The sequence below is a fragment of the Mytilus trossulus genome, chromosome 5 (genome assembly GCF_036588685.1).
Source record: "Mytilus trossulus isolate FHL-02 chromosome 5, PNRI_Mtr1.1.1.hap1, whole genome shotgun sequence".
NCBI lineage: Eukaryota > Metazoa > Mollusca > Bivalvia > Mytilida > Mytilidae > Mytilus > Mytilus trossulus.
This window is the reverse complement of record NC_086377.1, coordinates 71,821,149-71,893,237: the sequence shown is the minus strand read 5'-3', so window position 1 is coordinate 71,893,237 and position 72,089 is coordinate 71,821,149. Positions and strand designations below refer to the sequence as shown.

The 72,089-nt window shown below is 32.5% G+C and overlaps 3 protein-coding genes and 2 long non-coding RNA genes across 5 annotated transcripts in view; 4 read left to right on the top strand and 1 right to left on the bottom strand.

Annotated features, from left to right (window-relative positions):
• The window catches only part of LOC134717449 (uncharacterized), a 1,516-nt gene extending 1,169 nt beyond the window's left edge, over nucleotides 1-347 (top strand). Inside the window, exon 3 of the long non-coding RNA XR_010107310.1 lies at nucleotides 101-347. This is a non-coding gene — a long non-coding RNA (uncharacterized LOC134717449). The remainder of the gene's footprint in view (nucleotides 1-100) is intronic.
• A 17,753-nt stretch (nucleotides 348-18,100) lies between these two features.
• Nucleotides 18,101-28,770, top strand: LOC134718271 (uncharacterized). The gene is made up of 8 exons (XM_063580765.1): nucleotides 18,101-18,581; nucleotides 19,132-19,185; nucleotides 19,638-19,691; nucleotides 20,295-20,351; nucleotides 20,692-20,792; nucleotides 21,453-21,539; nucleotides 21,993-22,183; nucleotides 28,737-28,770. The coding sequence occupies exons 1-8, from the start codon at nucleotides 18,107-18,109 to the stop codon at nucleotides 28,768-28,770; spliced, it is 1,053 nt and encodes a 350-aa protein (XP_063436835.1). The 5' UTR covers nucleotides 18,101-18,106.
• A 4,981-nt stretch (nucleotides 28,771-33,751) lies between these two features.
• On the top strand, nucleotides 33,752-41,924 carry LOC134719141 (uncharacterized). Its single transcript, XM_063582119.1, has 7 exons — nucleotides 33,752-33,931; nucleotides 35,013-35,188; nucleotides 36,265-36,410; nucleotides 36,932-37,151; nucleotides 37,653-37,846; nucleotides 38,923-38,991; nucleotides 39,640-41,924. The coding sequence occupies exons 1-7, from the start codon at nucleotides 33,819-33,821 to the stop codon at nucleotides 40,285-40,287; spliced, it is 1,566 nt and encodes a 521-aa protein (XP_063438189.1). The 5' UTR covers nucleotides 33,752-33,818; the 3' UTR covers nucleotides 40,288-41,924.
• Nucleotides 41,925-42,343: 419 nt separating this feature from the next.
• LOC134718270 (uncharacterized) lies at nucleotides 42,344-45,762 on the bottom strand. Its single transcript, XM_063580764.1, has 2 exons — nucleotides 45,440-45,762; nucleotides 42,344-43,497 (listed from the first exon to the last, which is right to left on the bottom strand). Exons 1-2 carry the CDS (start codon nucleotides 45,639-45,641, stop codon nucleotides 42,344-42,346), a joined length of 1,356 nt encoding a protein of 451 aa, XP_063436834.1. The 5' UTR covers nucleotides 45,642-45,762.
• Nucleotides 45,763-61,044: 15,282 nt separating this feature from the next.
• LOC134717448 (uncharacterized) lies at nucleotides 61,045-63,839 on the top strand. Its single transcript, XR_010107309.1, has 3 exons — nucleotides 61,045-61,204; nucleotides 62,841-62,998; nucleotides 63,735-63,839. It is a non-coding gene; the product is annotated as an uncharacterized LOC134717448 (long non-coding RNA).
• The last annotated feature ends 8,250 nt before the right edge of the window (nucleotides 63,840-72,089 follow it).

Sequence of the window (72,089 nt, the reverse complement as noted above, 5' to 3'; positions counted from 1 at the left end):
AATGCTTCTAGAAACAAATTGAAAGTGGCTCAAATTTAAAATATCTTTTCAGGACATACAATTTATATTTATTATATATATATAATCTGATTTTTTCCAGAGTTTAGATATACTGCAAGAGTAAAAAGATGTCACTTGGAAATACATATCTGAAGACCTCTCCTGCATAAATTTACCGCTGAAAGATCCTGAGGTGGTGGAAGAATGATGACATGCAATCAGGACAAAAAGAGACAAATATAACAAATGAATTTATAAAATAAATCTTGTATCAAAAGAAATATCATTGTATTACTATTTTTGATATTATTGTTCCTGAGTAAATAAGTATTAATGTAATGGTTTATGAGGGTAACATATATGTATATATAATCAAGGACCTTTGTTTTTTGTGGACAGTTGTCTGGTTAGCAGTCATGCAGCATGTTCTTATTTTCGTAAATATTGAGATAATCCTGTTTACTCATTGGATCTAATAATGTCTTCACTCTTCCTAGATACACATACTACTACTTTCAAGAAGGGTTTAACATTGGTTGGTCGTTTAATAAAAACTACTTTGAACTTGTGAGAATTTGTTTAGAACTATTCAACATCTTTTTTCCTTTCTGTGGTGTCAGGGAATAAAGTGCATGTCTTAGTTTTTATGCAAACTGTGCAAATTCATTGAATGATTTGTCTTTCTATAGCTATTCACAACAAGAAAAACTACAAGTAAGAATATATCAAAAATCATAGGTGTCCACTTGTATATTAAATAGATTATTATGTCTATAGTTATCGTTAAATACAAGTGGACACACACAATCATTTTAGCTATTCCTTCTGCCAACAGGATTGTAAGATATGACATTTATGGTCTAGATTTTTGACTTTGTACAAGCACCAAATGTTGTTTAAAGTAACAGTTGATGTATTTATTTAGATGTCTTCCATTTAACTTATGTATTTTGTTCATATGTGTATTGGTGAGAGGGAAAAACATTAAAAAAAAAAAACATGTACACCAACACTGTCTGTTTACCATCTAACAACAGCAAAAATTTGGAAAGCAGGTAAAAAAATGTGGTGTTTGTAGCTTTATAATAAATTTCATTACTATACATTCAACTACTATTCAACCTTGAATCAACGTTGGATGGATGTTGAAACTTCAACGTTGAAATGACAACGTTAATTCCAATTTTCAAAATCAAACATAAATTTGACATTGTTTCAACGTTGAGAAACAACCTTGTTTCAACGTTGAATCAACGTTGAGTGCCTGCTGGGAAACTACATGCCGTTTAGTGGGTTATTTTCGCGGGTGTACAATTTTGCGGTGTTCATTGAATAATGTATAAGAAATATTTTGGTGGTTATTATTTTGGCAGATTCAAGACTTTAATTAATTATAACCTTGGCATATGCACTTTTAAAGGATGTTCGGGATAGTCTATCGTAGTCGTCATCGATCTGACTTTCTACCCGAGAGTTTTTGACATGTAAAAAACAATCGAGTAAGGACCAAAAAGCAAGCCACTCGAAAAATGATTGAGAATTCGTCGAGTAACGGTCGAATTGATCGTGAAAGGATCGTGCAGAGATCGAGTTCGGTCGCAATACACAAAATGTACCGATCAGTACTCGATCATTTCGACCTTTGCTCGACTAAAGTCCGATTATTTCAAGATTAACTGGACCAATGTCCGATCTCTTCAAGATGACTACGACTTCTATATTCATTTTATTTCAGACCAACTAGACCAATACCCGATCCCTTCGCGACCACATTCGATCACTCTTCGATCTCTACTCGCCCATACATGAGAACACATGACTGCTACACTATTCTCTAAGAGTGTGTGCAGATCTCATTAACTCTCATAACTCTGTCTCCACAAAAATATATTGGCAACATCATATTTAACTGTACAAAAATTCCTCTATGTACGTATGCAGTACGTCTTTACTTTTGCAAGTAGAGGCAAAAGACACCAAAGGACCAATCCAACTCGAAGGTCGAAAACAGATCGGCAATAGCAAAAAAAAAGAGAACCGACGAGAAGACAAACAGCAGGCCACATAATATAGAAAACTAAAAACTTAGCAACACATACCCAACAAAAACCTGTGATGAAGTCAGGTGTTCCGTAAGGAAAGAATATCCTGCAATATTAGTACCGGAGGATTTTTCAAATACAAAAGTAATTGAGCAATAACATTCCTTTTTAGACTGCTGAGTTATCTTTCGAAGTTGGTTTATAACAGCATCAATCAAGATTATATTAACCTGCTTTATGGGATATTTTCTGTTTTGTCTGTCCGTATTTTTATCGTTTGTCTAGGAATGTTTGTACTTGTATAAAAAAAAAATGTACATAGTACAATTGCCAACGAGACAGCTTTTCACAGAACACCAAATGACATAGAAATGATGAATAACAACTATAGGTCACAGAACTGTTTTCATTCGAACTTTTTTACGTAATTTTACACAAACAGGAGACGAAAGACAAATATTTTTTTTTTAATTTGGAGCGAATTTCGTTCCTACACTAAATACACACAGTTCAGCGTGCACATGTTTTGATCTTTTGTTTCTAACATACTTTTGCAAAGTATGCATGAACCTATTTCCCCGCTCAATAAGTTCAAATAACAAACAAACAGTGCATGCGTTTTTGACTGTTCAGCAGGGTCAACAAACTCTGAATATAAACGGTGCATTTGTTTCTACAAATATAACGTTAAACAAACTATAACAAATGACACTCAACGTTTACTTAACTTTGGTTAGAAAGAAATGTACTCTGACTTGATCTCTTGATAGATATATGTAAAGTTGTAAACAGTTTCAGAAAAAGGTATCACTCCAGGGTATTGAAATTCTACTTTGGGTTTTTGGGATAGTGTGTATTGAAGTGTTCTATAAGAGAACACATACATATCATACAAAGAACGCATGTCACCGTTACGGTTTAGTAAAAAATTATCTAGGGAACACACTCCTTAAGAGATCTTTTAAGATACATATGGTGAACACATACATGTCCATTAAAGATTATTAGTTCCACTTAACCCGTTATTTATATCATGAGGCGGATAGTAGTTAAAGAACATGATGTGGGTAGTTGGAGTTGATGTAGGGAAGTTTGAGTCGAGGGATTGGGAACTGGATACATAGGGGTGTGGATGGCGGTGGGGTGGTGGTGTGATAACAATTGAGTTATTCTGGTGAAAATGTTTTGACCGATTTTCGTATAGAAGTAACGGTGTAAGAAAGTTGAAACCAGGCAACACCTGACCATCCGTCTTTTCTGTAACGTTATATGTATAACAAAAATTCATGAATCATTTGATAAACCAAAAATAGCAGATTTTATATGAACATGTACATACTTGTATTCTATGACTTCCTCAATCTTTATAAACATAATTGAAAATTATTTTCATGCAAGTAACTTTTATAGATTTGTATAGTAAAATCCCGGGCTGAGGGTGGGGTTGTGTTCCGGTGGTTGGAACTACCTCTGTTCGGACGATCAATGCATTTGAATTAGGACATATGGTTGGAACATCCCCCCTTTTCTAAAGGGCTGGATCCGCTCCTGTATCTCGAGTACATTATTTTAGGTTTCATTTCAATTCTAATGTGTAAAATTTTTAAACAACGCATTTTATACAATATTAAACATATATGTTAGCGTTCACCAGTATTAACCGCAGATAGAAAATGGAAAAAGGCGCGTTGTTGAAATAATCAAATGTAATTTAACAAACAAGAATGGAATGTTAAAGTTGTGGGCTTGTCGCTGATTAGAATAAACAGGCTGGGAGTTCCGATAATAAATTTCAAACAAACACTACAACTTGACTGTCAGAGATTTCCTGTCGAAATAATTATCCTCAGTAATTATCCGCTATACTTAGGAAGAATGCATGTGTTGAAGGTCATAAAATGCGAGTTTAATTTTAGTATTTCAGTTTGTTTAGCTTTATACAATCGCTGTAATCGATTGTTATTTTCTTTGAAAAGTTTGCGTCCATTCAAAAATATTTTATACATGTTTACGACGAGAACAGATAAGTAATAAGTACAACTTTTAGGTCCTTTATGCCACTGTATTGAGTTTTAACATCACGTATGTTTGTATTTGTTGTGAGATAATTCTGACTCCTACCATTTAGTTTGACAAATATAATGTCTATCAATAGTAAAACATATTTTGACGGCCTAGCTCAGAGAAAAAAATAATTTATGTTTTGCACTGTAGCTGAAAAAAATTTATGCTGTCACCTGATTGAAATTTTTTTTTTGCACTGCTGAATTTGAGAACAGTGAAAATAATAACAGTTGATATGTTTCAAAGCAACATCTGTCCAGTCTACGGATTACGCTAAGATTTCTATTTATACTTTTTACTTTTTGTATTTTCCTGTAATAGTGTTTGATCCAGAAATATTGAAAACATCGCAAATCTCCCACATGTATGCTACTACATTAAGACATACTTAAAACTGCAACTGTTATAAACATGAAATGGTCCTTTTATAACAGGGATAGATATGGTATTATAATCAGTCTTTTAAAGTAGCCATGATTGTGTATGACATAGACTTGTATACCGGTAGTATTTTCCTTTGTATCATTCTTTATACCTCTTTTTTCAATGGAATGTCAATTATCATAGTTGGAAATAGTGGATGTTTATAATTTGGAGCTATTCACTCTTTGCCATTAGATATGGCAATGGTGACCACTTCAATTGCAGTATTAACATTCAAGGACTGTGGTACCTATAAGAAAGACTCAGAGAATATTAATAATGTAGAAAGTGGGCTACAAAAACACCAGACAACAGCCAATGCCAGGATGTAAACAGAGCCATGCACATTTTACATCAATTAAAAAATTAAAAAGAATTTTATGTAAAATTATGAACAAAATAAAAATCCCGGACAACCCCCCCCCCCCCCCCCGATAACAAAATGGTTGTTGCCTAACCCGTCCAAAGAGCAGAACACATCACAAGGCCACAAGTGGAATTTCCTTGCATCTTAACAATTTGTTTGTATCCTAATTTAGCAAATAAAGTATAGTCTCCGAAACATATAATGATTCAAAATGAGAGGTAAATAAAACATACAAGACTACCAAAGGCAAGATAATCCTGATTTAAGACAGTTACACACATGCGGCGTGTATAACATGTTTAGTGATATCTTAACCCCCCCCCCCCACACCCCCCTCAATTGACATCTAGTCAATGTGGAATTAACAAACACACAACAACAAAAATTTCGAATCCGATGTTAGAAAAGGCCAAATAAAAGAATACTTTAAGACAGGTTGGTGATTGTATCAGCTCGACAGGGACAGCTCGACAGGGACACATTCGAATGTATGCATATTGCAAAGTGCACAAAATCGTTCCGCATCTAACATCCCACGAAGAGGCTACCCATGATAACGGCAATAAACCACCGAGTACTGAAATTCATCAAAACTACAAAAAGGCAAAGAGTCTACACAAAACAACATAAAAAGCTGAGTAACAAAACTACTACCAAAAAAAGAAAGAAAGAAAGGGTAACAGATACTGCTCAACAGTTACATTCATCTCTCACAAAAAAAAGTTTTACCCGGATTTATTCTGAAAGTTTTATATAACTGTTTTTGGGGGAATAAAAGACAAATTAGACCGTTAGTGTTCTCGTTTGAATTGTTTTACATTGTCATGTCGCTAATTTCTTAGTCAAGAGTTGTTTCCTTGGCAATCATACTAAATCTTCTACATATTTGCCCCAGTGTGTCATTCTAGTGCTATGTTTTGAAAAATGTTCAAATCTCATATATCAATTTCCGTCATAAAATATGCGTTTTTTCGCTATTTATCCAGCAAAATTATAAAGATAATAATCATGGTGCGGTTGTGGTGACATCATATCGTAAAAGGAGCGCAGCAACAGCACAGTGAGGTCGTTTAATAGGATCGCAATGGTCGCTCTAGCATACCATCTTTTCGAGAGCGTAGCGAAAGCGCAATTCTAATCGGAGAGATTGCGCTACGACCTCACTACACATAATACTACGATTTTCATGACCATAGGACAATTCTAGTACGCTTATGCCGTCCTCATCACGCTCATCTTACGACCTAACTACGTTTATACTAAAACCATTTTGACTTAGTATCAGAGGCCCCACTTACTCTACCCCTACCACCACTCACACGAGTTCTGGTAGATTTTAGTGACATGCTCTGTTGTTTTTGAAAATTAGGAGGAATTAAACAGTATTTATACGGAACATGATGTTGATGTTATTGATGAAGGCGTAGTAAAATCACGATATGAACGTGGTAAGATCGTATAATGATCGTGGTAAAAATCATACTATAATCGCAGAAGAAGCGTGGAAAATTCGGTATGTGCATACAGTTTTCTTCTTGTTGTCGGGTTTCTTGTATTTGTATTAGTAGACAGATGCAATGCGGTATTGGATTTCCACATTGTTGAAGGCCATATGGTGATCTATAATTATTTAGTTCTGTGCCATTTTGGTCTCTTGTGAAGAGTTATTTTATTGGCAATCACACAGCATTTTTTTATTTAAACTGCAGATATATATTTGAATATATCCTCTGGTAAAGAGATTCTTTTTTTTGGTTCGGCTCATCATCACATTCATGTTTAGTATAACTGTCCCAGACCATATGTTTATTTGGACCGTACGCGTATGCATACTTATACGGTCGGACCGTATGAGTTTACGCGTATGATCCAGTACCAGCTGACCATATACATGTGATTGGATCATATGAGTTATATTTTAACAATTTATCACAATCTTTATTTTTTAGTTTTACAAATTGTTATTATTACAATCAGATAGATGAACTGAACAAACGAACAATTGAATTCAAACATTTTTTCAATTGTATATCTGAATCCTAAAAATTTATGTTAGTACACTCGCCTATGGTGACTGACACTTGCTATAAAAGTAACGTACTAGTTTTTACATTAAAAAATGTACATGTTTGCAGTTCATGCATGTTCCTTTGCATTTGCATTTATTTGTAAAGTTGCTAAACATTCTAAAACAACTATCCTTCCATAGTATGTCTACTTCAGATATCTTCAATGTCAGTGATCATGATAATTCAATTAATGTATAAATGATTGATTCTTATGTTGTATTGTTATACCACTGTCCCAGGTTAGGGGGAGGGTTGGGATCTCGCTAACATGTGTAACCCCGCCACATTATTTATGTATGTGCCTGTCCTAAGTCAGGAGCCTGTAATTCAGTGGTTGTCGTTTGTTTATGTGTTACATATTTGTTTTTCGCTCGGTTTTTTTACATAAATAAGGCCGTTAGTTTTCTCGCTTGAATTGTTTTACATTGTCTTATATCGGGGCCTTTTATAGCTGACTATATGCGGTATGGGCTTTGCTCATTGTTGAAGGCCGTACGGTGACCTAGAATTGATAATGTTTGTGTCATTTTGGTCTTTTGTGGATAGTTGTCTCATTGGCAATCATACCATATCTTCTTTTTTTATAAATACAAGAGATTAATAGAGTTTATAACGAGATTTTTTTTAATTAGAAAGAATGTGCAGTTTTTATTTCAATTACAATTGAAGTTTTTTTTTTATTAATTTGAGATTTAAGTTTTGATGATCTGTAATATGTATTTGTATCTAATGCACTCGACCAACTTTTTAATATTAGTCAGAACGTACGCGTACGGTCCGACCGTATAAGTATTTTGAAAAGGTACGCCTACGGTCCAAATACGCATACGGTCCATAGCCGTGTATGAGTTGCTACTTGGTATGTACTAGTATAAATATTGAGCGAGGACTAATATGAAGGAGTACGAGAATTTTGATGACTTTAATACTAGTATACTGTTTTCTCTGTAATCATTCTAACGTTCACCGTATTATCATTTCTGAAAACTTAGTATTTGACATAATTATTTGAAGAAAATATGAATGTCAATACGAAGCCCATTCAATATATGTGTAACCTGGTATAGAAAATTGCAAGTTGATAAAAACCCATGCAAATAATCTTCGACAGATCCTCAGATAAAAGTTTTTGGTCGAGGAAGTTTTTGATGAAATTGAAGTCCAATCAACCTAAAACTATGTATGCATGTACATGTTCCTTATGATATGATCTTTCTTATATCATTGTCAAATTGTAGTGCAATTTCACGTTCCACTGAACAAAGAAAATGATAGTGCAAGTCGGGCATCCGTGTACTGGTGACACATTCTTGTTTCTGATAAAAATTAATATACACTTACTATGTTCCGTTGTCAAGAACAGTAGAGACGCTTTTCACCTTGATGATAGGTTACACAACACTGTTCAAGAATAAGTCGTTGTCTAGTCAACTTATTTAAAACTTTTTATTAACTAGACGATCTATAAACATGTCAATAGAACTTAGTTTATGACTTCTGAATAAAACTATGTTATTGCGATCCATTGTCTAATCCGTTTAATTGAAATATCCCCAAGCCTATCAAATAAAACAATATTGATGGATTGATTACTTAACGTCTAGTGGCAAATAGTTCATGCATATTTGGGACCAATCATATATGATATATAATGTGTTGATATTTATTTTAAATATTGTCAATGGATGGCTACAGTTTCATTGAATCTTCCTCAGAACGTTTGTAGGATGCACCTTCAGGTTTTCAAGATCGTCTGTTTACTATTCTACATGTATCAACATCCTCAAATCATGTATACATGCAAGCTGATTACCCACATCTATTTTAAACTAAATTGAATTTCATTGATTGTTGAAATTTTTAAATGTATTTATTCAAATGGACATAGTATAGCATGTATAGGATGAAGCCATAACATTGTTATCACACAATGATAATCCAAAATAGTAATACACAAGATTGTAAAGATCGAGCACAAATTACAATTTCAAATTTATTGAAACTTTTGACATTGAATATAATTTAGGCAAATGCATCTTTTAATATTTATACAAAACTATATTATTATGAGATAGGAGACTGAAATACCAGACACTAAACCATATTACAAAAGATTGGTTAAAGATGCAGAGATGTCATATTATGACCAGCTTTTTCTTACATTTTTTGTCCTTCGGTTTACGTATAGTTGTCTCATTGCCTTTCTTACCCCATCACCTTATTTCTAATTATGGTTTATAAATTAAAATGTTCCCTAATAAATCAAATAAAGTTAAATAATTTGTCATGTAATTAGACGAACATATTTATGGTACAATTTCATTTACTGTGGCTATATGTAATAAATGATAGATATTCTAGCAATAATAAATACTGAAATTGTTTAGTTTTCTCAGTTCAATAACTCATTTACTCGACATAGTTTCACCTTTTACAATAAAGTTATTGTATATAAATATATTTCAAATCATGGTCAGCGGAAACATAAATTACCAAAGGAATTCGTCGTTTAGTCATTCGAATACGTTGGCGAGAACAAAATTATGGGAATTTCAAAGTTCAAGCGGATGTCCAAGGTAAAGAATTGCTGAGATAAGCTCTTTCCTTAAAAAAAGGCTGAATTTGCAAATAAAAAAAAGAACATATATAACCTTCCGACAAATGAGCTGCCCCTCCTAACTAAATATATTAAAGTATAAAAGGTACACAGTTGAATAATTTGCTACATTTCTCTCATCGGTTTATTGCGTCAATACAACACAAACAGAACAATGGATACCACTGAACAAGACAGAATTGAAGATCCTTCATTTGAGGAAGAAATGACAGAAACAGAAGAATCAGACATCATACAGTAAGTAAAAATATTTGTTTTGATGTATTCGTTTCCTTAACATTATTGTATTGTCCATTTTGCATGATACGGACGCAACAGCTCAACTAACCATATGGGCTAGGGACTGTTCGTCGAAGCTGTTCTATAATCTGTCATGTGATCTGTCCTACGACTTATATTAGGAATAAATTAGAATAATAAGAGGACTAAAGCATCGGTCACACCTTACCGGATAAGACGAACGGACGCCTAACGGATGAAAATAAAAGTTGTCCGTTGAAAAAATTGTTATCAGTTGGGCGTCCGTTGATGTACTGACAAACTAAACCGGACGCCTAACGAATGCATAACGGACATGCAACGGATATACAACGGACGAGAAACGGAGACGTAACGGACAGAACGGATGTCGAACGTACATCCAACGGACGAGTACCGCATTAAACGGATAAACAAGATATACGAAAAAAATTGAAGGCGACAATTATTATACATGTAAATCGCATTAATATTTAAAATGTTCTATGTAACTGGTTTTGGTTGGTCTTCAAAATGCCGCTCAAGGCCAGTGGTGTCTGCCCTGAATAACTGCTGCTTGAATTGTGAAGATGGGCCTTACTCTAAGATCGATTTTGTCCGAGAGCACAATTATTTCGTAGTGCATTTCTTTTAGAACATAAATGAAAATTAATCCCACCTGCGCTTTGTCAAAGAAACTTTTACAGTGTGGTGTACCACTTTTGGGACCAGTTATATCAAAAGTATAGAAAACTTCATCGGGTCTAACACAAAATATGGACAATTTTATGTTTAGGGCGTTTTGAAATCTTTTTTGACAGCTTCCGAAGTGCTAATTTTCAACCTTTTTCAGCTGGACCAAATTACTACTTTCCTTTAAAATTCTAGACCACGTTTTATAAAGTGTAATTTCACCCCCTTACTTGCAATTTGAGACATTAAACATGGAGAAATAAATTTGACTTTTCCCAAACAGTGTAAATTATGTATGTAATAATCGTTGATTTTTTTTGTCGATTCCTCCATATCTAAATATTTTTCTTTTCTGTTGATGCATATGATAGAAAAATTTCCTATCGAATGAACTAGATTTGGAGCCCGACGTCCGTGAACTTATTACTCTTTGAACTTCTATTTGGGAACCACGTAAAAGGCTCTTGGGCTGATATTGAACCTGATAATACATGCGATATGAGAAATGCCATGTAATAAGCTGATAATATTTGTTGTATACATAGACAATTGTTATTTGACCTAAAATATCAGTCGTGTTAAGTAATTCAATTTCGATATATTTTCAAAGGGAATGAAAGTATTACATACATGTTCTTGTCTATTACTATATGTGTCGGTAGAATTTTATTATTCCCTTTGAAAATATATCGAAATTGAATTACTTAACACTACTGATATTATATGTCAAATAACTACTGTCTGTGTATACAACAAATATTATCAGATTATTACATGGCATTTTATTATCTGCAAAAATGAAAGCTCAATAAAGATAGTTTCTCAAGCTAAACATGCATTTTGTATCGATTTGACAATATTTCAGCCATGACATAATTATTTAAGTACGGTCATGACTTCTATTAAGGGAGTGGCTATTTTACCGGCTATGATTAAAAATTAAAATTCAAGCCGGCAAAAAAGCATATGTCTATAGGAATGGCCCTTTGACCGGCACCAGCAAACCATTGAATTTGTTGCCGACGCTGGAAAAAAATAAAATACGCTATTTTGATGGCATTATGTAAGGGAAGCCAAGTTAAAAAAAACAACTTTGTTTTCACAAATGTTAGACTTGTATTTCAAAAGCAAATTTTACAACATTCAGTTAAAAAATCTGAAATTTTAATATTATGCATACATACAGCATTAGACTGACTGATTTCAAATTTAAATTAAAATAAGATGTCATTGCATTAAATGGATGCTCAATATTTTTGTTTTGTTTAAAATTCTCTATAGTTATTTACACTTTGGCTTATAAATGATTTTTAACAGTGATGTCTCAAGTATTGTAAGCTGATTTCTGATATATTTAACTACGGTACATGTATGTCAATATTATTTGATTCTTTTATGTTGACAGTGAACATTTTCATAGTACTTTTAAAAGTTAATGATATCGAATTCACTTGGAAACGGCAAAATAACAAATTCACTTAAATTATATACAAATATTAAAGATATGAACATAATAACCAAAAAATAAATGAAACTTTTATTGCAAAATCTAACGCCGAAATCACAGAAAGTATTAACAACTTATGGAGATCTGGTTGTGACAAAGAAGAAATTATCATCATTTAATATCACATACATAATCTCCATATTGTCAGTGCCATCATATTTTATTATTTAATACATATATTATTGCTGGTGCCGACAAAATAACCATTTCTAAAGAAATATGCAATTTACCGGCTTAATTTTATTCGTAGATATCTGCAACCAACCATCTAGATACATGTATAAGAAGATGTGGTATGAGTGTCAATGATACAACTCTCCATTCAAATCACAATTTGTTAAAGTAAACCGTTATAGGTAAAAAAAAAAACACTCGTCAGTCTTTAACACGTACCCTTTGCTTACACCGAAAAGCTTTGTTATGTTGAGAAAACATAAAACATATTGTTAGTACATTAACATAGGAACGATGTAAGGAAAACTGCATGGTTTGGACATTGAATGTATGGATAATATCCTTAAATATTACAAACAGGATCCTTGTGGACCTCGACACGAGATGATTTTTTAAAAATTTCATGGAAAAAATAATAAACCAAATGATCACTTTATTGAAATTTTGCGGTCACTCGATGTTTTTCATATTAAGATATTGTGACAATGTGTTTGATTTGAATTTATTCACACTATAAAAAAATGTCCACTACCAGTGGTAAACAACTTTATATAATTCATTATAAGCATACAAAACGAAATAGTAACTATTAAGGAATCTGTAATGTACGTGTGTTGATGCCATTACTATGTCAGCTGTTGTTTGAATTCACATTAGTATCGTTTACCACTGCTGATAATAACCTTGTCCTTGAACTTATCTAGCAGGTGTGAGACATCTGGCACATTTACTACATTATTTATGCAATTGAAACGTTATGCAGTTAAGTTTTTCAAGGTCATCTTGCTGGCATATAGGTGAATCATTTAAACACCGTGATTAATAAGTTCGTGGGTATTTTTTTGGTATGCGATGAACTAGTTTTGGTATTAGATGCACTCACAAAATGTTGTATGGCGTAAGCCTAATTTCATGCACTAATTTACACAATAGCAAAATGAATTCGTTGTTCAATATTTCAATAAAATCGCATAACTGTTTATCTTTATATGAAACTTTTTCTTGTTTATATACAAATTAGTTGTTTATAGTTAACATTTGGCGATATCGTTGAATATACTAAAGATTCGTGTTAATCATTTGAGGTACAAGTACTTGATGGTTACAAGAGCGCAATTATTTGTTTACATTTTCGAGGCAAGTTTTTTTATTATAAATACCCAAGATGGTACTCATAATAGAATCCGATACGGCATCGATTGGATGATACAGGATTATAATGACATTTAATCGAAAAGTTTTAAAAAATGCGCAGAAAATATTATTCTCATTTTTCAAAGTATAGAAAATATCTACCATTTCTGCACGTCGGAGTCATTAAAAATAAGCATTTTTTCATTAAGCGTGGCAACACATTGTGCAAACATGTTTCCATTTACTTAAACTAATCAGAACTCAAATCAATATTACTTTATAGTATACAGCATTTATTGTTTTAATCTAAAGAAATGGTAAAAAAAAAGGGGATGGGGTAGGGGACATTGCTCTCTTTTATTATGTTTTACCTTCAAGAACAAAAGTCATTGATATATGGCTTCAATTGAATTTGTTATAAAAAGATCCAGTAGTTATAATTTCCTTGAAGTTTACTTTCAATGGAGTCCTCAAATTATTTTGCACGATTTATTTATTTTAACTGTATGGAGATTTTTTACACCCAGAGAATAAGAGAAAGAGTTGTCCAATGTAAAACGCCCAAACAATCTGATAAAGTTTCGTATTAAGAAATGTGTTTTAAAGCAATCACATGATTTTGCTGTCGATATTGAAAATGTCGCATGCATAAACGGATAGCCGTAAACAATAGTTTTGAACTATTCTGCCAATAGGCACTCAGAGTACAAGGTATTTATCAATCAACAGGCCACTATAGATTCGATCAAACAGAATATATAAAGAGCAACATATGACAAAAATTTCGGAACGTACTTTTTGGGGTCTAAGTGACAACAAAAAATGTATAAATATATATATTTTAGTAAGGACACATTTGCATTACAGGACAGCTACAAAAGTAGATGGACATTCTAAAAAACTTCTTGGAATGTGCAGAATTTGTGGAACCAATGACCTCCAGCATGGCACTAAGCGAAAGGACTTTTTTCGCACGGAGATGATGCAGTTGTTTCAAATAGACATATCCTTGGACGATCCTCATGTCCACTCCGATGCAATATGCAGAAACCATGAAAAAATGCTCCTAAGATTTGCCAAAGCCCAAACAGAGAGGACTGTATTCAGGACCAGCGTTGAGCCTGTTAAGTTTACTCCCCATTTAGTCGAAGGTAATTTTTCGATTTGCTCGCCAATTAACAAAAGAAAGAGAAAACGCAGAGGAACTTTAAAATCTTTAGTTAAAGAATATTCATGTACAGAAGAAGTTGCAGACAATCATAGTCAGCATATATCGTCAGTACACGCACCATTGCAACTACAGCTTTATGATAATAACATTGAACCAATACATGTAACTCATACTAAGTCAGATCAAGTACTCATCCTACCCTATGCAAATGAAATAACTTTATCTGTACACGCAGAAGAAACTGCTGAAACAGCACAGGATGTTATCAAGTCTTTTAACAGATTAAACCAGGAGGAAAAATCTAATTTCATCAGTAAATTTCCAAAGGTATTATCTGAATTTGAGTTAACAAAATTGACTTATGAAATTGGTAAAAACCAAAATGAATTCATATTGAAAGACTGTGACTGCATTTCAAAACATTATACATCAAGAGAAATATTACAGGCTTTGAATCCGGTAGAGTGGTTATCCAAAAGAAACAAAGTTTTAATTAACTTCATGACTGGATTGGCCGGAAATAGTTTTGACTTCATTGACCAAATAAACTCAACTGATGCATTTCTATACTGTCGAGCAATGGAATACCTATATAACTTGAGAAATAGAAAGCTAGTTGCTCCTTTTGCCTTTTTGGTATCTCTAGATGTGTATACAAAAACTAGCAGCCGTGTAGCTATAGATGCCCTTGGTAAGAGTAGCCCTGGTGGAAGCTACAAAACATTAAAGCATTGGCTTTCTACATATGCTGAAACAGTCCCAAAATGTCCGGATGGTACACTCATAACAGGTTTTGACAATGAACAAGTAGTAGGTTACAAAAGAGGACTAGGTGAAGGTTCAAAATCCCTCACTTCTGTCATAACAACTATTGTTAATACAACAATGCACGATAAAGAAAACTCCACCGCACAACTCAACGAGAACTTCAAACCTAAAAATTGGTTTTCAGTCAATCACTTCGATGAAAAGTTAAAAAATGCTAATTCCAATGAAACGAATTCAGAAAGGGTAAAAATGATCAAGACAGACAAAGAGCACTTTATCAAAGAGGTTTCACAAATTAGAGACAGCAGTCTTCCTCTATTTACCACACTTGAGAAAATTCATTATGACCAAATGTACTTTTTTCTCTCTAAAGCCATTAAAGATGTACTGAACGAACAAGAAAACGCAAACGATGAAATCATTGATTACGTAGACAAGCAAGCACACCAAAAGAGTAGACAGAAAAACATCATTGTTTGCACTAGATGTGGGACAGAAAATTCCAAAAGAAAGCAGATTTGCGAAAATTGCCAAGAAAGAGAAGGCATCAAAGAAGCCAAACAAGCACAACAAAGAACAAAAAAGAGTGACGATGTAAGTAAAAGTGTTGGCTCAAAAGAAATTTCTCTAAATACACCGCTCGAAACCGCAACTGCTATTTCGGGACACCAAAGATTTGAGCACGTGCCATCTAATCATAAAGAATCAACCAAACTTATGATGGGTAGACCGGTTTTTTTAAACCCTAATAGTAACGAGGCCGTTGCATTGATACTACGAAGCATAGGCATAAGCTCTGGAATCAAACGATATGAGGGTAACAATAGACATTGGACTTTTGTTTGTTGTGACGGTAGACCTCATAGTTTGTATCAAAAACTTTTAACAGAAAGTGTTATTTGCTCTTACTGTAACCAAGCATTTTTAAACAGAAAGGCATACAAGGATCATCATAAATTGAAACACCAAGGCGAAAGCTCAACATTTTCCTTAGAATTTGATTGGCTTTATATGCGAATTGGATTGGGACACTTCGAGATGAATGTCATCAAGTCCTTTTTTGAACTTAACTGGACGCCATTCTTAGAGAAGATGTGCGAGATCATGCAGTTTACCTCCGATAATGCAAAAAACTTTGCAAAAACATGTAAAGACCATCATGTCGCCTGGCAGCTTCTGTTAGTATTTCACACTACCTCTTTAAAGGAAATGGTAGTGCCATTTGTAAGATACATGATGAAACAAGGAGAAATGCCGACACCAGATAAATATCTCTTATTTTATAAGGAATTCATGTCGTCAAATCCGAGATGGGCATATTTACATTTGCAGGTTTTCAGATTTTCACAGGCTATTATAAATTTAAGAATGGGTGTCAGACGAAATAACAGCTGTCTGGTTCAAAGCGCAAAATTTCATCTTAAAGAACTTTTCTATGGTCGCTCTCATCCCCATTATCGCAACATTGAACTGTTTGACACTTTGCAATATCACTTTATGCCTGACGAAGTAAAGAATATTTGGGACAACAACACAGCATTTACAGTTAGCGGACACAATTCCAAAGGACAAGATCTAGATTTCTTACTGGAAGAAAAAAATAGAGCTGTAAAGCAGTTTATCCCTAGTGGCTCTATACCATCCAATGAAACTTGGGATGCTATTTGCTGTAATTTGCAATACATAGAAGATCTTCAAAATTTGATGTCCTCGTGGGTAGGGACACACAGATCAAACAACTATCAGACAAAACATGTCGATATAGAATTTGCTGTAAACTCCTTCCGGCAAACTTTGAGAACATATCTCAAACCTGAAAATGAAACCTTTTGTGGTTTAAGTGGATCCAAACTGCACCCTGGGTTACTAAAATTTCTGGAAACATCGACTTTAAAACGAATGGATCACATCAACACTGAGGTTTTGAACGAAGACCCCAATTTATTAGTTAATCAAAACGAACCAGTTTACGTGTCTGATGAAGAAATTGCAAGTCACATGAACAAACTATCAAAGATTGACATAATAAGAAAAACAGAACATTTGATTCATGATGAATTGAAGGACAATATTTTACGATCTCATTATGAGAATGTTCTGCACAGTATTGACGGAGGGCAGTTAAAAAAAGATGTATACCTCACCTTATACTATGAAATTAAAGATGTAATCCAAAGTGAATGTAATATTGGAGAAGATGAGTCAGTCGATTTCGGCACTTTATTATGACGTTCAAGGTGAGATTAGTACCGAAGCATTAATTGATCCTTGTCAGATTGTATCGCTTAATATTGTTTTCATTTTCGTTTTTACAATGATTAATGTATTTTTGTAATCGAATTTATCGTCCAATACTTTTAGAATTAGATCATTTGAAAGTTTAATGATTTGATCAAACTATAGAAAATTCATAGAAGTTGTATATCTTTTACATCAGTGTAAGATGGTACATGAAAATTGATTGGCAATACGGAGTTTATTTAAGAATAAATTATAAACTAAATTGTATATAATCGGCTACATTTCAGTTATAGACATTTTCAATCTAGAACTAACATGTAAGTATGAAATTCATTGTTTGTATACGATACATTAATTTACAAATATAATTTGTATATAGACAAAAGGATTTTAATGTGAATGATGCTATTGTCATTTCAAACCTTTATCTAAAAATGTTACCATATTCCTTCCCATATTGTATCGTTTAATTAATGAGATGGATATTGGAGAAGGGGTCAGTTGGTCAGTGATTGAAATGTATTCTATATGTAGGGCATACTAATAAAAATAGAATATTTTATTGATAACCTTACATATTCCATCGTTTATTTTTCAGAATGAATTGTGACCAGTCACGTAAATACAAAATCGGTGAAAAAAAGATATATAAATCAGAAGAAAAAGAGTACTTGGCAAATTTGTCGAATGATCGTCGCATAAAATGTGAAGTTATTAAACAAATTAAATGTCAACTAACAAGGTTAAAAAGGCTGAAGGCTGATCCGGTTACAGCAGTATTTGTGATTAAAGATGTCAAGAAAAACAGAAAGACTAGACCGAAATATCTCGGGTTAGGAGAGCTCTTCGACAAAGTTAAAAAAGGAGAACCAGCTCTCAACAGCGATGAGTTAAAGAAAGTAAACGGTATAGACATGTTATTCCCAACACATGAAGATATTATTGAAAACGTTACTTTGGTAACTCCCAGCAAACTAAACATTGGACCCGGACATTCCAAGCAACTAGCTGAAAGTCAAAAGAAAATGCTAGAACAGACGGCAACTGTCCCCTCCAATGACACTTTATCAATTGGTTAGTATACTTTTAAAAGAAGGTCTACAGCATATATGTATCAACAAACAGAAAAAAAAAATCTGAAGACTACGTCAAAATAAGATTATATTTGATATAATACTGCATGAAAAACTTTAGTTGTGATTTCGATATGAATACTTCATTTACTGTTGATTTAAAAAAAAAGAAGACCTGTCTGTATATATATATAAACGAGTCTAAATTGAAAACTATGTTCAAACCTATGATTGCGTTGGACAAAAACCGCAATTTTTATACGTGTGCATGTAAAACAAATTTCGTTGTAGAAGGGTCTAAAATCAGCACAAACAACATTTCCCAAAAGACCAACAAAGTGAAAAAGAATATTAAAAAAAAAACCGCATTTGATTAACAGGTCGAACAACTGATGTTCTTTAACCCTGCTGACTGCCATTGGCGATTGCCAAAAAAAATTGATCACAAGATGTATCAACATGGGATCTTAATATAAATTTAAAACAAACAGAAAACAAATTTAACTTGTGGCCACGATATATATTAACAATTATTTACTTATCTTTTTCAGATATTGACTCCCCAATTCCAAAAAAGAAACAGACCAAAGCAAGCAAAGAAAAAGGTGAATAATTATTCAAAATATTTTTATAGATGCATGGTTCAAATGCATTTTCTAAATATATTTGTCGACGCTAGTGACGTATAAATGTTTTGTTAAATTGATACCAATGGTTTGTTCTGTAAAATGAAAACAAAAACAATCTCTTTGTCAATCCTTATGTCACAACAGAAGTCTTATCATGTTTGTCCATTTATCATTATGCACATCAACACTTGAATTGTAAAAAAAAAATCTGTTAAATTTGATCCCTTCGGTTTTTCATAATTGATGTGATTTATGGCACTTTTTATTTTATAAACTTCTTAACACTTAAAGTGACCAACATGTTGTTATATATTAATAACAGGTCTACAGTATTTGGCATGATATCGCGGCCTGTAAAGTTGGTTTGCTCAGAAAAAAAAGGAAAATTGGTCAGTGAATAATATTCGATATTTTTTTGTATTTTTAAGGTACTAAATCACCATCCGTAAAGAACAAACAGAAGAAAACAATTGAAAAAACAGGTATTTAATTCTTATTAAATTAATTTTGTTTTTAAATTGAAAGACATAATATTTAAATCATAATACACCTTATCGCAATTTCTCCGCCATTACAAGACATCGTAAACAAAGGTTCCCATAAAATATTGACGTCACAACAAAAAACATTTGCTGTCACATTGGAAAAGTGATTGTTAAATGATTTCAATAGTTCCTGTGTCATAAAACATTACTTGGTGCTCGGATTACAAAATGTGGGCTCAAAACACTAAGTCTAGCACTTTGGTTGTTGATATATGAGTATGAGTGCGATAATTCTGCTCGAAAATGTTATGATTGTAAGAACTGGAGCGTCAGCAGAAAAGAACGTCGTTTTCTATGCAAGAATAAACCGCCATGTTTATCCACATCCATTCTTATAAAAGTCGACGTTATTTGCCAAAAGGGTTTATCACTCAAACCTTTGGGGGTTTTTTGTGCAAATTATCAAGAAAGTAAAAGGTTTAAAATGTAACCCTGACAGAAAAGTGAAACATGATTGTTTAAACTTTTGGAGTTGGAGATTTTTAAAGATTATTGCTTACCTTGTTTTTTTCATAACTATTGTACAATTTGAATTCATAGGAGTAAAAGGTAGTTCTAAAGGAAAGAGCAGAAAAGATAAGTTGCCTCAGATGTCGGGTAAGCCTTACAATATGACTACACTATGAAATCTTCATTTGTTACTTAAGTTTGATATTTTGTTTTGAGTTTGATATTTTGACTTATTTACATTACAAATATCGTAGAGTCACAGTTAAGGAAAGGAATATACAGTAGGATGCGGGGTTAAACTATTTTTCTGGCGCCAAACCCTCCCCTAACCTTAGACAGTAATGAACAGTTCAGTATAAAAACAAGGTTACTTCTTTAGTGTTTGTGTATGTTCTACAAGTAAGTTCACACAACCTGATATTTTCATTTTTAATGGACAATCAAATACTTTTAGGTAAAGAAATTATATTGTTTCTTGTGATTTTAGAAATTGAATTAATGGATGGTATTGAACCTTTACCAGAGCAGACAGAGGTAGAAGTTGGAAATAAAGATGACTTTAGCGATGCCAGCCCAACTCGACCTCGAGTAAGCAATTACATTCTTTTTATACATAAAACTGCAATTCCATGTTCGTACAAAATAAAGTACAAATCACTACAAACATCAATATAATTTTTTTTGTTTGTGTTATTAAAATTTGCTGTTACAAAATGTTAGAAATTATAAAAAAAAAATTAAAGCATGTATCTCCCTCATGCAGAGCTCTGATTCCTTTCACGATTTGGCTATACTTTTTGGACCTTTTGGATTAAAGCTTTTCACCTTTTATATAGGCTTTGGGTTTAAAATATTTTGGCCACGAGCATCACTGAAGAGACATGTATTGTCGAAATTTGCATCCAGTGCAGGACAATTGGTACAGTTAATGTTAGTGTACTGTAATAATTTCAATTTGTATTAACGAAGCGACAGCTTACACAAAAGCGCGATCAGATCATAAACCATGGTGTTTTGACATAAATCAGACACACCTGCCTGTGTTAGATCCCTTTAATAGTTATTAAATGTACTAAAGCCAGACACCGCTACGGTTATGAATGTCACACATATAATGACCAACACTGACCAGTTAAAACAGTTTTCATGTCAACTGTACATGTTTCGGTAATAACTTATTTTTAATCTTATATGCAGATACTTATTGGTTATCTATAAATATGTAATAGGAATGTTATATTGTTTTAGATGTCAAGCTATGAACAAATGAGGATGGACAGTATAGAGAAAAACAGAAAATTTCTGAGTGGCTTGGCATTTCACCATATACCTCAGGTTTGTAAACATCAATAAATTGTCGTTTAAAAACTACCGAAAATCAGTGCTAGGAATTGTATTAAACTTGTTTTGCGGTGAGAATGTTAAGCTAGCACCGTGGTAAAGGTCTTAATGTATCTTTGAATTTGGAAACAAGTGCGTATATTTCCTTGGTTTCCAAGATTTTGCTCTAAACAGCATGGCAAACATATCCAAAAAAAAACCGTTCAAAATTGAAATTGCAACCCTTTGGTTAAAAAGTATGCAAATAGTTATTAGATTTTGTCATTTTGTCATGAACAGTTTTATTTTATAAAACTAATTTGTTATCATTAATTTAAACCATCCCTTATGTATATATAAAGCACCAGTTTGAATTCCGGAGAGGGAAGAACAAAACATTTTCATCTAACATTGTTGGACTGATGTTTAGACGATTTAATCATCTCATATATCTATCCATATTTTCAGGAGTCATGCACGTCTGAATATATTGTTCAAGGTATATGGGTAATCGTGGCGTTTGAGCAGACCTGGTATCCCGGATTGGTCAAACACATTGACAAGGAGGAGGACAGTATAACAATAACGTTCATGCATCCGAGTGGCAAAAACAAGTTTAAATGGCCGGTTAAAGAAGACAGAATAGACGTTGAGAGGAAGTTTGTAATTTTTGTCTGTTTACCTCCTTGTGCCTGCCCGGAAGGAGAAAACATGTATGTTCTACCTGGAACTGACTATATAAAAAATATATATATTGCATTTCAGAACAAGTATTTTACTCAATAGATGGGGAGCTGCTCTGTTAAATATTAAGTACTAAATGTTGGCCCCATTGCTGTCAATTCTAACTCATTAAATGGCGTTTTTAATACACCATTATGGAAAAAAACTGGCGTTGTCTAATTTGAGATCGATATCTACACGTGATTATTACGAAATAAAAACGACATGCTTAAACTTATTTTTCTTTATAAGACAGTCATTAGAACCGAGGACGGGAGACCTAAAACAATAATTTGAACTGATACATTTTGTTTTTTAAAATGTTATTGTTTATTTTGATATATATGTAATTTTTGTCAAAGCTCATGTTGATGATTTTTATGGCAATAAAAGTATTTGATTTGATTTGATTAATTTATGTATCCACCAATGATCAAATCAGAATCAGGTTAATAAAACATGTGGTTTCTGTCAACTAACACATTTTTATTGAAATGACAGTTTAATTTGTATTCATGGTATTTTCTTAGTGATGCAAATGCTAATTCCAACATCATTTTGATGTGTTTCTCTGTCTTTGATGCAAGAGTGTATTCCGTAAGCAACTAACATTTTGCATTTACAGCTCATGAATTAGAAAAACCAAAATATGCCTTATTATTATAAAATTTTCACAAATGCAACCGTTAATGAAATCATGTTTTGATAAATAAAATGTCAAGAAACTGTCAGAAATTCTCCAATTTTATAGTTTCAAATTGTTGGCCTTCAAAGAGCTATTACATGTACATGTGTACCGCCAATACGAACTATTACAATATAGAGGAAAAAATACGGTATATGATATTAAAAAGAAGATGTGGTTTGAATGCCAATGAGACAACTCTCCAAAAGAGAACAAAATGACACAGAAATTAACAACTATATGTCACCGTACGGCCTTCAGCAATTAGCAAAGCCAATACCACATAGTCAGCTATAAAAGGCTCCGAAATGACAATGTAAAACAATTCAAACGAGAAAACTAACAGCCTTATTTATATGAAAAAAATGAACTGAAACAACTAGTATGTAACATATAAACAAACGTCAACCACTGAAATACAGACTCTTGACTTGGGACAGTCACATAAATACATAATCTGACGGGGTTAAACATGTTAGCGTAATCCAACCCCCTTTTTATCTGGGACAGTGGTATAACAGTACAACATAAGAACGAACCATAAAAATCAGTTGATAAACGCTTAACTCATAAGATGGACAAAATACAAATGAGCATTTATAAAAAGCGTTTTCATTAACCAAATGAGACCTGTTTATTTTCTGACAGATCGATTAATCGATAACTTTACTAATTGACCCTATTTTCTTGGTTGCTGCCTCCTTAAAGCCACAAAACAAAATAATAGCATTCACCATCTATATATATAACTGTAATCTAAATCTTAGTTATATATTCGTTCCCGTAAAGACGTTGCATTGATTTGAATTATTACATTAATTACCTAAAAATCTATACACTACATAGATACAATTTGTTTATATTTATTTTTCACATCTCTTAAATGATAATTAAGGTTTGCATGCCGTTGTATTCCGAAAATTTGAGATATCCTTTAAATATTGAAGCGGCAGTGATGTAAGAGGTGTCGAATATGAATTAAAATTGAGTACACTATATAATAAAATGTTCTTATCCAAATGATGTGGTTTTATTGCCAATTAGACAAATTTACAAGCGATCAAATGCTACAGCAGCTAACAACTATAAAATTAAAACGCATAAAAACGTTAAAACACGCTGCACTTATTTACACCTGTCCTAAGCCAGGACAATATTGTTCGGTGGTTGTCGTTTGTTCGTTAATGGGGGGGGGGGGGGGGGGGGGGGGGGGGGGGGGGCGGAAGATACCAAAGTCACAGTCAAACTAACAGATTGAAAATAAACTGACAACACCATGGCAAAAAATATAACGACAAATAGACAAATAATAGTACAGAACACACAACGTATATAGAAAACTTAAGACAAAGCAACACGAACCCCACTAAAAACAGGGGTGATCTCAGGTACTCCGGAAGGGTAAGAAGATCCTGCTCCACATGTGACACCCGTTGTTGCTTATGTTATTACAAATCTGGTAAATAGTATAATTTGATAGGTCACATTCGTAAAAGTGCTTTCGTTCTTTATATAAATAAGACCGTTGGTTTTCCGATTGGAATTATTTTAGGCTAGTCGTTTTTCTGGCTCTTTAAAGCTTGCTGTTCGGTGTGAGCCTTGGCTCCGTGTTGAAGGCTATACTTTGGCCTAGTGCTTTTAATGGAGAGTTTTCTCAATGTCACTCATTCTGTACGTCATCTTCTTATATCTACAATAATGTCTAATGTCTATCTACATACGACCTTCAACTATGAGTAAAACTCGTACAGCATAGTCTGTTATTAAAGGACCCAAAATGACAAATGATGAACAATACAAACAAGATGGGCCAAGTAAGCTTTTCTCATCAACTGGCGTCCGTCGTCCACTTACTTTAAAAAAAAATCTTCTCCTCTGAAAGTGCTGGGCCAAATAAAACAAAACTTGGCCCTAATCAGCCTAAAACATGAATTCGATGACCCCGCCCATCCAACAAGATGACTGTCATGGCAAAAATTAGAACATGGGGATAAAATGCAGTTTTTGGCATATACATGTATCTCTGACACTATAGCAAAACTTTATATAGCAAATATAATGTGCATTATGCTGCCGCAAATGTTTCGAATAAAAAGGTCCTCCTTTTCAATGCAAATAAATCATTTGACAAGAAAAGTGTTACTAAAACATACATATAAGTTTAAAAAAAAACCATAAAGGAACAATTAAAAACGAAAAGACAATGATATAATAGAAAAATCCTAAGCTCAGACTTTGTAAACACGAAAGGAAAACATTTTAAGAATTCATGACTTGGTACAGGCATTATGTAGAAAATAGTAAATGTCCTGAGACAAAATAGACTTCTCAGGAACAAACCACTAACTAAAATAATAAATAAATGATATAATACTACATGAAGCTAACTTATATTCGGTTACTACAGCTGTTCCTCTTTAAAGCCGATATCGAGAAAACTTTACATACATTACTCCTATCACGTGTGTGTGATGGAGTGAACATGCTTTGTGTTGCTTGACAAGAAACAATTAAGAAATGATAGACTATCATAATAAAGAAACCATGTTGTTTGTTGAAGTACTGCACTTAATCGGAAATATATATGTGTGAGAGTGCAGTATTTAAGACTACAGATCATCGCATTAACAGGAAACAAAGACTACGGCATATCTATTTATGAAACGCAATCAGTACATGCACAGCTTAAAACACAAAAAACACATAAACGTCGTTTTTAACTGATTTTTTACTACAGGAACATTACTTTACTTTACTTTAAAAAGATGAACTTGTCTACCGAAATATTAGAATTATATGAATATGCAAAAACTCCTAAAAAAGTTAAATACATGTATAGAACATATAAACGATACTGTGAAACTGTTAAAAAAAAATTAAAAGAATGTATTGCAATTGAATGTATCATTTTTTTTTAAACCGACCCGTCAGATATTCATGCTTGCATATGTGTCTTTAATAAGGCTTATTATTTTTCCTGGTAAAATAATAAATAGGTGTCAGAGGAAAGACTTGTACTCGAGGGGTCATATTAAAATGTTCGGATTATTTTGTGGACTATTGAAATGTACCCGTACATTATCACGTAACCAAAATACAGCTCAGCTTCTCAGTTTAGTTGACTTTCAAATAAAATTTAGATAAACCTGAGAAAAAAAGATTTGTTTTAATATTTCATAAGTTTATAGCATTTATTCGTCATTTTTTTAACTTTATAAAGTCCGGAAAATTAGTACATACGAAAAAAAAACTTTAATGAAAAGTGAAACGTTTTAAAATATTTTTTTAAAGAAATTAGAAATTACAAGTATCATTTTATATTTTAAAAATAGTTTGTTCAAATCGTAGTTCTCACTGCAAAACTCCAAGCATTGAACTATCATCTAGTTAGATATGAAAAATATAATACCAATTGGAATTAAAAGTGTCGCTGCTCGAAAATGAATCAAAATAAACTCATACAGTCCTACATTTATTGTGTTTTTGTATTATATAAACTTTTTCAACTGATTAACTTAGTTTTATTTTATCTTGCGCTGTAAGATCATTATCCCGTGTTTCACCCGTCGAATACTTTGTTTTTCTTTAGAAGCATTTATTTACAATAAAAAGTGTAATACGCTTGTGTTTTGTGTTGCCTTGTCAGTTTTACAGTTGGCGATTTATCTCTAAACTTTTATCTCAAACGATTATATATATATTAAAGAGGCAAGTGCAATTTGAGGGATCAAGGTGTATCTTATACTAAACAAAAGAAAAATGAATTAAACCCTTCATTCCTATTCTATATTCATTGACAACAGTATCTATTTCAATAACATAAGTCTTAATAAATGTACCAACCAATTACCATTTCTATCAAAAAAGGCATTTCGATATATTAACTGCAGGACATTATTATGTACCATAACAATCATTGACAAATTGGTCTCGAAATCAAAGAGATTTACAAATATACCTACCGTATCAACATATAAATAACACATTGACGTATGCGTGCGTGTGCTATAAATACATTACAATCTGCAGAGATATGTTAAGTACTTAAGTACTGTTTTTAACTTAAGTACTTAACATATCTCTGCAGATTGTAATGTATTTATAGCACACGCACGCATACGTCAATGTGTTATTTATATGTTGATACGGTAGGTATATTTGTAAATCTCTTTGATTTCGAGACCAATTTGTCAATGATTGTTATGGTACATAATAATGTCCTGCAGTTAATATATCGAAATGCCTTTTTTGATAGAAATGGTAATTGGTTGGTACATTTATTAAGACTTATGTTATTGAAATAGATACTGTTGTCAATGAATATAGAATAGGAATGAAGGGTTTAATTCATTTTTCTTTTGTTTAGTATAAGATACACCTTGATTTCGTTATATTTGAAAATAATATATCGAGGGCGTATTACCAAGTCTGTCATATATTTTGTTAACGATGCGAATAGAGACAATCGAATCAATACAAGTATCATATCGTCTTTCATTGAAAAATTACTGACATATAGACTTTTAAGAGTATGCCTAATATCGTTGCTTTTACAAAAAGAGAACATTGAATGTAAGTATCTATAACCATGTCATATAACAGGTATTTTTCATCAGTTTGATTATGATGTCAAATGACGTACTGATGTATAATAACCCTAGGCGGATCCAGGGGGTCTGGGGGCCCTGAGGGGCCCGGTCCCCCCTTTTGTGGGGAAAATTTGGTTGATTATATAGGGAATCATTGAAGCATGACTGGAGCGCCCCCTCCCCCTTAGATCAGTCCGCCTCCCTTAGGAAAAGTTCTGGATCCGCCCGCCACTGATTACCCTGCCACGTGCTTGTCCTCTCTATGATTTTGTTAAGTAAATTTCTAATTCGTATTCATTTGATGAGTTAATACAAAAATAAATAAGGATAATTAATGTTGTATGATTGAAAACGAGACCAACTATCAAACAGTGTTTAAATGTATTGGATGTAAGCAACTATAGGCAACCGTATAGTCTTTAATCATTAGAAAATCCTAAACCATATGGTCGCCTTTTAAAAAAAAATCAAACTGATTAAATATTCAGTTCGTTCATATTTTGTAATGTTACACCACTTTCCAGGTTAGGGGAGGGTTTGGACCCTTCAAGGTTATTTAACCCCGTCAAACTTTGTAAGTACATGGTTCAAGTTTATTTGTGTGTTATTTGGTATCTTATTACCACTATTTAAATCCATGTTTAATTTTGAAAACAATTCTACTTTTGGTTTTCTGTTTGTGGAAATGTCATATTTATATACTGTATTTTCCATTGTATTTAAGAAAATAAAACAGTAAATAAAGTTCATTTGTCTCCCTTATTTTGAGAATCAGTTTAAAAATATAGTTATCTCCCATATGAAATTTACCGTGTTAGTCTAAGGGAGACAAATTTAATTTTCCTAAAAAATTACGGAATACCATAATATTATGGAGTTCGCTAAGTGCCCCGACTGTTTGTATAGTTGTTAGTTCTCCGTCATCATAGCATTTATTAAAAACTTCAACTGTGAATTCTTTTAAATTACTCCAAAAAGTGCGATAAAATTCTACGCTTAACCCATCTATTCCTGGAGATTTATTTAATTTCATGTTAAAAATTGCTTTAGTGCATTCTTCTAAAGTTAAGCCCCCCCCCCCCCCCCCCCCCCCGCAAAGGCATCACTTTCTTTTTCTGATAGTTTGTGATCAATGTTGGTTTCATTTATATAATTTTTTAAGTTTGGAGAAGTGCTTTTATATAAATTTTCATAGTATGATCTTTCTATATTTAGGGTTTCTGCAGAATCTGTTACTATTTTCCCTTGATTATTTTTTAGCGCTGTAATGCTCTTTTTTGTTTGTCTTGATTTTTCAAGGCCAAGGAAATATTTAGTATTTTTCTCTCCTTCTTCTAGCCATTGTACTCTAGATCTTATTTGTGCACCTTTAACTTTATTTAAATAGAGGTGTTCAAGTTCATTTTCAATGTTTTTAATTTCTTTTTTTTATAATTTGGCTTGCATTTGTTTTCTCATTTAGTTTTCTTAATTTTATTTTATAAATTTTTAATAGTTCATTTTTATTTTCAGATGATCTTTGTTTGCAGTAAGTAAGAGTTGCAGTTCTTACCTCTGATTTAAACATATCCCAGAGTGTTTTTAAATTTTTGGTGAGTATTTGTACTTTATAATTTTTGATTAAATCATTTATGAGGTCAATATATTTTTGCTCTTTAAGTATACTATTGTTAATTTTAAAGAAACCCCTGCCTCTTTCTTCTGAATTTTGTCTAACTTGTAAAGAAATGGCTTGGTGATCAGTGTATGAGATCATTGCAGGTCTAATATCTTTTTTTATAACATGCGGTCTTATATCAGGACTAATCAAGAAGAAGTCAATTCTGCTCGCTATGTTTGTTTCATTTTTCCTTCTCCATGTGAATTGACTAGTATTTGGATTAAGTTCTCTCCATATATCTGTTAAATTATTTTTCTTTATTAGTTTTTTTAAGCTATTTACTGGTTTGTAGTTTCTTGGGATGATATTAGTTTTTCTATCATTAATTGAGAGAGTTTCGTTCATATCACCTCCTAATATAAGGATACCCAAACGATTGTTTTCAATTATATTTTGAACCTTTTTGAAAAAAATGTTTCTATTTTTGTGTAGATTTGGAGCATAAACATTTATTAGAGTAAAAATATTGTCATTTATTTCTATGTTTATCAAAATTATTCTACCTTCATTATCTTTTATTTCGTTTATTGTTTTACATTTTAAATTGTTTTTGACAAAGATTGAAACACCTCTTGATTGTGTGATACCATAACTATGAAACATTTTGCCATCAAACTCTTTATTTATTGTTTGTTCAATATTTTCTATAACATGTGACTCTTGAATGAAAAGAGTGTTACATTTTTGATTTTTTTTCCATAGTTGTAATCTTTCTCTTTTGTTTTTTTTTGGCCTAAACCTTGACAGTTTAGTGATATTATGTGAAGATTTTCACCCATTGTTTTATTTAGAGTTTATATGTGCAGTTGAATCAAAACTACATTTACAAGGAGACATATTTGTTTCACATCATATTCACAAAGTACTTTCATTAAATGTTTGGTTTTAAAGTTACACAGTATGCTATAAAAACATTGGTACATGTACATGATTATTTGTGATTTAAATATATACAGTACTGGTAAACAAAATATGTGCACATACTTCACAATGTTCATGGAAGAAAATGAGACATAACAACACAAATATATATATGCATTCATACATGTATTTAAACACATATTTTCATTTAATTGTCCCCATACATTAGATTTTACTATTGCTTTTTTGCCATAATTTGAGACTATAAATATATAATAAAAAAAAACCAGATATATTTTTTTTGTATCCTGTATAATAATTTCATTGTTATTTATTTGTAGGTTTGTTATTTTAACAGTATAATGAGATTGTAGGACTATGTACATGATGTAGGCGTTTACCATGTTTACAGTATTTACGGACACAATTGGAGTAGTTATTGTTTGCATAACATACAGAATCAGTACTTGCATTTTTTTTACAGAGGAACATGTTAGATGGTGATACATGTATTTGACTTGCGATGGATTGACAAAAGATTTTTATATTGTGGATTAAATTGGGCATTTGAAATATTTCTAATGTGTGGATTACAAGTGATATCCAAATGTTGTTTACATGATGTAAAATAGGACTATGAATATGTTCTACTATTATAAGGATTAAAATGGACGGATAATTTGTTATAAAGCAAGGATGTATCATTGAGAAGTTGTTGCGGATAGTTAGCGAGATAAACAGAAAAATTGAATTCAGATATATGTGGATTAATGAAATGATATCTATCAGGGATAGCTTCTTTATAAACTTTAAATTTGTTGGATCTATTTTATTTTTATTTCTGACAGCTATTCTATTTTCTATAAACAGTTCAAAAATATATTTATTTAATATGTTTATTGTATTTTGATTCTGTATTATTAGTGTCTTAATAAATTTGATTATCGATACAATTTTTCGTATGTATTTTTCATAAACAGGGAAGGCTGTTTTGGTGATTGTTTTATCACAACTTGACTTGTTCTCATCTCTTGTTTGTTGGATCGCATATTGAGAGCAGAAACATTTATTCATTGATTTGAGGAATGGGGTTATTTGAAAATCGTTCTTTTCCATAATAAACAATATTGTACACAGTTCATTACATATATATACATTTTCATTCACATGATTAATATTTATTTTATTACTAATTTCAAGGCATATATAATCTAGAATTATATCACACTTTGACTTACTTTTTTTTTGTATTTTTATTTTTGCATAAAAAGAAAAATAGACAAACAAGTAAAAAATATAATACAATAATTACAATTATTCATGGTTGTGTTTTAATTTGTAATTGTTAGGAGTTTTCAGATGTCCTTGGTTTTGTTGAGCCAATATCTCGGTCATGCAAAGTGTCGGTTGGTGTTGTTGCAGATCGTTTTGCTGTTTTTTGCTGCGGGGTTGTTCCAAGATATTTGTCCAGCGGACCGTGAGTTGTTTCCTGGGATTTGGATACTTTTTTCTTTTTCTTTTTTTTTTTTTGATTTTGATCAGGAGACTGTTCTATGGGTGCCTCCGACTCTGATTTAGATATGTTTTGTGTTGGTACATCCACTTTACTGGTATCTTTGGTAAGTTCGGTAATATTACTGGTTTCTTTATTCTGTGGAGTATCATCAGTATGTGAGAGATTTTGAGTCGATTGAGATGTAACAATCTCCTCATCTTTCTCCAATTCATTTTCACTTCCTTCATCTGACTCTTCTGTTGAATCCTCTGAGGCAATTTGACTGTTTTTATCAAATTCAGAAATGCATTTCTTTGAGATATGTCCGTTTTCACCACATGTCTTGCATTTCCAATCATTGCTACAGTTTGTTTTTTTGTGACCTTTTTGCAAGCATTTGGAGCATTCAATGTCTGTGTTGTTCTCATTTATTTGTCCTTTATAAAATATGAGGCCACGGTACTTGCAAATTTTTACGTTTCTTGGAATTGTGTGTGGAAAGGGTTCGCAGTGAAAAATTCTGTCACCTGTTTGACAGTTTGTCATAAACCCATCGATCCTTAATCTTTCTCTGTGATAATTGAGTATGTTGAGGTGCCAATTTTGCAGGTATCTTAACAATTGGCCATCATCGGCGGACAGTGGTATATTTTTCATCCTTATTCTCACAGTAGTTGGACTCTCTTTTTCTACATATCTTGGGTTTCTAGGGTATACTTCAATGCGTTTTTTCCTTACTGTAATTGAATTAACCACAAGTGTATTCCTGTCTTCCTCATTGTCTGGGTAGATGCGCCAGACGCCTCCAATTACCCTCTGGAGCCCGTTTAGATGGCTAGCTGGTATTGTGAGGTCAATACATCTAAACAGTTCTGTGTGTGTTAGATAGTTGTTTTTATCGGGTTTTGAGCTACCGAAAATGTCTGATTCAAGAATAAATACAGGCTTGATGTTGAAATATTCAGCGTCAGGTTCTGCATTATCTTTGGAAAAGTTGTTGTTGTTTTGTTTCAGTGCCGAGACATAGAGCCGGCCATCTTGTCATTGTCCGGATTTTCACTGTTTTGATTACTCATATTGCAAAGTATAAAACTTCTGTATAAAGATTATCTGACAGTTTCTAGATGTTAATTAACGTTTTGATTATTATTTGAATGGTTGGAGTTACTTTCACACTTGTACATAACTATAAATTGTTGTGTTATTCCGGGAGCTCTGGAAAACCGTGGTCAGCCATTCAAACCGGAAGCAGATTATAATAACAGATATTTGAAATACCCAAGAAAAAACACCGCTAGTTTTTTTTTATTTATTTGTCAAATTTTGTCTTTTGTAAAGAGTAGTCTCGAACATTGCCAATCATACCATATCTGTTACATTGTATATATTTAAAGCTTCTTGCTGACTCATGTAAAACACGCAATAGACATGGATCGATAAACTTCCGCCCACTCGTATACCCGTGGGCAACTGTCCATGGACACGTGGACCCCCGTGGACAGGTAATGCCCACTCAGTGCCCACGCCCACGGTGGGCACGTGGAAATAGCAAAATCCACGTGAGCTGTAGTGTAAGAATATTGTTCCGATGCGTTGGATAACCTTTAGTGTAAGAATATTGTTCCGATGCGTTGGATAACCTTTCTATCCGCCTTCTAATAAAAAAAAACTGTGTGATCGTATAGCCATTTCTTATTTTCCAAACTCATTCGATATTCAAGAGCTTGCAGCTCCTACTCAGACTTTGTAAAACGTCATCAGTGTCTGAGTAGAAAGTTGATGAACCAGGGGTATGTCAAAGAACGTCTCGTCCTTTTTCTAAAAAAGTTCATCGGAAGGTACCAAGACCTTGTTGATAAATATTCCGTATCAACTTCTCAAATAATACACGATGGTCTTGATGTATAGATTCTGCGTACTGATGTTGTGTATCATCTTAACAACATGTTTTATTGTTCTTTAATTTGTTTTTGTTCTATTATTAAGATTACTTTTACTGATGAATGGTTTTATGTGATATCCGTTTGACGTGGCTCGGTACTTATACATCTCGTCAATGTGTTTGTATTGGCTTTCATTTTTTGGTGATTTGTTTTGTATATGTGACTCTTTGTATTTCTTTTGTGCTTATAACGTGACTCTGTACTTTAAAAGATCCCGTCAGTATGATATTTGTCTATAATATGTCATTATGATATATTTCTATTATGAATAGGGATCATTCACGGCTTTTCACGGCAGGCGGCGCTGCGGTTCCATAAGTGGTTACTAAGTAAACAACATGGCTTCCGGTGGAGGCGGTGATTACATAACCTGGTCTGTACCAGCCTTGAAGAAGGAATTGTCGTTACGTGGGGCTGTTACAAGAGGGAGAAAGACAGATCTGATAGAAAGGTATACGATGTTGTAAAATTTTTTGGGATTCTTCCATTATAAAGCGAAAAAACACATCAGTCCAAACTACAATACATTGCATAAAAGTCAATACGTGACATACGTTTTTTCTATGCTTTTCATATACAAACACTTTTCCCAACGGCATCTATAGGTAGACAGTTCACAAATAAAGTGTTTTCATGTGCTGAATAGTCTTAAGAATAGTTCTTTATTTCATCTTAGTTGTGTTAAAAAATTTAAAAAAGCTTTGCCAGACATCATACTTGGATTGAGAGTTGTCTCATTGGCACTCACACCACATCTTCCTATATCATACTTATTTGGACTAGCTGTCATGTAGATTTGATTAATTTTTTGTTAAAAATGTATACCCCCCTCCCTAAAAAATAAAATAAATGGGTAAACAAAGTCATATCATTGGCCTTCCTTTGCTTTAGGGGTCCCAACATTACTGAATAAACTCATCTTATAAAGTTTATCAAAAGATATATATTTTTAAGATAGGGGTACTATACAGATATTTTTTTGTCTTATAATGTATAGACCATGCAGACTCAGCATTGGGAACAAATTACTTGTTAAGGTAATATAAATATGTGTAACTTTTGATACTAGGATGATTACACAATTTGTATTAACGCCTCCAATATTATGATAATATCACTGTTAAACAGACATGCACTTTGATTGTGCAAACAAACATTTTTTTTATACATGTACATATCTTTGAAGAACAATTAAAAATGGCTCTCTGTAATATCTAATATGAATGAATGAAGCACTTAGCAGACATAGTTAATTTTGAAGATATGAAAGCTCCAAAAATAACATATTTTTTTATGTGAAAATATGGTTGCATGTAAATGTATTACATTCATTTTTGAATCCTACATGTATCTGTTCATAGTATATAATTTGGCATGATTTTTATATTAATCGAACAAAGATTTCATTGTATTATTATTCTTAATATTATAATCATAATAATGTTTGAGTAGATTTTGATGCACAGTGACAGTGTAAAGATAAAAAATGTAACATTGATGATAACAAGTGTATAAATTGTTCCATTTCTTAGATTGAATGCATATGATAGAAACAAAAACTTTCAAGAGGAACCAGTTATCTTACCAGAACCATTAGATGTTGGATGGCCTGTTTCTGGGTTTAGGCAGTTACTTGCTGAGCATAAGATGGTGCTGCCAAAAATAACAAAGGAGCAGATCGATGCTTACTTTGTATATAGATTGGCAGGTAAGTTTTTATTTTCAGATGTCAAAAAATATATAAAAAAGAAGATGTGGTATGATTGCCAATGAAGCAACTGTCCACAAGATACCAAAACTTTTGAGGAAAGGAAAAAGAAAAGAAAAGAAAAACAAAACTGTAGTGGTAGCCTTTTAAAAGCCACCTGATGAGTACCCTTGGCAGGGACGAAACAGTTTTTATCTTTTACTTTAATATTATGTACTAACATGACTAATAAATCAATTTAAATCACTTTTATTATATATGTATGTATATATATATATGAATTTAAATTAAAAATAGAAATGAATGCATTTAATATGACTTGAACAATCATTATTTCATTACTAACAGTAATTGACCAGGTAGAGAGTGGTTTTTATAGCAATGACCACTTAAAATTTCAATTGACCAGTAGTATTTACCAGTATTTCCTGGTATTTACCACTGGCATGGTAAATACTAGGATTGACCACTTTTTTGCCAACCTGGTCCAAAACGACAAACATTAGCAACTATAGGTCGCTGTTCTGCCTTCAACAATGAGCAAAGCCCATACTGCATATTCAGATATAAAAGACCCTGATATGACAATGCAATGGAAAACAATTCAAATGAGAAAACTAACCTTATTTATATAAAATAACGAATGAAAAAAAAAATATGTATATATTAAAAAGAAGATGTGGTATAATTACCAATTAGACAACTCAAGCGACCAAAAACTGCAGAAATTAACAACTTTATGGGTCACTTTACAGTACCTTTTTACATTTGGTTTAATAACAAGACTAGTTATGAGAAAAAGATATGACAGGCAGAAACTTGGATACTTTACCATTATATAAATGAGTTAACAAGTATGTACATTGTACATGTTATGGTCTAGGGATTTATCAATATTTGAACAAAAAAGAAATAATTGAATGCATAAGCCCCTCAACATTACCCACTCTCGCTGACCTGTACCACAGGAATTATAAACTAACCTTCCATTTTGTTCAATTTAAGAGAAATGTCAATATAATGAATTTAAAATAGGACTGTTTTTATTATCTTATACATGTATACTTGTATTTCAGGTGACAAACAGTGTGCAGCAGATATCAAAGCACTCACAAAAGGCCAGTTGATGTATGACAGCAACAGAGTGCAAGCCTGTTCAATCAACTTTAAAGACACCAACATATTTTTAAGTGGAATAGTTGGAGCAGCCATGAAACAAAAAGTATTAATGCAGTATTTATTTTGTTCTTTGTGAAGGATATAGATGATTTGTCTTAAATTCAAATTTTGATATTTAATTGTTTAAGATATATCATTTTCCAATCCAGCTAATCAAATCAGAAATCTCATCAAACACATTTTTTTTAAATTTGAAATTATCATCTGCATTGGCAAGAAAATATATCAAATTAAAAAATCAAAGTACTTTTATTGCTTTATTCATTTCAAAGTCTCAATAAGGCCTTCAACATTGAGTAAAAAAAAACCACCTCTTCACAGGTTGAAGGCAACCATTTTTTATGGTGAGGGTAGAGTTTTTGGCAAAACAAATATGAAAGAGTTTTCTGAGTATATATATATATTTGGGGGGTTAAACAACATGAAAATAGTTAATTCAAAAATAAGAATGGAATTGAGGTCAGTAAACAATCAAATTCATCTTGATATAAGTGTAAAAAATCAATAATCTTGAGAGAAAAAAATAATGTAAACCACAATGTTTTTCAAATGACCTTTTTTCAGGTTTCATATAACTATAAAATTAGGCTGGATAAGAAAACAGGGGACCCACTCAATTCCCATTGTGAGTGTCCTGCCGGCAGAGGCCCTCATGGCACATGCAAACACTTAGCAGCTGTATTCCTGATGATGGAAGACTTTGTAAACAATGGGGCATTAAAAGTGGAAAAAACCTGCACAGATAACCTTCAGATGTTTAACAAACCAAAGTCCACATATCATGGTAAAATTCACCAATATTTTCTTAAACCATTAAAATTTCAATAATGTATGGATACTAATATTACTTTTGAAAACTGAAATAGTCACACTCTATCTGTTAACTATAAATGTATCCTGATGTACATGCAGAGAGATTTGCTCATTTGGTGAGCACCTTCATGGTCAAATGGTAGCATGTTTGCCTTGAATATGGGTTCCAAACCAGGGCTGCTTATTTAAACCAAATATTTTGAAATTGTCTGCTTCTCTCATAAGCATGTGGAATAAAAGGAAGGAGCAAATACTGATTGGATCAAAGTCAAAATAATAAGTGTAGATATGATGGTAACTTCATTTACTGGTGCATTACAAATTAATCTCAGCGTGTCCGTCTTGTGTTCAGCAGAATCATTATAATATACATATTCAGGAACATTTACATGTTTTTGTCCTGAGTTATGCATTTAATTTTCTTCCTATCTTTAAACATATACATATACATAATTATATTTCATTGTTACAGGTTCACCTATTAAAGCTGAACAGCTACCAACCAAAAGAAAGCTGTGTGATGAGTTTCTGAATGATCCTAGGCCCCTTAAGTATCGAAATGATAACACCTTCAACGATAGAGTCAGAAACCTTATGTTGAATTACTGCAGTCAAACATCAAAAGATCTCTCCATTAGATATTTATATTCCAAAGCAGATATCCAGGTATTTGTTGTTCAAAATACGCAGAAATTAAAAATAATGTTAAGGTACATGCTTTTCCTTTCACTTAAGGAGGCTTCGGGCCAGGTACAAAAATTTCAGCAAAAAAATTAACCTTTGTTTTTTTATTACAAATTTTATTATTTACACTTTCAGTTATAACTTTATGATATGGTACAAACATAACCCAAACAAATAGATCTGGTTTGGACACAGATGACTCATTGACAAAGCTCTAAGTTATCTCCCTTTGTTGCAAAAATGATTTTTGGGCATGAAAATTGAAATCTTTTTTAACTCATTGGTGACCTATATTATTTATAATGGTTTTCAAAAAAGCTGAATATCAAATAAATAATTGTAAAATTAAACTAATTTCTGTAATTTAGTTCTTTTTTTTATTTCTATATTACAAATTTTTCTCCTATAACTTCAACAGAAAAAAGGGACATTTAAAAAATGTATGCTTCTTTCGGAGGCAGATAGTTTTCTCACATTGTTCAGTTATACAAATCAAATTGGATCAAATACTTTTTATTGTTAAAATTTACAATACAGGAATGATACCAGCTGACATTTATAAAATACAAATACCAAAATTGACAAAACAAATATAGTGCAGAGACATATGTTCTCAATGATAAGATACAATTATTTCATATCTTCATTGTGGGGAGGTGTTATTAAAACTATATTATTATATAAATTCAAGCTATTACAATAAGCTTTAAAACTACAACTGTTCTTATAATAACATTATGTTTGCTTTACCTCATATTCAAATCTTACATATCCCTTCTCCAAGCTACACATACAGTACAAAAGAGCTTGTTTCCAGGATTTTATTAATCCCTAATCTAATTTCTTTTAAAATGCTGGGGCCTCTGTGACTGATAGGTATTAGTTAGTAAAACAAAAATCAATTATGCATTAAATGCTACTGCTTTCCTTCAAAGGTTTTCAAATGTGTTCCAAAGAGCATAATTTTTATTCTTTAATATAGCAAGTTCTTGTTACCTGGTATGACTGATTTTGTGAAAGTTTATTACAAATGTAGACAAAAATACTATATGTTGCAGGCAGCAGCTATTGAACATAACTACAGTACCATTCCATTCACTGAACATTGGGTTGATCATGCAGTTAAGGTAAGTATCATTGTGTTTGCATTACAGCTAATTTCCTAATCTTATAGAGCAATGTTAGCTTGCTTCCTTTGTTTGTTTATTGTACAATAGACTTTATAGTAATTTAAAAAACATTCAATTGAATTGAACTATAACATTTACAGGAAATTAGCTGTAACAAGATTTAGTTGTATCTATTTGTGATTATTGAAACTAGAATTTTTACAACACTCCTAAATAGTTTTTGAAAATACTTAATAGTAAGACATGGCAAACAAACTATTAATTCTGGCAAGTGAAGGAATTAAAAAGATCAGAATTAGCTAATGCAACACTGCTAAAACCATTCTTAGACTTAAACTAAAAAAAAACTCTTATATATGTAACAGGAATAATTCAACAATTATGGGAAAAACATTTATCAAGGACGTGCTCACTGACCAAAAATAGCAAATTAAAAGTAATCAGAAACCTCATTTCACTTTGGTTTGGTAAGTTTGTGTAATATTTATGTATTACAACTAGTTTGGCCTCAAACATTGCTGAAGAAAAATTATTTGTTGAAATGTGCATCTGGTGAAATAAGATTGATATCTGTAATAATTTTTTGTTTCATTGAGGAGGATTTTACATTTATTGTATTCAATAAATTATTCATTCAAATTTCAGGTTGATGCAAAAATGGCCCAAAAAATAGAACAGATGACAAGGGGGCAAAGTGTAAGTTCGGCTTGGTACCAATCCAGAGAATGGAGGCTAACTGCGTCCAGATTTGGGGAAATATGCAAGGCAACCTGCAGAAGAAATACAACCAAGCTGTGTGCATCCTTAACTGGGAGGAACACGTTTGCAACCCAAGCCACGCTTCATGGGAAAAATTATGAGAAGAAGGCTCTAAATGCATTCCAATCAAATTCAACACTACAAACCTCTACATGTGGTTTGTTTGTAAGTGTTGAACATCCATATTTAGGTGCAACACCTGATGCCACTGTGGGTGAGAATGGATTGGTTGAAATCAAGTGTCCTTTTAATGGAAGAAATGAAAAAATAAAACCAGGGAAATGTTTTCCATTTTTGGAATATGATGACAATGGCAATATAGTGCTTAAACAATCAAGCTACTATTATGTTCAAATACAAGGACAATTGTATGTTTCTAAGAGGGAATACTGCTATTTTGTTGTTTACACATTTTGTGATCTTTTTGTTAAAAAAATTGCCATTGACAATGCTTATTGTGAGTCATGTCTTATACCAAAATTAGAAGTGTTCTATAAGAAGTTCTTCAGACCTTACATTGCATCACAAATGTAGAACTGAATGATATACATTAAGGTGGTACCTAACACTACAGGGAGATAACTCTGTAATATCAAATAAATGTTTTATTCACGTCGTGTTGTTAAGGTAATATTAAGCTTCTCATTTATCAAAACTAGTCTTTGTCAAACTGCTATGTAACCAGTGTAAATTTTCTGACAAAATGGTTGGTTAAAATATTTAGATTTTTTTATATTTTTGTCAAAGGGTTAAAGTAAATACTTTGTCAAAATTTCAAGAAAATTAAACGAGCGAAATTAATTTTAGTTAAAGTGTTGGGTACCACCTTAAATTTTGCATATATTTAAATATATATGTATACATTAGAAAATCATTCAATTCACTTAAAGTCATTGTTTGGAACATTAAGGGCATACAATACATGTACAGGGGAGGTAATGATGTTGCTGACGTAAAATGTTATTTTTGCGACGTCAAACTGTGACATATTGGGAAAAGATGCATTTTTCAACTGTTTTTTTTTATCATTCTACATGTAATTTAAAAGGAGTTCATGAACCCCTATTTTTAAAAACGACACTTTGTTTCATTTTGCCGGGAGATTATGTGGACCAAATTTTATAAAACTGTCAAAAGTGCATTTTTTTTAATTTCGATAAATATACAGCAAAAAATGATTTTTACCATTTGATAATTATAAGTTATTTCTGAAGAAAAAATGCATAAATTTTTAGAATACTTGTAAAATACAGAAATTACAAATTATTTATCAAAAAACAACTTGTATTTATATTTTAAAACAAAAAAGTTATGTCTTTCTTACGAAAGGAAAAATATGAACACAAATCCTAATTTTGAGCAAATACACAAAATTTCAACCTCATATAACTCAAAAAGTAGCATATGAAGGTATATTTTTTATTTCATATTTAATCAGGCAAAAAATAGCCTATATGGAAATTTTCATCAAACTTATATTTATATACATATTCAAAACTGTATAATTTGCCCTTTAAGGAAAATATATATAAAGCTTCTTTGAAATAACTTATCAAATCAATAGGCCTCTTTGGGGGTACACACGTTAACATCACATTCAAATTATTGTATAGTCAGTAGTACTTTATTATTTAATTTGTTACCTTGGCATCAGCATTCATAACTCAATTTTTTATGAAATTCTCAAAATTAGTTAATTTTTCCCCAAAACAAAAGCTAACAAGAATTTCAACCTATAACATGGGTTCTCTTAATCTTATATTATAAAAAAATTCATACCTCCCTGAAATATTTTGAAAAAAAATAAAATTTACTTATGAGTATTGTTTTGAAATTATTAGGTTTCTTTTCTTGTGAATTGAATGCTACATGTAAATAATACAAATGCTACATATAATGATATTAGTGATAAATTTTCCCACCCTTTTTTTTAAAGTCAAATATCTAGACGAGGAGTTCCATTATTTGTGTTCTCACCTACATGTATCAATAAATGTAATCAAATTAATTTGTTCATTATGTTAAATGTTTTTCTGATTGAAATTATCATAAATTCCATTTTTAGGAATTTCAACTGACTATCCATCCTTAGCATGTTACTTTTCATTCTAGCATGTCAATTAATATTATTCTATGTATTTGGTATTTAACATTTATTCTGAAAGAGTTTGTGCCAAAAAACATATTTATGTAATTATCTTGAATAAAAACTTATGACACACATTAATTTTTTTTTTGCTTTAGTAGCTTAATCAACCAGACTGATGTTCTAAAACCAATAATATGATAGAAAGTTATATACAATTGGTAAAATTTGTACAGATGCCAAAAAAGTCACAATTCTCCTGAACAAAACATAAAACATAATCCCTATGAATTGATTTATATAAATATATAAATATTGATTATCATTTAAAAATCAAGAGATGATAAGGATATATGCTTGTCATTGAGACAGTTTTCACCAAAGTTTAAATGAAAAAATATAAACAATTTCACAACTGTACAGACTTCAACAATGAGAAAAACCTATATTATATACAATGTATACTATATATTAACTTTATAGCATATAAATCAATTTCATCTTTTATGCGTTTTTATGTACACTATTTTTTCTAAAATTAGAAAGGACAAAGCACACTCTGGAACCAAGTTGAAGTTTTCCACGTGGAATGCCATGTTTCAGAATTTTGTAACTTTTCGACAATCCGATTACTCTTTCGATGTGAATTCTTTTAGATGCTACTCTCCTATCATGGACCACTTCCTTGGGATCAAGTTGGGATTTCCCTTTTAAAAAGGTTGGTGTGTTAACATACACATCTTGACTGGCGAATAAATCTTGAACCATAATCCCCCTATCTGCCATTATACTGTCCCCTTTGTTAAACATTTTGATGTCTGGATTAAGTAGTTCAGATTTTTCTACAATTTGTCTGTCACTTGCAGATCCACCAAAAGCATCTGACACAAAAGTTACGGCTCCCCTCGGACTACAGCCAATCATAGTTTTCAGAGTGTTTCTATGTTTATAGTTTGACCAAGTGGTGCTTTGGCAACTCACATTTGTGGGTTTTTCAATTGGTACCTCAGTTGCATCTAAGATAACACGAGTATTGGGAAACTTTTTCTTGAAGTCAACTGGCATAGTTTCTTCTATGATTTCTTTTGATGGCCACACATCTAATTCTTTCAATTGAAAGTATAAAAAATTTATCCATGTCATGATAACTCTAGAAACTGTAGACTCTGAAATTTTGAACAACATTGCCAGTTCTACATCCTCTTTTGCCTGCCTCAATTTTATCAAGGTTAAAAACAGTTGATCTGTTGGGTGTAATAAAGAGCACTTGTACTGGAGTTCATATGCGGCTTGTCCAAGACAATGAAAAAATATCATAAAATGATCATAATCATCAAAACCAGTGTAATAATTTATCAATTTATCATTGAACTTGAAGCTTTTTATGCTAAATGTTCCAAATGAAGGAATATCACATTGAATTCCTTGGTTCTTAGATCTAGAGGAAACATCATCTACTGTTATAATAGGCTTCTCACTGTTAGGTTCAGACGAAATTACTTCTGCTTCATATGGATAATCAAAATTATTAAGTATCAGTATTGGCTCATCTGCAGATCTCTGTTTGAAACGTTTAGCTCTTGGTGATTCTTCTTTTATAGATGGTCCGAAATTAAAAATTGATGGTATTGCTTCAGCCTTCAACCGTGAACGTTCACCTAAAAAAAAGTTTTACCAAACATTATACAAAATATATTATCCCCTGAAGGTAAAGGTAAATAAAGTGTTTTATCTTGGATTGTGAGAAAGCAGTACACAAACAATCTAGTTCTGTGCTTAATTCTGAGCTTAAATAGCAATTAATCAATTTTTTTTATAAATGAAGTAAATGGGGGGGGGGGGATTATTTGAATTAAGTATTTAATCCTACATTGACATTTTGATGCCATCTCTTATTTGCAATTATATTTAGCTTACATTTACTTGTAGGTAACTACACATTATGTCATATCATGCATATATATTAATATGCATTGAATATTCTTATTGATTCTGAAATTATATTTGCATGTGAATGATGTACATGATATACATTTGTAAGTGTCTCACTGTCTTGTAACAGTCTGTGTTTGAAACATAGTAAGTTGTTTTTTCATAAACACTTGAAATTCATACCAGAAAGTTCACAATCATTCTAGTTCTGTGCTTAATTCTGACAACAAATTACATGTAGCAATCCATCAATTTTCCCCAAATTAAGTTAAGAGGAGGAAGGTATGTGTAAAAAACTATGTGAATTAAGTTTTTTTTTATCCTACATGTAGATTAAGCTTTTGATGTTGTCCCTTATCACAAGGATAAATTCTATTTTTCAAGGGTCATACCACATCTTCCTATACCTATCATAAATATCCCTTGTCACTGCACCAAATCAAGTTTCGTTTAAAATTTTATAATAAAACTGTCAACCTCTGTTATCAGCTAAGGTGTCTCCAGTGACTCAATGTTAATCCTAGCAGTTGTAGCCAGTCTTGAATTTTAACCATGAATTCATAACAAAAATAATAATGTATCCCATCCATCATTTCATGGTTGAGTAAAATGTCTGTTTTCCATGATGGCATCTGAAATATTAAAACAAGAAACCACAAAGCATCATGCTATTTAAATAAAGGTAAATTCAGAATTGTTTTTAGTGTTCCTAAGGGACAACCATTTAATGCAGGGCTTGTTTTTGTGTTGTTTTTATATTATTTCCAAATTTGGAGAGGGAAAAAAAATCTTACTGTTAATGTAAAGATATTAAAAATAATACTTTTATATATGTGACGTAAGAAATAAAAAAAACATTATGCTTTTGCTCTGACAGTAGAGATCCATACTTTTTTTCAAAGTTAAATGGTTGTTCCCTGTTAAATTATATAAGAAATGAAACTTTGTGTTTATCATTTATGATTTACACTTACAAATATTGAATGATTTGTAAGCCATAAATAAAATGTAATTGCATCAAACAATATTTTAAAATAAATCTCCAATTTGATTCATGACAACAACAAAAATTCTGAATTTACTTTGAAGTTTCTGTAATACAAGATATCATAAAGACAAAGAAAAATTATTTTTCTCTGTCTCTGAAGTTTTGAACAAAGCAATACAAAATAAACAAAGAAGAGCAATTTTTATTGATACAATATCATTTAGAAATTTAGAAATTGAATAAATTTCAAAGGAAAAATGTGTGGGTTTATCCACATCCGTGTTCAAATAATGTGACGATATTTAAAAATATGGGTCTATGTTTGACGCTTTTCAAATTTCCCCATGAAGGATTGACTTCTATCAGAAGTTCAAATGGTCCGACTTCATATATTATATATCAAGATTACTCATCTTTTTAAGCATTTTTTTTTTTCATGTTTATGTTTCACTTGCAAATTTATTCTCCTATTTCCTAGAAATTATCTGATTTACCTTGTAAACAAATGTAAAAGGGACTGGTAAAAAACTGACAAAATTTTATTATTTCAAAGAAAATTACATCACTCGTAAATACCCCCTTTTTGTGAATAATCTGTCAAAACAACTGTTTAATCGAGAATAATCAAAACAAATAAGTTTAAACATAACTGAATTCAAGAAAAATATAAATATAATAACCTAATCCAGTGGTTCTATAATCTCCTGGCGTGAAATGATTGTGACAAACTTGGTCGTATTTTCCTGGTTTCCATAACTTTTTGTTGGATGGATCAAGTCTTTTTATGGCCACTCTCCATTTCAAATTGAATTCAGTGTCTTTTGGAAATCTGTGACCGCCTTCGGAATTATTGCAGCCGGGCACACAACAATATTGGGGCATAGTATGGTCAATTTATCGACTGTTCATTTTGGTTTCTAATGTAAACAAATGCCGCGTAATGCAATTCAAGCGTCCAAGTGATTAAAGCGCTTACGACAACCACTTATGGAACACCAGCGACGTCTACAGGAAGAAAAATTACGAATGATCCCTATTACTATATACGTTGAACCACAAACGTCAAAATCAATCAATGGCGTAGTGGAATTGACAATTTTTGGATTCTCATAAATTCTATGTATAACCTTTGAACTATTTTGAATCTCGGTCTATTTCTGTAATTTATTCTTACATACTTTTGATTTTTTAACTCTGTATGCGTACATTACCTATGAAAAATTTTTAAAATTGTTTGTATGCACATTGAACAACAAATTTATGTGACGTATATAATTTTTCTAACGTCAGACACTCAAATCAATCCATGCGCAGCGACGTTAAGGGCGTTTCGAAAAAAATCCCATTTTATACTCAGGAAAAAAACATATTGAACTCAAAGTGAGTTTTCTTTGCCTATATGCCAAAAATGCACGTTAAAAGCGTAAAAAGGGGGAAAATATCTTTTCTGAATTTCATTCCAAACTTTTATTTATAGAAAAATATAAATACATTGGTGTCACGTGACTTCAAACTGAAAGTAATGACATTTCCCAAATAAGTCAAAAGGGCAGGTGCAAGATGAAATCGGATCGCCCTGGTTTTGGGCTCCCTGTGATCGGGATAACTTATTTTACTGGAAAAGTGCTGTGCCTAGTTTGATAGCAGAGGTTTTGTAAATAAAAAACAATAAAACGTTTTTTGGCACTTCAGGTTCTGAAATTTCCTTTAAACGAACGCTATATAACTAGGCACAGCACTTTTTGAAAAATTTGAAATGTCGCCGTTCTACCAATACCAGAATCGAGTAGGTTGGTATAGCTCTTGCACCTGCCCTTTTGAATTTATTTAACATGTCGTAGCATTATTGTCTTGAAATGCGAGAGAGAAACGTTTGAATGACGCGGCGGAAGTCGGATCGGCTGACGGAAACACTAAGTGTTTTTTTTTTGTACTCGCCGTCAAGCGTTTCATAATAAGCCTACGTCTTGTTGGGGCAGATAAACACATATTCTGTTATTGCTTGCTTAATTTATTGAAGTTCCTAATTCATAATTGTTTCTATTTCAGAGAATATTTAATTGTGATAGGCAGGACTTTCATAAAATAGAATATTTACATCTTGCATTCCATCTCTGATTTCATCTCTTGTGCAAATGGCAGAGGTGCCACCGTGGGATTTAGATGGGCTCTGAACCCTTGTGTGTGAACAAATTAATGGTTAGTGTGAACTCGTTATGTCGCACTTAATTAATAACTTCCATTATTGTTTGGACACGCACCCCCCTTTTTTGTCCAAATCCGGAATCCACATCTCGGGTCCTAGTGATGATCTCATTTTGCAAGTGCAAGTATATTAGGAACTATTATCATTTTAATGAAAAAAGTGGGTTTTTTACAAACTTTATACCAAAATTCATGATTTATTTTTGCTCTTTGTCATTGATAATATTAAATTAATAAACATAAACTCCTACCTGCATATAAATATTTAGATTTACTAGTTGAATATCTCCTGTTACTCAAGTGTGCCTGGAATCAATTTGTAAAACATGATATGGAGGTCTTTTTGAATTTATTCTGTAGGGACAATGTGAATTTTTGGCATCACTGAATATGAATTTTCACCAGGGCAGTATTTTGTATGGCTTGCTTTTTTTTAATGATCTCCCTAGTGAATTTCTGCACAGTCTCAAACATCTTTGACTGAAGTTCCGCTCGACAGAGATTCTCAAACAGGGACCAGTCCGCCTTGTCAAGTTTCCAACGTGGTACTCTCTGTTGGGCAGAATTAAAAAGATGTTCAAGTACTATTGGAAAATGATCAATTCCGCATAGATCATCATGAACACGCCATGAATAATCCAGAAGCAGAGAGGGATCGCATATAGTGATATCAATAGAAGAATAAGACCCGTTTCCAGGATGAAGATACGTATTAGATACATCATTAAAAATGCATAATCCTTCTTGAGAGACAAAGTCCTCAATGATCTTACCTTTGGCATTATGAGTCTTGCTACCCCATAATGGATTGTGGGCATTGAAGTCGCCCATAAGTATAAATGGTGAGGGTAATTGATCAGTGAGGTTTTTGAGTTTTGCTTTATCGATAATTGAATTAGGTGGAATATATATCGAACATAATGTAATTGTTTTGTCTAATGATAAACGAATTGCAACTGCTTGCAGATCCGTTGTGAGTTGGACTGTGCTATGAATGACGTTGTCCTTCACAAAAATGGATGATCCGCCTGCAGCACGTTCATCTACCTTAGAAAATGTGCTATACATGTTGTATCCTTTTAAAGATACGTTGTCACTTTCTTTTAGATGAGTTTCTTGAAGACAAAATGCAATAGGTAAAAAAGACTGAACTAGAAGTGTTAACTCGAGAAGATTTATTTTAAGACCTTTGTATGTATTTCCATCTGTCCACATAGCTGTACATGTATCATTCAGATGAAAATGTTTTTTAACTTTCTGAGTGACTAGAGGATAATCTGGATGATTCTCCATCATTTTCTATTTCTGTTTTTGTCCTTCATGGAGATTATCTTCAGGAACTGTTTTATGCGTTTTGATTTTTCCAGTTATATTAACAAGTAAAGAAAATCCTGATATTACCACACATTATTCTGTTTTTTGTTCTGCCCTTTATCAAAACCCATTTGCTCTTTGCATTTAATAGGAACATATTTTACTATGCCGATGATGTAGGTTTATCTCAGTAGTATACAATCTTCTTTAACTCACAAGTCATTAACACAATTTATTTGTGTGTTAACAGAGTTGATAAAGATGGAGAAACAGGTTTCACCAGTCCCTGATTTAACATTGATTGATTGTTGGTTGCTTAACGTCCAGTGGCAAATATTTCATGCATATTCAGGACGAGAACACGTTAACAATAAATACAGTAGGTAGGTAATTGTAATAGAGGCCATCTAGGATGATGGTCGGGGAAATTTTGACTGCCACTGGAAAATGATGGTATATTGAATAGGGACAGACATTTTGCCTTGCAACAGGCCACCTACGGACCCCTCAAAGAGTTGTCGCAAGAGTTCTTAACGTGCAAAGAGCGTGGCACTGTCTTTACACGAGTCATTGAATTTAACGTCCCTCTTCCGACCGGACGTGACTGCGAACTTGATACATCCCGCACAGCCACACGGACGCCCCACTTCGGCAAGCGTTTTACTGCCGGTCGGGAGAAGACCAAGTGACCATATTTCTATTCCCCAATCACCCTGATTTAACAACCACAATTGTAAAACTGTACGATAATACCAATGATTTCAACATGGAGACGTAGAAGTTGTCAATTTTGGCAAAAGATTACACTGGGAAACAGTTACAGGAAATGATTCCAGGACTGACAGTTTATGGTATAGACCAGGCACGACTACATGCATGTAGAAGGTATTATAAAAAAAATATAGCTTATAAGTATTTAAGACAAATTTCTTAAATAAAAAAATAAAGAGATTAGGAGTTTATGGCTAAATGGTCTAAGTAATAAATCTACTGTATTGCTATGCTTTTAACACTGAGGTTGTCAGTTAAATTCATGTACTTGGCAAAATCCTTGAATCCATGGTAAAATATAGTAACTAGGAACAAGAAATACTTCTTTTAATATTGTTTTATTAGTTATAAAGATACTGAAGTTATGATTTTTGTTTAAATATTCGTATACTGTTTCAGGTTCACAAAACAAATTCAGCAAAACCGTGAAAGACTTCCACAGTTGAAGGTTGCTCATACTTTGGTTTTCTTCCTCAATCCACTATTTCATCAGGTATATAACATGTAATGCCATCTGTATGCTACAGTTTGTTTCCTGTCTACGATTGATGGTTTTTAATATCAAACTTATAACAGTAAAAGGAGTATTCATAGGACACAGTGGAAACATTCATGTCACATAGTTATACAGAGACGTAAATGAGGGCAGTGAAAGTGAACCTACTCAAATCTGTATTTGATCTGAGTTTTGTGGTAATAAGTATTGTGTATAACATTTGGTTGAGCCAAACTGAAGCCAGAGCACAGAAACTAACAATTCAGCAGTTTATTTTTCCATTTGTATAGGGGCATAACTCCAGATCAGTGAATGTTATGTATATTAACACCAAGATGTTGTTAAATGAAATATTAGATACCCTGCATTTTTCATGCTTTTCAATATGATCAAATAGCTGAAAGACTCCCATCCCCTATGCATGAAATATTTGCCACTGGACGTTAAGCAATCAATCAATCAATCTGAAAGACTCCCTCTGAAATTATTGAAATTACACCCAGTAAAGATTGAATTATCTTAGTGTTATTTAGATACCAAGGAGGGTGGACGAAATTTGGCATAATATATCATAATGAAGTACTAGTATATGTTTAATTGTGTTGATTATTAGGTCAGCTCATAATGAACCAAAGATTTATATACCAGAAGTGGTTTGGACTGTTTGCCATGCCATCTTGGCCATATGTACCAAGCCTTCTGTAAAGAAGCAGATGTTGATCCACTATCCAGATCGTCCCTTTTTGAAATGTTGTTCTCCAGATTCCAAAAGAACAAGAGGCCTAGCTAATATTGGCACTGACGGATCCACAGCTTTTGACACTTTAGATGAAGTTAAAAAGCAGCTTAAACTTTACTTAACTTAAATGCCAATATAACTAAAACCATACAATTTGCTCCTAATACGTAATATATGAACTATTGCCATCAAATGCCATCTAAGGAAAATTCAAAACGGAAAGCTAAAAAAACAAATAACAAATCAAATGACAAAATCAACAGCTCAAACATGTCAATTGAAAGGAAAACAACAGTCATATTCCTGACGTGGTACAGATAAGGGTTCTCAAAAGAACATAGCACGACGCTCTCTTCAGATGTCATCGGATTTGTCACCGGACATGACTGCAAAGCCAAATGGAAGCTGTCACTTCAGTAATGGTTTTACTGACGGTCGGTAGAAAATTAAAAGGTGACAATTTCTATATACCCGAGATACCGATTATGTACAAATTAGACTTTTCAGAATATAATGCATTCTGGGTAATATTTTCAAAAGTGTTAACCAAAACGTATTGATTGGTTAAAAATGTCATAATCAATTGAAATGTTACCAATGACGTCACGTTATTTTGATTTTGAATGAAATAACCCATGATTCTTTACATTCTGAAAAGGTCAATATACTTACTGTCCAACCTCCGCCATCTGCAGTCACGTCAGAGTAGACACTGAAACCACAACTATCTCTATTAGGGTTGATGGTATAAACTCCACTTAAACCTTTTATGTCACCGCAATCTTTTGGTGGAGATGAAATATATATAAAGATAAGGAGATGGTGGTACGGTTGCAATGAGAAAATTATCCACAATAGGTGATTGATTGTTGCTTGCTTAAAATGCAGTGGCAAATTTTGTACTAGAGCAAATAAGAAAAGTAATACAATAGGTAGGTCCTGTAATAGATCGACTGTGATAAAGGTTAAGAAATTTGAATGCCACTGAAAAATTATGTATACAGGGTATATGTTCATTGTTATTGAAAATGTCCTCATGTCAACAGACTATAATTCTCTCGCTACACGGCCCATCAATTTTATTATTACCAATGTATCAAATGTCCCCAAAATTACTAGACTAGTGTAAAACATCTGAAACAGAAAAAAAACAACGGTATAATCTTTATGAGAAAAAAAAGAAACGAGAAACACTATGTATGATTAATTCATTTGCATATATACGTACGAAAATTATCTCTGTACAGATTATTCCAGTGTATGTTTGTTTCATTTGGAGGACAACAGTTATAAGATAGGTCCATGCTGCACGCCATCAAAACTATGTTATAACCCGAAGCACAACAGCCTTCGTTGGCGAAGCATGAATACGCACACTGCACTTCCGACACACTTGTGAATAATTTAACATGTAAGTTATCCTTAATGTTCATTCCAAAATACTCTCTAAAAGTATCAGCTGTCAACACAAAAGCGCAAAGAACTAAGGTTATAAGTAAACCATAAGTCTTTGTAAGCATGGACATCTTTTTTGTATTTTACAACTTACAAATCGTAGTTGATGAACTGTTGATAACACCACCGTTTGTTTAGACACGGTATATTTAATTGTATATGTTTTGCAATTAAACCTACTTGTTTCAACTGTTTGTTAACAAATATCAACCCCTTCATACATAATAACTAATTCCATTAATATTAAGTGGTAATTTCATTTTAAATTCAATTTATTTACAGGGATGCTTGATCACATCCATTTAATTGTTTATTTATCTTTTAGTGGTGTGTTGAAGGGGCATCAGATATGAACAGTTTGTCCTTTGATTATGTTTGTTTTACACCGATTTGACGTCAATCGCTACATTTGTATATCGCTTGAACAAACTGATATGTATTTACAAGATCGAAACTTATTCTGTAAATAGGATTTTTGTCAATATTAAACTATCCTTTAAAACCAATTCACTTACATATCAGTGATATTCAAGATACAAATGTTTAAAAAATGTAAAACAATTTATAACACATTAATTGCTAAATTTCATATTTAAGAACATTAAAAAAGAGACAATTTGATGGCCAGGAGGTGCGTTAAATAAAAAAAATGCATTAGAATTGAAAAACTTGAAATGAAAATTAAAGACAGTAATGTTAAAAAATAAAAAAAATATCGATTGATATCACATTAAGAGTAAGAATCCATATTTTAGAATACTACCAATTTCCTTAAAAAAAAGAGACAATTTTGATGGCCAGGAGAAGCGTTTTACAATTAAAATATCTTATTAGGCCACACCAATTTAATTTCTTGTTCTACGGATTTTTGGACTCCAAAAATTGGGGCGAGCGAGCGATTTGAAAATTTTAATAAAAAAATATTTAATTTGCAAATTTTTGAGGCGAAGCTTAAAATGTAAAGGCGAGCGATTATAATTTTTTTTGTAAACATAAAATAGTAGGTTTTGACAATATTAAAACTTGATTTATCACTTGTACCTTGACATATTTCTTTAATTTATGAAGTATTTTTTCCCTGTTCAACAAGAAATAATTGGGTCTATGTATGTGTGACTGACAATGAGACAATTCTCCATCCAAGTCATAATCAGGTTCAGAACAACCCTTTAATGTTATGAATATCCCTTTTATGAGGGGTCAAAATATTAAAGATATAATAAATTTTTTTGTATAAACACTTTAACATGTTTAAGTACAAAAGGGCTTATATTTTCCCAAAGAACTATAATATTTGATATTAAATGGTCAAAACATGTCCAAGAATTTTGTAATATTCCTGGAATTAAACCATGTTATCACATTTACTTTAACAGTTTAATATTATTCAAAATAAGTGGACCCTGATCCCTCTTTCAGAAAAGTTGTTTAAAATATAATGTATTTCTCCTCTTTTTGATTAAAAAATTCTAAGTTGTCAAAGGTTTTGTATAGTAGCACTGTACAAATCCTTAGTATTTCTATTTTCTTTTCTACAACAGACTGAACAGTAAACATGGTAAAATGACCCCTTCAATGCCCTTGTTTGAGGGAGGGTTGGCCCCAACCTGATAATAACAAACATAGGTCAAAGTACGGCCTTTTACACAGTGCTTTGATCAAGACCAACCAGCAAGCTACAAGGGACCACAACTTAGTATTGTACACAATTCGAACATGAAAACCAACGATCTAAATTATATTTCCAAACGGGAAAATACAAATGAACCACATCAACAAACGATAACTGCAGTGCTGAAAGACAGGTCTCTGAAATAACCAGGACAGGTGCACAAACCTGCAGCGGGTATGACCGTCACCATACATTATAATTGCAGATGAAGGCAAATCCTTCAGAAGTTATGTGTACTTTATTTTAACAACGAACATTTTTTTATAGCGTTCTTTTTATATGCACATTGAACGACAAATTTATGTGACGTATATAATTTTTCTGACGTCAGACACTCAAATCAATCCATGTGTTCATAGATAGTAGATGTTGTTGTGTCCTGTTAAATTGTTATACGATGATGACTGATGTTCCCATATTTTTGACTATTTTATTGATTGTGACTGTTTATTTAACGCATCATGTAAATGTAACGGAATTTGATGAGACTGTTATTAAAGTGAGAGGGTTAGCGCTATAGAACCAGGTTTAATCCACCATTTTCTACATTTGAAAATGCCTGTACCAAGTCAGGAATATGACAGTTCTTGTCCATTCGTTTTTGATGCGTTTTGTTTTTTGATTTTGCCATGTGTTTATGGACTTTCCTAATTGATTTTCCTCTGAGTTCAGTATTTTTGTGATTTTACTTTTTATAGGGAATATAAGTTAGGGGAAAGAAACCAACGTTTTGTTCTCTACTGGTATTTCTATTTATATCGGAGCACTCCCGCTTGGAATAAATTGGTTTCATAATGAAACAAATATTCTCGCAGGTATTTAGGGTGTTGTGGGGTGCTGATAGGTTTAAAATCGTTTTATAAAGGCCAGACTGTGATTTTAAAAAACAAATGTTGAGATCTTTATATAATATTTACAAAAAAACGGTGCGGGAAATGGACATGATTTCATTTCCGGATGCGGGAAGCGGGAATTTAATAAAAATAAAAAAAATCTGTTTTGAAAAAAATAGGTGCGGGCGGGTCCGTCGAACAAGGAATCAAATTGGTGTGGCCTTATTATTAACATACTAATTTTTACTGACGGAGTCAAAAGCTAGACATAGGAATGTGGGTGTCGGCGGCGGCGGCGTCGTCAACAATGTATTGGTTTATGATTAGGTCAAGTTTATGATGAACCACTAGTGGTAGATCAATGATATTTGGTATGCAGTTGTATAATCATTGACATATCTCATTTCCATTGCGACTATTTGGCTCCGCCCCTAAGTCATGGTCTATTGACACTGATCAGTTTCTAAGTTATAAACAGGTATTGGTGATAAGGTCAGTTCAAGGGGAACTCAGATAAATACCTATAATTTAAATATTTAATTTGACAGCAATAAACCAAATCACCAAATTACCTGATATTTTGTAAGAGAAATATAAAATGGAGATAGCTGTGTATTTTTATGAAAATTCAAGCTGCTTTGAAATAATTATATATTTTTTTTAAATATGAATTTAGTCCGAACTAAACATTCTAGCTGTTTTTACCTTGATGCATTTAATTCTTAAATTTTACAGCAATATCCTTAACAACAAAACAATGTGGGATTTAGTAAGTTCAATATACAACTGAGATTGACTATCTTAATTTAGAAAAAAATATCTTTTGTATCAGCTTCAACGACTTTTTTCATCGGAGTGCGAGATGTTATTCCCGAGACAATTTTTTTTCCCAAGTGTATGATGAAGCGTGACTTGTTAAACATCAGTTACTAGAAAACTATTTTTTTAAGGATACATCGTACAATCTAACAAATCAATAAAAACAATGTAAAAAAAAATAATATTTAAGTAACATATGGCAGAACAGAAAACTTATTATTGTTTGAAGGACACTTGGTACAATCTAACAAATCAATTAAAACAATGTAAAAAAAGTAATATTTAAGTAACATATGGCAGAACATATTTCTGTGTGTAGGACACTCCGTACAATCTGCCAAATCAACTAAAACAACGTAAAAAGTAATATTTAGGTAACATATGGCAGAACAGAAAACATACTTTTTGTTTTAAGGCATCTTCGTACAAACTACCTTTCTTTTTTGTCTGAAGGACACTTTTTACATGCTGATCAACTATTGTACGTCAAACGCGCGATTCTACTTCAGAGATAATGTTAACCTAATCATGTGCCTGTCAGGGAAAGGATTCGGTTCCAGTACTTAAAATCTTTCAATCCTTTATGGGGCCTGCAAGGCTGACTAGAGAATACGAAATATGGTCACTTGGTCTTCTTCCGACAGGCAGTAAAACGCTGGTGACAGTGGAGCGACCGTTTGGCTGTGCTGCATGTTCAAGTTTGCGGAAACGTCTGGTCATAATGGGGAAGTTAAATCCGATGCTTTGTGTAAAGAGAGTGCAACGCTCTTTGCACGTTAAGAACCCTTGCAACAACTCTTTGAGGTGTCCGTAGGTGACCTGTTGCAAGGCTAAATGTCTGTCCCCATGCAATTTACCCTCATTTTTCAGTGGCAGTCCAAATTTCCCCCACCATCACCCAGGATGGCCTCTATTATTAAGACGTACCTATTATATGTTTTTGTAAACTTGTTCACGTGCTGAACATGCACGAAATATTTGCCACTGGATGTAAAGCAACCAACAATCAATCAATCTTTTATGGGTGGATTTAACAGAAATAAATAAAATCGTATAATAAAAAAAACCAATGAATGAGGTTGTTAAATTTGATATATGCCCTTGTGTGCTTCTTTGTTACATATTTGTTTGTTTTAACAGTTAAAAAAAACAGGTTCAATATTCCATTTTGTACATAAGAAAATGCCTGTGACAAGTCAGGAATATGACATTTGTTATCCATTCGGTTGATGTGTTTCAGCTTTTGATTTTGCAATTGGATTAGGGACTTTTCGTTTTGAAACTTCCCCAGTTCAGTATTTTTGTGATTTTTTTCTTTCGAAAAGATCTTTTAAGATACCATACTTCCAAGTAGTGGCGTACGCCTTTCAAGGTCGAAAAATGAAGGATTCAAATCGAACAAGATGATCAAGGGTACTATACGGCGGCCGGGCTCTATCAGAATCCGCACTGGATAATGGTTAGAAGCCCATTAGATTTCAGGAACCATATCAGGCTATCGACCATCCGCTGGAGCGTTTTGCAGACAACTAGTTAAATTGGTGGATATTTTATAGGATCCGTATGATCTTTATTTGGTTTTTGAATTGGCACGATGGTTGCGATCTTACAAAAAGATGGTTATTCACCAGATTCGGTAACAACGATCATCCTTCCTTTTTGACAAAGTTCGTGAAAGATGAATGAACTATCGTTAACTGATCTGCCAGATGTAACTTACATATTTCTCTTTTTACATAGTTTTAATTGTTCTGTTAGGGGTTACTCAAAACAATCTTGTAACTGATGTTTAAAATGTCATGCTTCATCATACACAAAGACATATAACACGTGACAGTTGTTATATTAGAATTTTTTCTATATTACTGGCTAGAAATAAACTTGTTGCATGCCAAGTACATTGCATTTCTTTTATTTGAATTAAAGAATCAAAGATATATTCTGCACAATTTTATGAACAGTTCAAATTTAACAAAGACTAATAGGAGAAAATCAATGGTGGTATTACACCTTTAAGACTTTAAAATTACACATAAATACTCGGGGACAGGACAATTATTTTTGCGTTTATCTGCATATATACTATGATCATACTACTATACTATATAGAAACTCTCTATATAATATATCAGTGACCGCCGAGGATAATAAATTTGGAATTGATAGTAAATAGCAAATACACTTTATTTATTGTATACAATTATGTATGTTCGTAGTATACAGTAAAAACAAATATAATTGAAATTAACAGAAAACAAAAATTATCTTTGAAAATCTCCAATCATTATATATTTTACAAAAAATCATCCTATAACAGTTCACATACTTACAACCACGCTATAAATGCCCGCGATCTGCGGGTGTGTTCTAGTAGATATTAATCAACAAAGTCCCTTGGTGAACTCGAAAATCAGTGACGTTCAATAATTTCCAAAAGAGTTTTGTCGCTTTATAGTATAGACTATTAATAATATGGAAAACTGAAATCTTCATTCCTTTAAGATATAAATAAAAAGTTTTAAAGAACAAAACAGTGTGTGATGCCCTACTTAGGACATTTTGTTTTTTTGGTCTGTGCGTTCGTTCGTCCCGCTTGAGGTTTAACCTTTTTGTTAATGTAGGTTTGCTGAAGTTTGAGTCCAGTCATCTACTTAGTACACATGTTCCCAATTATATGATCTTTCTAGTTTTAATGCCAAATTAGAGTTTGACCCTCTACTTCGTAAAATTTAACAGATCTGTCTCTTAGTGCGATGCCTTGAGCCGCTAGTCTGTCTTTACTTTCAGGGTTTTTTAGGGTTACTATGCAGTCTTTTTCAGTGATTTGAATTGATAATACATCCTCAATATCAATTTCCTTAGCAATTTCTGACTGTCTGTTTATCTTTATCATTTTTGTGAGTTCCGTTCAAGATGTCAACAAATGGACATGTATATATATCACAAATATCACAAATACTAGATTGTTTTGAAATTAAGTTTGCGAAATTTACTCACATATCCATCATTTGGTATATACCATAAGAATATCTTGAAAATTGGCACCAGAAAGTTTAGATATAAGAAATTTATAACACTTTTCAGATGAACCAAAAACTCACAAATCCATTTTCAAGGGGACATAATCGTTTTAAGAGAGGCGGACAATGCCAAAGTAATACTCACACTCATCAGTCGATATCTACAAACAATCGATAATCTTCTAAAGGGAGGCTTGAGATACCAAATTATTATCCAAACGATTACAACAAATCTTTTAACGATATCAAATCAATATTCTAACAGTATCAAATTAAAATTCAAACAACATCAAATGAATATTCCAACAGTATCAAATTAATATTCAAACGATATCGAATGAATATTCAAAGGATATCAAATAAATACTATAACGATATCGTTGAATATTCAAACGATGTCAAATGATTATTAAAACAATATCAAATGAATATTGGAACGATATCAAATGAATATTCTAACTCATAAGTCGATACATACTAACCATTGATAACACTCTATAAAGAGGCGGACGATACCAAATGAATTGTCAAACTCATAAGTCGATACATACAAACGTCGATAATCCTTGAAAAAGAGGCGGACGATACCAAATGAATATTCAAACATATTAGTCGATATATACAAACGATCGATAAACCTTTATAGAGAGGCAGACGATACCAAATGGATATTCCAACTCATTGGTCGATATATACAAACGATCGATAATCTTCTATAAGCAGAAGATGCCAAATGAATTTTCAAACTCATTGGTCGATGAACAACTGATCGGCATGACAACAAATCCAGATATTCAGGTTTTTTATCTATTTATAAGTGAACAGGTGATTCATCTTGTTTTCTTAAATTCTTAAGGTTTCTTTGCTCTTATAGATTTTTAAATTGTCTACCCTTTGAAGATGTCTTTACTAATTATTTAAGTGTAATTTCATGGACAACGAAAAGTCATTAGTCTGTTATATTCAGAACACTGGTAAATTAAGGGGAGATTATTTGAACATTATAATTCACTTATATAAGGGTTTGTTTTCCTCTTCATGTAAATAAAAATTACTTACAAGTACAAAAAGTACCCCTGACTGACAAGTGTTACTACCAAAATTCAGAATAAGTTACTAATTTTCATATTTAGGTATCAAATTTTAGATTGTGAACAAATCTATTTACATTCTATGTATATTGTTTGAATTTGATACATCAATATATATATATATATATATATATATATAAAGGAATACTAAACATGATATTAAAACCAGTACATGAAACTTTTTTTAAATGAATTTTGTGTCTTCATTTATTGATTCATTTTCAATACTTACTATTTTCCTCACTAACAAAACAGTTATATGCTGATATCCCTCTTGAGTAATGAGTCTTCTTATACTCATATTTTCTCCCACTTTCTTCTTTTTCCTATTTCCAATCCAATCCTTTGACAAAAAAAACTTAAATGTAAAGCATAGTTTTATGGAAAACAAATAGATTAACAATTAAATATATGGATGACTGTAAGATGCTACTCATAAATGTTCACCCTCTGAAAAAAAATCCAACGACTATAGAGAAGCTTTTTAACAAAAGAAAAGCATTCTATTGAAAGCTATACTTTCACTTATTACTGTTAGCTTTTTATACATTGTGAATTTAATAGAGAGTTGTCTCAGTCCCTGACATCTTCAAATATATAATAACAACATTTTTTCATTTCCCATGAAATTTATCATGAGTGTAAACAGTTTTATTTTGATAGTTCAAGATATCTTACCAAACAGAAAATATATACAGGTTCATTGTATGTCGAAAACTTATACAGTCTGTTGATATTGAAGTAATTTAATGAACTATTATTATTATGTCTTAAAATAATCAATTTAAATGTGATTAATTCCTGCAAGAATTCCACGGTTAACTCTATTTCATGAACTAATGAGAGATTCATAAATCCTAAGGGAAAACTACATAGAAAGAAATTTTTATATTTAATATTGTATTTTACCTTTTTCAGCATGTCTGAAATTTCAGTAGCCAAATTTGTTGTACCTTCCGAGGATGAAATTCCAGAGTATTGGCCGGATGAAGGATTGCCCTGTGAGGTAAAGGGGTGTGAAACCCCTGTTATCAAGTGGATATGAATCTATTGTAAACACTTGCTCCGTTTTCATACCAAGAAAACCTCAATAAGTATATGCCGTCTCTGTCAGAGGAAGTTAGGAAGAAGATGTTACCTTCTTCAGCATTTGATGGACCATCATAAGCTTAGTATTAAAGACCGCACAGAAGAGGTGATGAACACGATCCCTCAGCTGGTAGATAATATGAATTATATTGACCCCGGCAAGATAATTAAACGAGTTATAAAACCAAAGGTAAACGTACATGAAAAGCAGCTAAGAAGGAATTATTTCCGAATCTACATGGAGCTGTAATCGTTCCCAGAGACCATGAAGCATATATTTTCCAGATGCCGAATATGAAGGAAGGGAAGGTATTGCATTTAAGAATAAACCCGGATGGTGAAAGTCATTTAGGACGGTTATTGTTTTGGTCATTTTGCAACTGATTTGGACAAATATAAATTAAAAAAAATTATATATAGATAGATAGATACAAGGGAAGTTGTTAATTACATGCAACTATTACATTTCAGATGTTTAAATAGGAGCTTAACTGTTGAAAATTAGATATATATGTTTGTCAAGAATAATGTATATTTTTCATATACATTGATTCTTAGGGGGGACGAATGTAACAATTTCGCTATAAGATAAAGAATAATTCACCTATCGCCGCCCCGCCCATAATAATTTATCGACCAATAAAATCGCAGATGCGCGCGCGTTTTTTTGTTGCTACAACAAGACTCAGACAAACAATGACGTCTGCCTGAAATTGTCTGAGTGTACATTTTGGTCAATTATGGTAAAGCGCTGTTGTTACGGTGTTTGTAAAACCGACAGTCGGTACGAGGATCGACCTCAGGACGGTGTACGTTTTTTGCCATTTCCGAAGAAGTCAAACAACTTAGAAAAGTGTCTGAAATGGATAAAGGCCTGCGGAAGACCGCACTCACAGTTCAATGTTGAACGGATAACGAGAGCAACTTACATTTGTTCAAAGGTATACTGAAACAAATCAAATACTGTAAATTGAAAGGATTCAACTTTAAAATGACCATTGATCAAAAATTGATGTCTTAGACCTCAAAACACAGCCTATATGACAGTCCACACCCCCCTTTTTGTGTGCCTAAAGTCATAACATAATGTGTCGAAGTCATGCACACACACGACCGACACATTAACTTTACACGAATATACATAAAAATAAATAAATTGTCAAGAGATTGGTTTCAAATATGTAAATGTAAGCATTTATTATACAGTAACAAAGTCCTTCCAACTGTCCAATGTATTTTCCAACCATGTTTTAGTTATCATCTTTGTATCTTCCTCTACTGTTTGGATAACTTTTGTGTACACTACACATATTTAATTATGCCTTGCATACACAAGAGAGGGTAAGTCAATTAACTAAAGGAATTATTTGATTCATGAATTTTTGAAAGCTACATTGTATCTCTTTGCATAGAAGTATGTTCCTTTAGGATAAGGGGAACTGCCCTCACTTCTAGGTATACTTTCTTTCTTTTGCCCAAACTTTTGGTCTTTGTCTCGTAATATATTGAAAACCCTTTTTCTAGGAGCCGTGCTGGCGAAATTTTTCAGATATTTGGACTTAGTTTTTTTTTCTGGTGGGACAATTGGATTATTTAAGCTGGAAAGAAGTGTTCTTCGTCCTGGGGGTAGAATATTATGCATATATTTCCTGTGTTTGAGGGAGATATAAAGATTTGTTAACCCCCAAAAAATCATATTTCACGAGGGCATATGACTTTTCGAGGGTGAACTAATCTTCACATCTCCAACAGTCGAGGGAAATGAATGTTTTATTTGACTGCCATTACTTTTTTTACTTCTGAACTTTAGATATTATATATACACACTTGTTTTCTTATCTGTTTTGCTTTAAAACCGCATACACAATGATAATCAGTACTTTAAAGTGTACTATTTATTTACTCTTTTCTATTTGTTTTTTTTTAAACGAAATTACTATGTTATCTTTAAAACAAACACGATCAAAATATATTTCTATTATTGAAACATTTGCCATGGCAAACATCGCACAAGGCAATCCCAACGTTCAGTGCAGTAATAATTAGCCATAGAAATGAAAGATATTTGTGAAATACACATTGTGATGAACAACTAATTGTCTAATTGGCACTTGAAGCAGTTTGACCCAAGGTTCCATGTTGAAGGTTTTACTATTACCTATAACTGTTTATGTTTAATACTTTTGGTCCTTGATGGAGATTTTTCATTGATAATGAAAGAAAAAGGTGTAAAAAGTCTGAACTGCATTTATTATCTGATAGAGTTCATTACAAGTTTAAATCATTAACGATTAAAAAATGTTTCATACATGTATTTTTGTATAAGTCTTTTTTTATACTGACTCATCCTACTGAATTGACAACAGGTTACGGTAACTTTGTTATCAGAAAGACATAAAACCCTGCAAAAATTACATGTCTCAGATAGACCCTCATTAGAACGCACATATTCTAGGTACACACACATTTTATGATATTGATTAATTGATTTAAAACAAATCTAACTGCTGTTTTATAATTTAACTGATAATCCTTCCAGTAAATACAGTGTACAATATTTTAGGTTCTCTATTTCAGCATTTTGTCAACAAAAATGGGCCAACAGAAGAATATCCCGACCCGATACCATTTGATGGACGAACTCCAAAACCAGCAAGAAAAGTCCTCACCAAAAGAGTGATTGAAACCCCAAAAGCTGCACAAAACAGACAAGTGAAAAGAAAATTGATCTACAGGTAGATGCAAATTTTATGAAAATATGTCCCTTATAAATATAATAATTGGTCATAAATATTTAACATTTTTTTTTTCTCCCGTCATTCATTTTTATCAATACTGAACTATACAGTGACTTTATCCATAAACCAAAATATAAAGCATTACAGGTTATGATTGTTTTTAAAAGGTGACATACATCAGGACTACATGTTACATCCATCAAATGATTTGTTTCCTTGTTTTCTTGCTTAACATATGTCATTTCGGGGCCTTTTACAGCTGATTATGTGGTATGAACTTTACTTGTTGTTGATGGCCTACAGTCGTTAATTTTCTGTGTCATTTGGTTTCATGTGAAGAGTTGTCTCATTGGAAATCAAACAAGATATTCCTATTTTATATCTTAAGTCTGGACAAGTCAATATTTCAAGAAACTATTAACAGTAACAACATACCCTAATTTATTTTAAATTAGAGCAGAAGTAAAAAGCAAATGCAGAAATATATGACACACTAGCTTTGTTTAAGAAATTACTGTAAATAAAATAATATACAGGTACCTTTATCAATATTCATTATTTTTTTATGAAATGGCCCTCTCCTATTTCAAAGTAGATATAGGAAGATGTGGTGTGAGTGCCAATGAGAAAAAGGTCTTTTACATATATATTTCTTTTTTAATTAGAAATCGCTTAAGATAATTTCACAAATTTGAGTTGTCTCCCTTTGACTAATTGTTTCTTGTTATTTCAGTGAAACATCAGAAATTCAAACAACAGAAATAACACCAGATTCCAACAAAGAAAATATACCACCAGATTTTAACAAAGAAAACACTGTTGCTATACAAACAGAAGGAGGATGTAAGTTGAAATGTGTGCCTAAGACTGATATTTGTACAGCAGAGGATGACAATGATTACAAAAACACTCTCTGACAGACGTTTGAAGCTTGGACTTCAATATGCTGTCAAACTAAAAGCCCATTCAGATAACCCTGCCTACAGCTGTGTTTTTAATCCGATTTATGAAGATATTTTTTGCAAAACATGAAAATAAAATTCCGCCGTTAGGTATACGTTTAAAACCACATTTAGCTTCTTTTGATTTAAAATCTGTTGCTCAAGTTAAAACTTGCAAATGTCCTCCATGGGAACTTCCCAAACCAAAAATGATATTTGATCTCAGTGAACACAATAAAAATAAAACAAATCCTCTTTTATTTCAGCAACACTATGCTGAAATTAAAGCCGATTATCTAGATTTTGATTACAGATTTTGCTATTTCTGTTCTCTCCTCACAATAGTTTGAAAAGTTGTATAGGAATCATTCAAGATTCTGTTGCACGAGTGTAGTATAAAGTATGATTGGTATTGGAAATGTGCGAATGAAGAAATTATTTGCCTTGTCGTCTAGCAAAATAAGTTATGTGTCTAAAAAAATATAAGTACAAAATTCATTTAAAGGTTTCTCAAATATGAACTGGTCAACATTTTATTTATTATTCACATTGTTCGTTCTACTGCTCGTAGACATAATATTGTTTACTGTAGATGATTTAAACACCAACATGCAATATTTTAATTTGTAGGTCAACAACTTTCAAAATAAACAAAGATTATGGGATTGATGGATCTCAAATGTTAACCGATAACAGGTTTTCTCTTTGATGATCGAACTCAAGTATTCCAAAGTCTATATCTGTTGACCCTCACTTCCAACAAATGCTTGAAGAACATTCTTCATACTGATATTGATGTCCTTCTTTTCTTCAATTGAATCCAAATCTACCCAGTTAGTTGTGATCTTCTGACCTGTTAAATGAAACATGGACCTAGTTTGTTTTCTTGATAGAGGGTTGCTGCTCACAAGGAAGCAATTAAACCAAGAGTTCCAAATGGTGAAGTTAAAATCATCCCTTCGTAAATTTCCCAAACCATCATCCCAGATGGCCTCTATTATGACCTTGTTCTCGTCCTGAATATACATGAAATATTTGCCACTGGACGTTAAGCAACCAACAATCAATCAATCAATAAATATCGAGATTAATATTTATTATATGTGTTTTTCTACTTATCTTCTTACTGGCACACAGTCTTCTGGTAAAGTTAATGTCCTTTTCACTGTTTTTTTTTTTTGTTCTTTAGCTGGTTTTTTTTTGTTCTTTAGAAATGTTCGAGTTTGAAGACTGTGTGGTACTGAAGAAAAAATTCACTGAATTAATCTATTTTATTTACTTGTACTTGTTGTACTTTTACTTTAAAATTATCATGAATATGTGCATTTTATGTTTAACAAAGAAGATAAGTCGGGCACTAAACGACGACATTAAAAACCAAAATAAAGTAACAGCTTAACTTGCGTCTGTAATTAATTACATAAAAAAAATATATATTGAATACACTTTTGTATATGCTTTATTGGCTTATCTTTAAGGGAATTAATTTATATCTTGTATATAGCTACTCCTCCTACAATTTTCTCCCAAGATCCCTGAAATTTACAGGAAGCTTTTATATATATTGAAGATGTGCACCTTATAGTTTAGAATCAAATAAAGATTTGTATTCCAGTTGTCCAGATTTTGGAACTTAGTCATTTTTCGGGGGGGGGGGGGGGGGGGGGGGGGTTTGGGGGGAAGAAAAGAGTATACAAGTTTTGTGTAATCAACACCTCCTACAGTTTTCAACGCAGATCCCTGAAACTTTACAGGAAGCTGTTACATGTATTGAAGATGTGCACCTGTTATTTAAGAATCATTTAAAGATTTTTTCCCCCAGTTTTACGTACTGTGGAACTTGAATCATTTTCCAGAAAAATTAGAACGAATTGTACAAGTTTTGTGGAATCATTTAAACAATTTATTCCAAATATTCCAAACTTTGGTAAATTTTCTGGATTAAGCATAATTGAACAAACTGCATTGAGTATCAGATGAAGAACATGATTAAAAGCATTGTTTATTGATCATTTCTATTTTAAATATTTAAGAACTTTTTATCTTACGAATTCTTAATCTGTAGTTGTTATTTACTGGTGTATCTTATTAAAGGTTTTAGTTTAAATACTTTGCATCAAAATAATATTTTTTAGAAATAAAAATAATCAAGTGTTTCAACAAAGGCTATACATAAATTATAAAAAAAGCAAATGCAATGGGAACACTGGACTATGATATAGTTGAAGTACACTATATAAAAACTAACCATCCACTTCTCAATTGTATGTAGATGTGGAAAGGAATGACTTTTTGGCATACAGGACTGACATGTTGTTATCCACAATGCACAGTCAAGACATCTGTACAAATCTATAGATTCCACACCACAAAAATTACAGATGGAATTACACGGTTCTTCATGAGAGACATAGACCTCCAATAACTGACTTCTTAACCCTTCCCAGTTTTCAAGGCGCTTGGATTAAGCTTTTGAATATGCTGAAGGAAAAAATAGGTATATTGTATAAATTGTTTTACACCAAACCAAATTTCAGGGGTATATAAATTATGTCACTTGTATAGTACCTACCTGAATAAAAATTAAAAAAGAACATTGACTGTTAATTATTTAAACATTGGTATAATACTATTACCTTTGATATACAATAAAATATAAAAAAGATGTGGTGTAATTGCTAATGAGACAACTCTTCACAAGAGCCCAAAACTTGGTCAGCACCTCATAAGGATCATTCAAGCCATGTTTGTTTTCATTCCATTAAGTCATTCTCTCAAAGAAGACATTAGTATGTGTTTCCCATAGGGTACTATGTTAAACTAAATCCCCCACTGGCAGCCATCTTGGATGATAGATTGGCTACAAAGTAACAACACTTGGTCAGAACCTCATAAGAATCATTCATGCCTTGTTTGGTTTCATTCCATTCAGTTTTTCTCCTGAAGAAGACATATGTATGTATTTCCCATAGATTCCTATATCAAACTAAGTCCCCACTGGCAGCCATCTTTGATAATGAATCGGCTACAAAGTAACAATACTTGGTAAGCACCTCATAAGGATCATTCAAGCCATGTTTGGTTTCATTCCATCCAGTGGTTCTCCAAAAGAAAACATTTGTATGTATTTCCCTAATGGTACGTCCTATGAAGTAGAGCTTTTAGGTCAGGTGAACTAAAAAAGATATGAATCAGGAGCCTGTAATTCAGTGGTTGTCGTGTGTTGCTGTGTTACATTTGCTATGTTACAATGTAAATAATACATATTTGTTTTTTCCTTCATTTACTTGAACATCAATTAGGTCATTTGAATTGTTTTACATTTGTCATTTCAGGGCCTTTTATAGGTGACTATGCAGTATGGGCTTTGCTCATTAAAGAAGGATGTACGATGAGCCATGTTTTTTGACGAGACAGAATATAAAACACACACTTTATTCTAAGGTTCATTCAGCTTAATTTTCGTTAGAATTGGTTCAGTAGTTTCCGAGGAGAAGATCTTTGAAATAGTTTACACCGAAAGGAAGGACGATGACGGACATAAAGTGATAGCAAAAGCAATCTCACATTTCCTTTTAGTAAAAGTGAGCTAAAAACTGAGGGAGACTAATTAGTAACTGTCTGTTCTATGGTAATATTTTTAAATATGATTCATTTGTTGCAAAACAAGATTTTGGAGGGCCATCAAAACTGATTTCACTGAGAATAGGGACATTCAGATTGCCCTTTCTTGTTGCATTATTATGCAATTTTTTCCTATTCTAGATGTTGATGGCACTTCTGAGTCAATTACGTTAGACTGGTTTCTTTCTTGCTAGAATACACCAGAACATTTTGTTGTAATCTTTAAACAAACCTAAATTAATAAGAAACTTTTAGTTTAAACCCCGATTGTTTTTTTTTCTAATTTTTATTATACCGTTAAATTTGGGCAAACACATTAACTCATTTGGCAAATACTTTTGAAAATACAATTTCAAAAGATCATATCATTAAAATACATTTGAATATATAGAAGTTAACAGTTGATGGCAATTTGCTTAATAAATATGAAATCTGCATAATACTAATTTGTAATAAACAAGGATTTTCTTATACCAGTGATAATTCGGCACAACTTTTTTTGGTTTTCAATGCTTTCCAACTTTGTACTTACTTGGCTTTAAATCTAATTTGATCTGAGAGTCACTGACAAATCTGTTGCAGACGAAACGAGCGTTTGACGTAGTTAATTGTAACCGTGGTACCTTTCGTTACTATTACAACATTCCAGACCCTTTCACTGTTATATCATTACCCTATTATTCCCTATTGTAGTTTTTGAATCCGAATGATATAAGATGACGATACGAATATAATTGATTGTTGTGGACCTGTGAAATCCATTGAATTTTTGACAGCTGTTTTTCTATTTAAATTATAGTTTGTTTTCAAGCGATTTTGAATACGGTTAAATGTAACACTTAGAATATTAATATTCCTGTACATTTGACCAGGTGTCCATTATGCAACGCACATCCAGCAAAGTAGCAGCTAAAATGGTCAAGCTAATTAAAACAGACATGGCACTAAAGCTGGAACTAGTAAATGAAGATAACAGGAGTCCGGGTGTCCCAGAAAATGAAATTAACATAACTGTGAATGCACGATACAACAGCAAAACAATAGTTAGTAAAAAGAAGCTTGGTCAGGATGCAACACAAGTTTTTGCACTGGAAATAGAAACAATAACAGATATAGTTTATTGTAGCTGTTGTTGTAAGAATAAGATGTGTTGGAAAGCGGCTAGGCTTAGAGGGAAAGGCTTTCCAATAGAATGTCCTGGTCATGAAGAATGTACAGCAAATGTATACAGAGCTGATGCCCTGTCAGAGTAAGAGATGGGAAACCAGACAGTACTCTAGAAATGTCTGGTACGGTATGTGACCACAGATGGAGATTGACGTTCAGCTAAAGGTATTGAAGAAGCCCTTACAGCCTCGGAACCAATGTTGAAAGTAGGAAGACTGGTAGACCGTGTACATTTGGGGCAGTCAATTCAGGGCCTCTTTGCGAGCTCAATACAACCTGGAAATGTTCCACGGGTAAACCAAAGATGAAAATTAACAACTAAAAGACAAAGCAAAGATCTAAAGAGCAGATGCTCCATGACATTAAAGAAACTGGGGGAGGAATATTACAAAAACATGAAATAAGCAAAGACTTGCCAAAGTGCTCGATGCTACCCTCCGCTGTTATGATGGTGATTGCACCCAGTGTCATGAATATTCCATTGTCTGTAAAGTTGATGATGCACTCAACTGGTGGAGTTGTTCACATTACTTGTCAACATACTAGATCACTGTCCTGCAAATGGATAAAACAGATAAATTTGCAGTCCCTTATTTTCTTCCACTGCAAACAATAGGACACCCAACAAGGGAGCAGACGTCTCCAATTCTAGCCATACAGGTGCAGAGTCCAGATATTACACTTCAGTCCTTGTCAGCAATTACCGATGGCATCAACGAGCTGTCATTCATTCTCTGTGAATGTTTCACTTTAGTTAAAAACACACTTCTGTAATTGATTATCAAGTGTCCCAAGTCTTGTACAAATCCGCTTATAAAATAGTTATAAGCTAGCAAGGATTTGTAGGACTAGTTATTGTAGTGTATATGAACTTTGACTGTAAACTAGGTAGTTCACAATGCCTGGGTAGCATACCTCCGGCCATTTTTCGATGTCTACTTTAGCCCATTCACGTTTCTCAATTTGATACGAATCGGTTTTTTTGCATGATCTCTTTCATGTGTATATTCATTTTATATTTTTCTTTTATTGTTATGTTGAGTTTCCTTCCATTTGTCCTTTATAGTTAACGACTTCGATATTTTTTAATTGTATGCTCGTTTCCCTCACTGGACCTGGCATATGGGTCTTCTCGCCCCACATTTTCACAGTAAATGTTGGCCCTTCTTTTTCTGGCGATTTTAATTGTAATACTCTTCTCCTGCTTTATCCTGTTGTATATATGTCTGAACAATGTTAAAAAAATAAAGTTTGATAATATTTGATTAAAGAAAACTTGTTCTTGTATGCAGTCTTGAAGACTACGTCTCTAAAAATGGGAAAGCAAACAATTTTCAGATCTAACAATGTTAGGTTGATTTTAAGACGTATTAAATATATAAAATAATTGTTTACCTGTGTATTGCCATCACTGCTGATGATCCGATGGATACAAGCTGTCGTCACTGGTTAAGACATACTCATATATATATATATAGATATAGATTCACATATATAGTGGCTGGAGCCTTTACAGGCTTTTCAGATGGTATTTATATATATATAACCTGCTTGTGTTGCAGTTATTGGGACCATCAACACCTCTTCAGGGGTTAAAAAATCCACAATCGGGACACCCAGGACTAAATCATGTTCGCGGTTGGCATTCAAAATTTACCCAAGATGCCCACAGATTATTATTCAAACTTTCTCAGACATCATTGGTAATTTGCAATTAGAAAAGCTTCAAGTAACTGTGCATATTAATCTGATGTACAGTAGTTGTCGTTTGTTTATGTAATATATACGTGTTTCTCGTTTCTCGTTTTGTTTATATAGATTAGACCGTTGGTTTTCCCGTTTGAATGGTTTTACACTAGTTATTTTGGGGCCCTTTATAGCTTGTTGTTCGGTGTGAGCCAAGGCTCCGTGTTGAAGGCCGTACTTTCACCTATAATGGTTTAATTTTTGAATTGTTGTTTGGATGGAGAGTTGTCTCATTGGCACTCAAACCACATCTTCCTATATCTATATTAATAAAGAAAAAAAATCTTCTAAATTCTGATTGAGACATTATTTCTAAATCACTGGGGTAAATGTGATCTCCGTATATATCCGAAGATGGCGGTCGATGTTTTTCGTCAAATTTTCTTTTGTAATTTTCTTAATAATTATATATTATTCATCGGTATTTCGTATTAGAAACTGTAATACCAAATGTTTAATTCATATTTCAACCGATAAATTTGTAGTCGTATCCCATTTTATTTTTAAATAGAATTTGATCAGTTATAAACTCTTTCCATAAAATATTTCTCCTTATACTCTATCTCTTTGTTGTCATGAAGTACTTTTTTTACCTGATTGTCCTCAAATATACAGTTGAAATAAATGTATATCTTACAGACATTGAAATTATGATGTGTTTCAATAAGACTGGAAATTAAAGATCATAGTCATAAAGTGGCATGTATGTTATATGAATTTGTACAGAAATTCTGAGCACTGGTTATCTATTAAGCTGGTTCAAGATACCATACTACTGTTAGACCCCAAACCAAAGAGCTAGGAAATATCATTATTCAAAACATGACACCAAACACAGGCGTTACAGGGGCAATTTACTGCGTGGTCTTCATAATTTTGATATGTCAATATGTACGGATGATGATTTGAATGTAGGACATACTAGTTGTAGTCTCTAGTTTTGTGGAGATAACATGACAAAAAATGCCAATAAAAAGATTGGAGGAACATTGTGCATATGTCATTATTAAAGAAAAATAAAATCATCATTAGATTTACACAAAAGTAAGCAAAATTCATTTTTCAAGATAGTAAAAGTAATACAAGAGCACAATTTAAAATATGATATAAGGGAGATAATTCACATTTATAAGGAAAATATTCTCCCAATACATTTTGGCAATGCTGTTTAGTACATCGGCGACCTATTTTCACTTTCAGGGAAACAAGAGAAAAAAGAACAAGTGCAACCTGAGTAAGAAAAAGCTGATCAAACCAGTATATCCATAGTAACCAAAATGCAGTTATGTGGAATACAGCTTTCGAGAAACATGGCAGTATATCCCCAGATTTCTCCATATGGATATGAAAAAATAAAAAAAAAATAAGAAGATTAGGCTGTAGAGAACAAATCAAATGTACGCATTGCACATATCATTCAAAATATTTTTCATTGAACGAAGAAATTGCAACCAACAAACCATGCAGGAGATCAGTCAAAGTTAAGGTTGGACTTGCTGTTGGACTGAGTAAAACACCAATGGCTGAAGCAGGTCACACCCGACTCTGCTTAAGTACAAATCTGCCACCACCATAAGCTCGAGGTATCCAGGATGCGTGTAATAAAATAC

Coding starts and splice junctions, on each gene's coding strand:
- LOC134718271 (XM_063580765.1), top strand. CDS start 18,107: ATGAATTGTGACCAGTCACGTAAATACAAAATCGGTGAAAAAAAGATA. Junction 19,692..20,294: donor GAAAACAATTGAAAAAACAG/GTATTTAATTCT, acceptor TTGAATTCATAG/GAGTAAAAGGTAGTTCTAAA. Junction 21,540..21,992: donor CATTTCACCATATACCTCAG/GTTTGTAAACAT, acceptor CCATATTTTCAG/GAGTCATGCACGTCTGAATA.
- LOC134719141 (XM_063582119.1), top strand. CDS start 33,819: ATGGCTTCCGGTGGAGGCGGTGATTACATAACCTGGTCTGTACCAGCC. Junction 33,932..35,012: donor AAGACAGATCTGATAGAAAG/GTATACGATGTT, acceptor TCCATTTCTTAG/ATTGAATGCATATGATAGAA. Junction 37,847..38,922: donor ATTCCAAAGCAGATATCCAG/GTATTTGTTGTT, acceptor TATATGTTGCAG/GCAGCAGCTATTGAACATAA.
- LOC134718270 (XM_063580764.1), bottom strand. CDS start 45,641: ATGCCCCAATATTGTTGTGTGCCCGGCTGCAATAATTCCGAAGGCGGT. Junction 43,498..45,439: donor TTATAGAACCACTGGATTAG/GTTATTATATTT, acceptor ACTTTTTTTTAG/GTGAACGTTCACGGTTGAAG.